The sequence below is a fragment of the Cavia porcellus genome, unplaced genomic scaffold (assembly GCF_034190915.1).
Source record: "Cavia porcellus strain 051 isolate PalLab524CR breed Dunkin Hartley unplaced genomic scaffold, mCavPor4.1 scaffold_9, whole genome shotgun sequence".
NCBI lineage: Eukaryota > Metazoa > Chordata > Mammalia > Rodentia > Caviidae > Cavia > Cavia porcellus.
Genome location: NW_026947492.1, coordinates 92,124,946 through 92,197,034, shown reverse-complemented (window position 1 = coordinate 92,197,034; position 72,089 = coordinate 92,124,946). Strand labels below are relative to the sequence as shown.

At 38.5% G+C, this 72,089-nt stretch overlaps 1 protein-coding gene and 1 non-coding gene across 2 annotated transcripts; one reads left to right on the top strand and one right to left on the bottom strand.

The window, feature by feature from the left end:
• The first annotated feature begins 12,520 nt into the window (after positions 1-12,520).
• Positions 12,521-12,658, top strand: LOC111756007 (small nucleolar RNA SNORA2/SNORA34 family). Its single transcript, XR_002790511.1, has one exon. It is a non-coding gene; the product is annotated as a small nucleolar RNA SNORA2/SNORA34 family (small nucleolar RNA).
• Positions 12,659-13,833: 1,175 nt separating this feature from the next.
• Positions 13,834-52,446, bottom strand: LOC100715737 (mas-related G-protein coupled receptor member A-like). The gene is made up of 2 exons (XM_013149777.3): positions 52,343-52,446; positions 13,834-15,099 (listed from the first exon to the last, which is right to left on the bottom strand). The coding sequence occupies exons 1-2, from the start codon at positions 52,438-52,440 to the stop codon at positions 14,088-14,090; spliced, it is 1,110 nt and encodes a 369-aa protein (XP_013005231.2). The 5' UTR covers positions 52,441-52,446; the 3' UTR covers positions 13,834-14,087.
• Positions 52,447-72,089: the final 19,643 nt, after the last annotated feature.

The following is a 72,089-nucleotide window of genomic DNA, read 5'->3' as shown; positions in this document are numbered from 1 at the left end:
TTTCTCTAACTATTCTACTTATGTCTTGCTTTGTTTTGTTAAATACTTCACTTTTGAACTCGTCTATGAGGCTCCGGAGATATCGCTTTATGTCTGTTGGTGCCGTGTCTGATATTGCATGTTTTCTGTCCTCAGTCTCCTTTGCATTTACCTTTCCTGGATCAGTGTTCTCAGGTTTGGGGACTGAGGACCTTTTCTTGTTGCTCCCTCTTCCCATACTTTTTGTTCCTTCCATACAAGCATATATAGGCAGCCCGATTTTTTTTCTCTTTGTCTGTTACAATTTGTTTGGGTCCGCTGGCTAGGTGTTCCCACTCACTGCAGTGTTCTAAGGAGATACAGACCTGGGTAGCCTCTGCTGGGCCAACCCCTCCAGGTCAACCTCCTGAAGGCTTCACTGCTAGAGTGTACCACCAGGTACTTGGGACCTGGTTTGGGCTAGCCTACGGCATCTTAGTCAGTGGCATCACCCAGGCCAAGTGCTCCCCACCAATCCCACTTGAAAGGGGAATATGCAACTAAAGTCACTGCAGCATCCTGTTCCAGCTAGTGTGCCCGGTCCCAGAATGTCCTCTGTTGGAGCCTCCTAGTCTATGAAAGGGTCCCCATTCCTCTCACTCACCACAGGTAGATGCAGGGCTCCCAGCCAGTCCCACTCTCAACTCCATTTGGTTCACCAATTCCCGCTCTCAGAGCTTTCGCACATCTCTCTCCCTACTGTGTTGATTCAGATAAAGCTGCGGCAGCAGGAAATTCAAATTGTGGCTTCCAGAGGGATGGGTTCCAGCTTCCGTGCTGAGATTTTATCTGTTCCTATTATACCATTGGGATTCTATTTCCAGTTGGTTTCTCTCCGCTTAGTTCATTCTTGGGTCAGCATGGTGTATCTCCCCTTGCTTAGGACTGCTCACACTGCATCATTCCTGGATTCTAAGCTGGCAATCTCAGAGAGCCTCCATGGCTGCTGTTATCTGTCTGCCATGTTCTCCCAGAGGTCTCCGCTTGTCTTCTTCATTCTGTTTTCTGCTCCATTCATTGAGGCCTCTCTGCCACTGTTCCTAGAGTCCTAGTACTTTTCTCTCTCTCTCTCTCTCTCTCTCTCTCGAATGCCCTGCAATATTCTCTGTAGAGTTGGATTGGTGGTCAAGAATTTCCCAAGTTCCTCTTTGTCTTGGAAGCATCTTGTTTCTCCACTAATTTCTAGAGATAGTTTAGCAGGGTATATCAATCTGGACTGGAGGTTATTTTCTTTCAGGGCTTGGAATATTTCCCTCCAGAATCTTCTTGACTTGATGGTTTGTGTCAAGCAGTCTGCCATTATTCTGATGGGCCTTCCTTTATAGGTTTTCTGTTTCATGTCTCTAACTGCTTTTAATGTTTTGTTATTACATTGAATTTCTGGGATCTTCATTATTATATGTCTGGGTGTAGCTGTGTTTTGGTTGTAGGTGGCTGGAGTTCTGTATGCCTCATACATCTGAGTATCATTTCCTTTTTCTATGTTTGAGAAGTTTTCCTTAATTATTTCTGTGAATCGCCTTTGTAGTTCCTTTGTTTGTACCCCTATTTCTTCATTCATGTTCTTTATTCTCAAGTTATAGATTCTCTTGTCTTCTAGCCTCTGTACTCTTGTTACTGTTTGTTTCCTTGTTATTTTAAAAAAGTTTTTCCTTTCATAATCCCACATTGCAAACGTGTCCTCCAGTTTGAATAATGCACCCTTAGTTTCTTTCAAATATTTTTGCCTTGTTTCCATAGTTTTTAATTTCCTGGTGATCTCTTTGAATCTGCTTTGTGTATTCTATATTTTCTTTGTATTCTTCATCAAATGGTTCTCTCCTTTGTTTGAGTTCCTCTTTACTTCTTTCTGTGTCTTCTTGAGGGGTGCTTAGCATCTCTGTTATTAATCTTCTTATATCTTGCTTTACTTGGCTAAATATTTCACTTTTGAACTTTTCTATGAAGTCCCGAAGATATTTCTTTATGTCCACTGGCACTGTGTCTGACATTCATGTTTTCTGTCCTCATTCTCCTTTGTATTTACCTGCCCTGGGTCAATGTTCTCAGGGTTGGAACCTGGGGACTTTTTGTTGTTGCTTCCTCTTCCCATCTTTTGTTTCTTCCAGGAGGCCCCAGTTTCTTTCTTTGTTGGTTACAATTCTTCTGAAGCACACTGGCTAGGTGACCCTTCCCACTGCAGTGTGCTAGTGAGTTGCAAACAGGGGCAGCATATGCTGGTCCCTCCCCTCTTGGTCAGTCAACCTGCTGAGGCCTTCACTGTGTTAGTGTGCACACCACTATAGGGAATTCATTTTGGATAACCTATTGGGTCTCAGCCAGGTCACATGACCCAGGCCAAGCTCACTCCACCAATCCTGTTTGGAAAGAGAACAACTGACTGAAGTCATTGCTGCCCTTTCTTCTTGCCAGTCCTTCCCAGTCCCAGAATGTTGTCTGTTGGAGCCTCTTTTTCTGTGGAATGATTTTATTTCTGGCCTCACTGCAGGTTGATGCAAGTTCCCCACCAGCTCAGCTCTCTTCTCAGCTCGCTGCCTCCTGATCTCAGTGTGACTGCCCCTCCAGTGAGTAGAAGCAGTGAGATTTCGGATGGCTTGGTAAGTTGCTGCTGCGCGAGTTGGGGCACTGCAGCAGGAGCACTGTATTGTTCCAATAGTAGCACCAGGACTGTATGTTTGATTGGTTCTTCTCACATTAATTTCTTCTTAGGGTGAGAGAACTCATCTCCCTCTGTTTGGGACTCCCCATGCTGTATTATGTCAAATTCTAAGTTGAATATTTCAGGGAGCCTCTGTAGCCTGCTACCTATCTGCCATCTTTGCTCCTTCCTCATCTTAGTGGTTTTGATAGTATATTGTATTTGTGTAACGTATCACTACTGATGTGATTTGGGTAGTGAGTGTACAGAAACTTTGCACACTAGTTTTGCAGTTTAAATCCTCACTTAATTCAGAATGAAATATTCAAAACAAATAAGAAAGGTTGGTTGGTTTGTTGGAAGGACATAGATATTGAATTCATTATGAATTAGGAAACTGTATGCTAGGGAGAAGTTTACAACCCAGGAACCTTGGTTAGAAGAAAATATCATAAGCATTCATTCACCCCCTCCAGTATAATTAAGCAAATATGGAAATTTTGCTGTATTTTCTTCCAATAGCTCTTGGGAAAGGAATAAATAAAAATTTACAGATAGAACTAAAGGCTCAAACTGCTTCCCTTCTCTCATTGCATTCACTGGAATGTCTCAAGTTAAGATGCATTATTCGGTCAAACAGAATTCTGCAAAAGTCTAATCTGAATCTTAAGGTACTACAGGGCATATCTCTGGGGTAAAGTGCTGTGCAGTCTCTGTACTGTTCACATACTACATATAGGTGTGGGTGAAATGACAAGCAGAATACAAGTATGAGATTTCTGACAACTCTTTACCATCTTTTTTTTTCTAGTACCAGGGAGTGAGATCACAACCTTGTGCTTGCCAGGCAGGTGCTTATGCTGCTGAGCTAAATCCCTAGCCCATTCTTTACCAAGTCTTAAGCCATAATTCATATCAAGGCTATAAGAAAGTATAGAGCTCCCTTTTAAAAAATTCTGACTTTACTTTGAAGATGAACTATCTCTTCTGCTCTCTTCTTGGGTCTTTTGCAGGGAAAACAAACAAACTTCACCCTCTTTCCCAAACCATGCCAAACCCCCAAACCAAACCAAACCAAACCAAACCAAACCAAACCAAACCAAACCAAGTTAAGCCAAAACTAAAATTCAAAGAATATCTGCACCTAAGAAGTGGGTGTATTTCACTGCTTCTCTGTCTCCTCATTACCTCCGAAACTTCTCCTTTATAATTTTCTTGTAACTTTCTTAGCAGTTCTTGGCTCAGCAGGCTGGATGTAATCATGGAAAGAGGATCAGGATAGCAGTGTGTTGTCCTTTTGGCTTGTCAAGGACTGACCTTGCTGGCTTTTTCTAATCTAACAGTATTTTGGGGATTGACATCAACTAATTTTGCAAACCTTAAGCTAATTCCTACCACTTCAAGGTAATGAGGGAAATTGCTTATTGCTCATAACATTCAGCTTTGTAAGAGGGATCTTTTTTTTTTTTACATTTTTAAAAATTTTATTTAAGGAGAAAAAGAAAAAAAAGTAGAAAAAGGGCACAAGTTATACAGATGTACAGAAAAAAAAACAGTAGGAAATCACTAGTTAATGGATTACATATTGTCATCTTAGAAATAGTTGTTCAAGTTACAAAATTAAAGCTTATAAAGTGGACATTCCAACAGTGAGACTGCAAACAGTTCTGTTCAATGATCCAACAAAACTCAGTAATATCATTATCTATCTTATACACTTAAATATACATGCAGTTATATCATTTAGAGAACTTTCTTTTCCTCTCTTTTGTACAATGAAAATTACACATTTTGGGTTTGGTTGCTCCCACAGTTCTTATTACTTTTTTGGAAGAGAGGAAAACCAAATGTGATATAACAGAACAGAGTCAGTCAAATCAAAAGGGTGGACATAATAGATAATGCAAAAGCATAATACAAGGTGATCAACAATAGTTACCATAATGCCTTCTGCTATCTCTAATAGAATTGCCTATATCATCAGTTATAATAAAATTGAAAAAAACAGTAAAGAATGAAACCAACAAAACCAAAACATTGGAGACATTACAGGTCTTCAAAAGTAGATAATAGTCAACCAGAATGGGCGTCATAATGAATCCCACTATCTTCACAGCTGTTGCCTAAACTTTCAAACCTGGTACTATCAAGCAAAACAGAATAGAGGAACATCAGTCAAAACAAGATGGTGAGAGCAATACAGGGCTTCAAATCAAGATAATGGAAAGTCAAAGTGGGTTACTATAATATATTCTGCTATTTTTTATTTATTTATTTTTCCCTTAATTAAAAGGATAAAAATAAAAAAGTAAATAATAAAATGGAGATTGAGATAAAAGGGGGCATCTGTAATTCTGATGGGTGTTCCCTTGTAAGTCATCTGTTTCTTGTCTTTGATGGCTTTTAATTTTAAAACAGCGCAGATCAAAACATAACCATTTAAGCAAAATAGCATTTCACTGCAAGATAATCCCAACATAAAAGTAGTTACCATATTGTCTCTTTCCTTGAATCTTTGAGTATAACTTCATATACTGTAGCATCAAATATATCAAAACAATGTAAAACCATTTAAGAGAATACAGTATTACAGGGTATTTAGAATCAACTAACAGAAAATGAACAATGGTTTCTGTATATTCTCCTTGTCTATAAAAGTTTTTGTTTATACTGTCATATATAATAAAATCCAATAAGATACAACATGTTTAGACCAATGAAAACAGAGGAACAAAAGCTTGATGAGACTTCAAAACAAGATGATGCTAAATCAGTATTACCTATTATGATGTCATTTTCTCCAAAATAGCTGTTCGCATCATCCAATATTCTCTGCCTCATTTCTGTTGAGCTCTTTTTCTGTCATTAGTTGTCAGTTTGTCTTCTTCATTTTGTTTTCTGCTCCATTCATTGTGGTCTCTCTGCCACTATTTCTGGAATCTTCGTATTTTTCTTTTTTAGAATATCCTGGAGTATTCTCTGTAGAGTTGAATTGGTGGTTGCATATTCCCCTAGTTCCTCTTTATCCTGGAAGCACCTTGTTTTTCCATCAATTTCCAGGGATAGTTGTACAGGATATATCAGTCTTGGCTGGAGGTTATTATCTTTCAAAGCTTGTATTATTTCTCCCCACACTCTTTGTGATTTGATGGTTTGTGCCAAGAAGTCTGCTGTAATTCTGATGGGTGTTCCCTTGTAAGTCATCTGTTTCTTGTCTCTGATGGCTTTTAATATTCTGTTTTTGTATTGGATTTCTGGAAGTTGATTATTATATGCCTGGGTGTAGCTCTGTTTGGGTTGTAGGTGGCTGGGGTCCTGTATGTTTCATACAACTGAGTATCTTTGCCTTTTGCTAAATTAGGAAAATTTTCCTGGATTATTTTTGTGAGTGGCTTTTGTAGTTCATTTGTTTGTGTCCCTACTTCTTCTTTTATGTCCTTAATTCTTAAGTTATAGATCCTCTTATCATCTTCTAGTCTTTGTATTATTTCTGTTTGTTTCTTTGTTATTTTTAAGAAGTTTTTCATTTCATGCTCCCATATTACAAATCTGCTCTCCAGTTCAGATAATCTGTCCTTAGTTTCTTTCAAGCTGTTATGCCAGTTTTTGATAGAGTTTTTAGTTTCCTGGTAATCTCTTTGAACCTGCTTCACATATTCTATGCTTTCTCTATTTTCTCCATCAAACAATTCTCCCCTCTTTTTCTGTTCTTCCATTCCACCATCTGTTTTTTCTTGGGTGGTGCTTAGCATTTCTCTAACTATTCTACTTATGTCTAGCTTCAGGTCATTAATAACTTCATTGCTGAACTCGTCTATGAGGCTCTGGAGATAGCGCTTTATATCTATTGGTGCTGTGTCTGCTATTGCCTCTTTCTCAGGATTGGGGGCTGAGGAGCCTTTCTTGTTGCTCCCTCTTCCCATATTCTTTGTTCCTTATATATGCAAGCATGTATAGGAGGCCCAGCTTCCTTTCCTGTAGGCCACAGTCTGATTGAATTGCACTGGCTAGGTGTTCCCCCCCACTGCAGTGCACCAGGAAGCTGCAGACTGGGCAGCCTATGCATGGCCCACCCCTCCAGGTCAACCTACCTTCAGGTGCTGGAACCTGGGTTGTGCTAGCCTACTGGGTCTCAGCCAGCAGCGTCACGTATGCTAGGCACTGCTCACCAATCCCACTTGAGAGGGGGATATGTGACTGAAGTCACTACAGCGCCCTGTTACTGCAAGTCTGCCCGGTCCCAGAATGTCCTCTGTTGGAACCTCCTAGACTGTGGAAGAGTCCCAGTTTCTCTCACTCACCACAGGTCAATGCACAGCTCCCCGCTTGTCCTGCTTTCAACTCCGTTCACTGATTCCCATTCTCAGAGCTCTCACGCATCTCTCTCCCTGCCGAGCTGATGCAGATGCAGCAGTGGCAGTGGGAAACCCAAATCGTGGCTTCCAATGGCGCGGGATCCAGCTTCCATGATGAGGTTTTTCTGTTCCTGTTATAGCACCAGGACTGCATTCCCAGTTGGTTTCTCTCAGCCTAGTTCATTCTTGGGTCAGCAGGGCATATCTCCTCTTGCTTATGATTCCTTACTCTGCACCATTCCTGAATTCTAAGCTGGGTCTTTCAGAGAGCCTCCATAGGTGCTGCTATCTGTCCACCATGTTCTCCACAGTGTAAGAGGGATCTTATTACCATGACCAAATGTATGGTGAAGCACACAGAATGAAAGATTTTGGTCTCCTCATAACCATAGCCTAAAGAACATTATCTTTATATATATATTTTTTAATGAGAAAAAAATGATACAGTTTTTTTATTGTACATTTTGGATCTTGTTTACTCTTTCCATTTTTTACACTGGAGGGCCAGTACAATGTTTACACATGAGAGTCTGATTTATTTCACTTATGAGTATGGTCTCAAGTTGCACCCATTTACCTATGTTTATCTCATGTTTACCTCATGTTTATCCTTTTTTGTAGCTGGGTAATATTCCATTGTATAAAAATACCATATCTTTTTTATCTATGCCACAATTGATGAGTGTTTGAGTTGTTTCCACTATTTAGCTATTACAAATTGTACTCCTATAAACATGAGTGCACATATATTGCTGTGGTCTGAAGGTTTCAATTCTTCTGTTAAAATACTTACAAGGGGAATAGCTAGCTTGAATGGAAACTCCAAATCTAGTTTTCCAGAAGTCTTCACACTCATTTCCATGGTGGTTTTAATAGTCTACATGCCTACCAACAGTGGAAAATGTTCCTTTTTCTCCACAGCTCCATTAGTATTTGTTATTGGTTAATTTCTTTTTCTTCCTTTTTATTTTGGTACTGGGGATCAAACTCATGACCTCTCACTTGCCAGGCAGGGGCTTATGCAGCTGAGATAAACCCCTTGCTCTGTTAGTTGATTTCTTGATGATAGCCATCCTGGAATGAGATTGAATCTCAGCATTACTGTGCACTTCTCAAATGACCAGTGATGTTGAACATTTCTTCATGTATTTATTTGGACACAAAATTTAAAAACAAGATAATAGGAGGTTAACAATGGTTAATATTGTATATTAACTACAAAGTTGTTCAGATTATGATACAGGCATGAAAGATTAATCAAACAATATAAGCACAAACTGAAGAATCTTAACTTTTTATTAACAAGGAAACTCTGAATTCTATTCTTTTTCAGATGCATACTACAAAAATAGATGTGGTTAATAAATCTGTAGAACCATTTCCTCTGCTCACCCTGTGCAGCTGAGACAACCAGGAGATCAGACTCTGCCTGCCATGTGCTGCCACCAGAAGGCCCTTACCTCTGCATACCCAGCATGGGCCAAGAGAACCAGGAGATCTGCCTCTGCCTGCAGAGCACCACCACCAGAAGGCCCCTTCTTTTGTGCACCCAGTGCAGGTGGGGAGACAGATAGATCCACCTCTGCCTGCTGTGAGCTGCCACCAAAAAGTCATATCTTATGGATGGCCAGTATGGGCAGAGAGAACCAGTGGATCCACCTTCACACTCAGGGAGCTGCCACCAGAAGCCTTCTTCCTATATGTAGCCAGCAGGAGCAGGGACGCCCAACCAAGTAAGCTCTGTGCATCTGTAGACATTTGGTTCCCAACCAAACAGAGGCATTTGGTTCCCTCAGGCAGCCATCACCCACTAGCAGAATCATACAAACACACACCTATGTGTCCCACCATGGTGGGAGTCCCAGTGTAGACATACAGGCTTAGGGAAGCAGCTCTATCTCCATGTACCCCTGATCATCAACAAACCCACAGTGTAGCTGCATAGGTCTAGAGAAGCCTGCTGCATGTCCTGCTATCTTCCTATAAATCTGAATTAGAGGAACTCAGGTGCCTGTCTCATCCTCCTACACTGCCTAGGGCAGCCAACAAGGGAAGTGCCTGGGACCCCACAACCAGCTTATTAGGAGGATCCCAGGAGAATGTCAAGACGAAGGAGCAAAAGGCAAACTGAGACATCTAGCCCACACAGAATAAGTCTGGGAGATACAGCCATGGAAGAAAATGGAAATCACACACCTTAGGTCTCTGAGAGGACAGCAACTGAAGTAAGGAAACAACTTTATGAGATTGTAAAAGCAGTCAAATCAGATATAATATTGCAGGTAAGAGAAGAAATCACAAACATAGTGAAAGAATTGTTCATCAGGTCTAAAGAAGAGAGAGACAATAAAGAATAGCGTAGGAAAATGATGGAAGCCTTGAATGAATGTAGAAATGAATTACAATGCATGAAACAGATTCCAAGAGAGATGCAGGAAAGTAAAAATTCAATCAAAAGCTGGCAAAACCACTTGAAAGACAGAATTTCAAACCCTGACGACAGGATTGCAGCTAGTGCTCATGAAAGGAAAGATCTCTTAAAAATAACACAGAATCAGGAAATAATAACTCAATGGCTGCAAGATAATGCAAAGAAGAATAATTTAAGAGTGACAGGTGTAGGTGAAGAAGCAGAGGTCATCACAAATGAAATTAAAAGAATATTCACAGAAGTAATAGAAGAAAAGTTCCCAAACATGGGAAATGGATCTGGCATGCAGGTAAGTGAGGCATATAGGACTCCAACTAGCCATAACCAAAGTAAATCTACACCTAGACATATAATAATCAAGATCCCAGAAATTCAGCACAATAAAATAGAATATTAAAGGCTGTTAGAGAAAAGAGAGATCACCTATAAAGGAAAACCAATCAGAATTACAGCAGACTTATCAACACAAACCATCAAGTCAAGAAGAGTTTGGAGTGAAGCATTTCAAACCCTGAAAGAAAACAACTTCCAACCCAGATTGATCTATCCTGCAAAACTATCTTTCAAAATTGATGGAAAAATAAGATACTTCCACGATAAAGAACAACCGAAGAAATTCATGGCCACCAAACCAACCCTACAGAGAGTGCTAAAGGATATTCTAGAGAGAGATAAAGCTGACCATGGTTCCAGGAACAGCAGCAGGGGAGGGTCACCAAACAAGACAGGTAATTCGATGAAGGGGAAAAGGAAGGCCAACAACAGGAGGACAGCAGGGCAGAAACAAACCAGTGTATGCTGGTTGTAACCATTAATGTAGATGGCCTCAGGTCAGCAATAAAAAGAAACACAGGGAGAGTGGATCAAGAAACAAGACCATTGACACACTGTATACAAGAAACACATTTAACTGGAAAGGAAATTCATAGGCTGAAAACCAAAGGAGAGAAAGCAACTGTTTCACGTGACAGGAGACCAAAAAAAAAAAAAATAGCAAGCTTAACTTGACGATCAACTGCAGAATGGATAAGAAAGATATATTTTCATGCAGTGGAAAGCTTCCCAGCTATAAAGTAGAATAATCTCAAGGTTCCTGTAGATAAATGAATGCAACTAGAGATCATGTTCATGGGTGAAACATTTTGAACTCATAAGTGTGAACCCTAGCATAAGAAACAGAAGGAGTTAATGGAATCCAAAAGCAAAATAGTTAATGTAAGAGTGATAGAGGAGGAAATACCTGGGAGGGAAAGGCAGAAACTACTGTTATTTCTTATTGTCTTGTCTTGAACTCTTGAATTGTTTACACAATTTTACTAGGTTGGTTTTTGCTCTCTTTTTTTGTTAAATTTTATGCTGTCAGACAAATGCTGGAGAGGCTGTGGGGAAAAAGGAACTCTCCTGCACTGCTGGTGGGAGTGTAGACTGGTACAGCCTTTGTGGAGATCTGTCTGGAGATTTCTCAAAAAGTTGGGACTGGAAATCCCATTTATTCCAGCTATTCCACTTCTAGGCATATTCCCAGAAGAACTGAAAGCATCATACCACAGTGATATATGTGCACCTATGTTTATAGCAGCACAATTTGTAATCGCCAGATCTTGGAAACAACCCAAGTGTCCATCAACTGAGGAATGGATAAAAAAGTTGTGGTATTTCTATACAATGGAGTATTATTCAGCTATAAAGAAGGATCACATTGAGATATTTATCAATAAATGGGTGCAGCTTGAGACCATACTCATAAGTGAAAGAAATCAATCTCGCATGTGTGAATACCGAATAGTTTCCCTAATGTAAGTAATGATTCAAATATATAAAAATATGTGGTAATCATGATTCCCCATTAGGTGGCCTTGGAGCCTTATAAAGTTTTCACTCATTAATTAGAAAGGCTTTATTCTGGGCTTCTTGATTTGAAAATATTTGAAGCTAGAGTATATGAAGTTTTATCCAAATATATCAAGGAAAAAAAGACACTACGGTAACTACTATTAAGTCAGGTTATATGGTGGTGAAGTACTAGGTTGTTGAAACAGTCATGCTGTGACCTCTATTGTTATATTGTTATGTCCTGCTTTATCTCAATCTCCCCCTTATTGTTTTAAACAAATTATTTAGTCATTTCTTATGTTTGTCTTAATTAAAGAAAAAATTCAAAAAAAATTTTATGCTGTCAGATGGTAGGGGCAGGTATTTTGGATATAATGGGATATATTATGGCAATTGTGGTTTCCTAATGTATTGTTTTGAAGTCTTATGATGCTTTCATTCACTGATTGGATTGGTTTTATTTTGTTTTGTTTGATTTTATTATGTGTGATGGTATGAACAGCAATTTTGAAGAAAATGAGACATTATGTAAGCCTTTGCTGTAATCTTATTTTGAATTCCTACCATGATTTTTACTTCTGTTTTGATTGGTTCTATCCTGTTGTGTTTTATTTGAATTTATTATGTGTGTTGATATAAACAAACTTTTTGAGGAAAATGAGATATTATAGTAGCTGTTGTTCATTTCCTGTTATTTGGTTTTGAAGTTCTTTAATGCTTTCATTCTTTTGAATGGTTTTATACTATATTATTATGTTTGATATGAATGTGTGTGAAGGTATGCTCAACTATTTTGAAGAAAAGAGACATTATGGTAGCTACTATTGCTGTCCAGTTGTCTGGTCATGGAGTGCTGTGTTCCTTGTATTACTCTGTTCTGATTTGCTTTATTCTGTTATCTTTTGTTTCATTCTCTTTAAAATAAAAAAATAAAAAATTTGTAGAACCATCAGTTTAAATTTCAAGTACTCCAGAAAGTGTTCCTTGAGTTACTTACCTCCAGATATACACTTCCTAATGAAGTCTTCCCCCTCTCTTCTCCATCTCTGTATTGTACCCTGGAAGAAGTCACAGCCAATGAGACCAATGTGATAAGTGTATATAAGGACATCTCTTCTTCCATATGCTTCTATAAGTTCCTGAGGCACAGAAACCAAGTCTTATCTATTTTTTTTATAACCACCATTGGTACATTGACAACATTGGTACCCAATATATAAATCAACATGCAGAAAGAGCATTTCACTGGCCCTGAATCAAGGCCAGCAGCTTCCTGATGCTGTTGGTTTTTAAGCAGGAGCCTAAAGAGATGTCTTTCTATGGTTTGTTGGCCATTTCAGAACTTGGGCAGTGAAATAGTCAATTCATTAGAAAGAAACAGCTAGAAGCAATCCCTCCATTCCCTGTGAGTGGCTGAGTGTGGCAGGCTGCGGCGGCCAGGATGGGAGCCACCAGCGTTTACTGGGACCCATGCTATGCCAGGACCGGGAGTGCTGGGAAACCAAGCAACCCCTTCCCCACGCCTGTTTTGTTTTGTTGAACTTCAGTATACATGAAAGTATGAACAGCTATTTTGAAGAGAACAAGAGACTGTACGACAGCCATTAGTGACTTCCCTATTGTCTGGTTTTGAAGACCTAAAAAGCCTTCCTCATTCGTTCGGATCAGTTTTATACAATGTTGTTTTGTATGAATTCTCTGTATGTGAAAACATGGACAACTATTTGGAAAAAAACAAGAGACAATATGATAGACAGTGAAGATCTCAGGTCATCTAGCTTTGAAATGTATATCTCCTACATTGCTTTCTTATGTCTTATTTTATTCTGTTATGTTGTGTTTAACTTTACCCCCTTTAAAATAAAAATTAAAAAAAAATTAAAAAAGAGCATTGCAGCATCCTTTCCTAATTCGATGGCTGCCAAAAAAGCACAAACACTATCCATTGTGATGATAGTTACATTGCAGACACATGAACTTATTAATCAGTAAGATAGTTACATTCAGTTCATGACTATGGTAAAATCAAATTCTGCAACCTCATTCTGAAAACAGATTCTAGACTTCATATGTAAACCAGACTGATGCAATTCTGTACCCTCATAGCCCACTAGAAATGTCCTAGAGAGGCAAAGTGATTCAGGCAGGGAGCCAGTTTGAGAATACAGGCTGCTTGACTGCAAGTCAAGTGTTCTTTACAGCCTGGGACTCGCTGCATCCCTAGTTATCTCAAAATTTCTGGCTGCTGAGATGTGGTGCGTGGAGGTGAGGGATTTCTCTGTTAGCCCACAAGCTCGTGGCACAATACTCTAAGTCCCTGCAGGGACTCTCCTTGAAAAACAATTTTAGGAATTGTGTATTTGCTTGATATCAGAGTACAGCTGTGGGTTGTTGCAAGACAAAGCATAATAAGTCTTATGATTTCATTAATGTAAAATATTTGCTGAGGATGGAGTCCAATGAAGATGTTTCATGAGAACCTTCTGATACCATTTTTTCCATTATTTCCAGGTAGGAAAGAATCACAAATAAGACACTTACACTTTCAGACAGGGATTCTTACTACTGCAAGAACACCATTCTATTTGATTCAGAGAAAGTCCACATGAGAAGTTGATAATATCAAGAAAGACACAGTCTCCTTTCAAACTAATGATTTTTCAGTCAGGAAAACTAGAAAATGTGTTTTAAGTCACTGAGAAATCACTGAAGCATTTCAGAGGCCTGAGGCTGGGAGCAGAGCAGAGAGTAGTCATGAGTGGCTGGGAGGTACTCGGAGAGCCCCATCCGGGTCGGGCAGAGGCCTTCATCTTTACTCTTCTCTGCTCTCGGACATCTCCAGGGTTCCCTGAGCACCACGGCCTCCACTTCCATCCTCCTCAGGGGTGTCCTGCAGAGCCCTCTGCAGAAGCATTTTCAAACTTTGTTTATTCAGCTGTTGCCTGAAGGCGCCAACAAAAAAATAAATGACAGGGTTGGAGCAGCTGTTCACAGAGGACAGGACAACCGAAGCCAGGTAAAGACCGTAATGCAAATTATTACCAAAATTATCATGAATCCAGATTAATGCGAACCAGTAGATGCCTAAGGGCAGGCCACAGAGAAAGAAGACAAGCAGCGTGAGCAGGATGGTCACATACAGCCTGGACAGCTTTATCTGGCGGGGGCCAAGCAAAAATCTGACCAGCAGGGCCAGGCTGGACCCACAGAGAATCAGAACTAAAAGAGCCACGCATGCGGCAGTGAAAAAATTGGCCTTCAGACACTGGTCACTCTTCCTGTCGATATTCATCACACCACAATAAGACTTGTTCAGAACGCATATCAGCAGGGACATGACCCAGAGCAGGACGCACACGGTGACTGATGTGTGCTTAGGGCGACGGTAGCGGTACCAGATGGGACACAGGACAGACAGGCAGCGCTCGGTGCCGATGGCGCTCAGCATGCTCAGGCCTGTGATGTAGGGAAACATCATCACGGTCTTATAGAAGGGAAGGAAGAAGATGTCGGAATGGAAAAATTTGACGAGTACCAGCAGGGAATCTATAAAGTGGCAGAGGAGGAAGAGGAGGTCGGCTGCTGCCAGGTTGAGGATGTAGACGGAGAAGGTGTTCCTGTGCATGCGGAAACCCAGGAGCCAGAGCACGACCGAATTTCCTGCAAGTCCAACCAGCGCAGAGACAATGATCACCAAGTTGGGGACCAGGTCCTTTTCGCTGAAAGTTCCAGGAATGCCTCCATCTTTTCCTTTTGTTGTTGTGACTTGTGTCCCCAAAGCTGATGTGTTTGGATTCATTCTCAGAAGCCCTCCACTGGTGAGCCTGGAAGACAGACAACCTGTGAGCACCTGCTGCAGGACCCCTGATTCTCAGGCCACCCTTTAGGTGACAGTTAGTGTCATGCATGATACAGTGTGTGTGTGTGCATGTGTGTGCGTGTGCATGTTTGTGTGTGCTGTATTACTTATTTAAAGCAGTGGTGTCCTATCACCTGGGTACAAACTCATTTCTTTCTTACTGTAAAGCCAGAGTCTCTTGAGTGCAGCTCTGATCTATTTTTGACATGGGAATGTTCTATGTCCCCAGTGTCCCCACTCAACATGCCTGAGCTCAGGACCCAAGCAACTACTCTGTCCTAGCCAGAAAATTTCTCTCAGGTGCAGGAATTCAGAAAGATAGAGGTGATCATGACACTCCCATAACTCAGGATATTCCTGAGCAGGATAAAGAATGTCTTATTTTAGGGCCATGTGAAGTATGTGCTAGGGCAGGCGTGAGGATGACTGGTTCGAGTGACAGAGAAATGTCCTAATGTGTTATCTGTTGAGGACTAGAGCACTGTGTCTACTCCTGATGAATACATAGTTGCAGACTATGTATTCATACCTGCTCAATGAATGAATGTGAAATTTATCAGGACCGAATATTTGAGCTGAATGAAAATACACTAAAAAGGATTAGAACACACTGAGATGAAAGAGCTTTCATTCATCATCATTCTTTTGAAGATTTTTCTCTGGGTATTTCTAGAAGAATTTCTAATGAGTGTTCAAATAACTAAAGTTGACCACTCTGGTGTCTTTTGTTAAGTTTTGGAAAGGACCTAGAAGAATTTTGGTACCCTGTGCATGGGTAGGGTTTCTGTTTGACAGAATTGTACCGCAACATTGAGGGGAAAGGGGTCAGTGGTCTGAGTGCCACTGGGGAGAGGTATACATAAATATACAGATGTTGATGGATGATTACTAAGTGTAGTTTAGGGGAGTGTACAAATAATCTATACCATTTTCTTTGCCAGAAGATTTGAGGCAGAGTTTGTTTTGCTGCTCACACAAAGCTTTTATGTGAGGAGTCTGTGAGAAGTGGTAGAAATATAAAAATGTAGGGCTTGGCATATGAGGTAACATTTAGTATCTCCCATCGCTCTTATTTTTTCAGATGCAGCTGTAGCACAACCAAAATCAGTAATAAGCCTGTGGGCTCATACAGTGTAGCTGTGAACCCTGTCATGCTATCTCTGATTCCACTCTAGTCACAGCCCTTTCTATGCACTGCTGTTCTGTGTAATTACATATAGATGAAGCAAAAGCAGAAGAATAGTTTGTGTCCCATATAGCCTAAGAAAATTCTAAAAACGGAGAGGAAGAAAAGCTAACCAAACAGGGAACCAAAAGAGTGGTGAGTAAAAAATCAGGACCAGAATTCAGAATCCAGGAACAGCCTCAGCTTCAAAATCCAGAGGCCTCACAGAGACCAGAGACCTCCACATGCAGAGAGGATCCAGCAACTTCCAGGGATGCAGAGTTTGAATCTACAGCATCCATCATGTGCAAAAGCCCCAGCTCCTACAACCTTGACTGGCCAGAAAAGAGGCAAAACCAGAGCTTCTGTTATTTACCCCAAGGAAACATAACTGCATGCGTTCAGGTTTGTGGTACTTGTCTTCACCAAATCTGAAGCTTTGAAGGAATGTCATGCCTGGTTTGCTGTTGAATGAACCTGTGTCTTTACTGACCACACTTAATAGAGGCAGGTTAAGAACACAGAAAGGGATTTTCACTAGGATCATGCTGTGAAGGGCCATTGCTAACCTGCGCCAGTCTCCTGGAGCCCTTTCCAAGGCTTTTCCTCTAATCTTTCTTTTTCTTTTTTTGGGAATTTATTTTTTTTATTTAAAGAAAAGAAAAGAAAACGAAACAAAACAGTGAAAGGGTACAAGTAGTATAAAATTAAAAAAAAACCAGTAAGAAATCACTAGTTAATAGATTACATATTGTCATCTTAGAAATAGTTGATCAAGTTACAAAATTAAGCATACAAAGTGGACATTCAAACAGTGAGAATGCAAACAGTTGTGTTCAATGATCCAACAAAAACTTAATGATATGGTCATCTATCTTACACACCAAAACACACTTGCAGTTGTGTCCTTTTTTTTTTACTTAAAGAGAAAAACAAAATAAAACAGTAAAAGGGTACAAGTAATACAGAATTTCAAAAAAAATAAACAGTAAGAAATCACTAGTTAATAAATTACCTATTGTCATCTTAGAAATAGTTGATCAAGTTACAAAATTAAGCATTCAAAGTGGACATTCAAACAGTGAGAATGCAAACAGTTGTGTTCAATGATCCAACAAAAACTTAGTAATATGGTCATCTGTCTTACACACCTAAACACACTTGCAGTTGTGTCTGTTAGAGTACTTTCTTTTCCTCTCTTTTTTACAATAACATTAAACATTTTGGGTTTTTTTACTCCCACAGTTCTTATTACTTTTTTTGGAAGAGAATAAAACCAAATATGACAAAACAAAGCAAAAGATGGACATAGTGATTAGTAAAAACAGAATACCAGGTATTCAACAATGGTTACCATAATGCCCCTTGCAACCTTGAAAAAAATTGCCTATATCACCAGGTATAATAAAGTTGAACATAACAGTACAGAACAAAACCAATAAAACCTAAATATTGGAGACATTACTGAACTTCAAAAGAAGATAATAGTCAAACCAGAATGGGCATCAGAGTGAATCTTATTGCCTTCAAAGTAAATGCTTATACCCTCAAAATTGATGATATCAAACAGAACAGAATAGTGAAATAAATCAATATCAATATGAAAACAAGATGATGAGAGCAATACGGGGCTTCAAATTGAGTTAATAGGAAATCAAAAAAGTTACTATAATATATCCGCTAATTTTTAAAATTTTTTTCCCTTAAATAATAATAATAATAATAATAAAATAAAAAACTTTATAAAAAGGGGGGAGATTGAGATAAAAGAGGACATAACAGCATAACAATACAGGTCAGAACAGAATAATTTAAGCAACATAGTGTTTCACCACAAGATAACTCGACTTAATAGTAGTTACCATAGTGTCTCTTTCCTTGAAGTATTTGAGTATAACTTTGTATACTATAGCATCAAACAATCAAGACAGTGTGAAACCATTCAAGAGAATGAAAGTATTACAAGGTATTTAGAACCAACTAACAGAAAATGAACAATGGTTTCTATATTATCTCTTTGCCTATATAAAAATTTTTGTTTATACTGTTATACATAATAAAATCCAATATACAACATGATAAGAGCAATGGAGACAGAAGAACAACAGTTTGATAGGACTTCAAAACAAGATGATACTAAATCAGCACTACCTATTATGGTGTCTTGTTTTCTTCAAAATAACTGTTCATATCATCACAGACAGTAATAGCTAACAGCCCAGAATAAAACCATTCCAATTAGTGAGTGAAAACATTATAAGACTTCAAAACTATATAATGGAGAATCATGATTATTACATACTTTTATGTATTTATATCATTTCTTACACTAGGAAGACTATTCGGTATTCATATTGATACTGATTTATTTCACTTATGAGTATGGTCTCAAGCTGTGCCCTTTTGGCAGAATGGATCAAGAAACAAAATCCAACCATATGCTGTCTACAAGAAACCCATCTAACACAAAAGGACACTTACAAACTGAAAGTCAAAGGATGGGAAACAATACTTCACACCATAGGAACCCCCAAAAAGCAGGAGTAGCTATTCTGTGTGAAGACAATGTGAACTTTGAACCAATAATGATCAGAAGAGATAAAGAAGGTCACTACATACTGGTTAGGGGAAAACTTCAAGAGGAAGAGATAACTATCTTAAATATATATGCACCAAATTCCAGAGCACCCAGTTATATAAAACAAGTATTAACAGATGAAAAATCAGATTATCAGTAACACAATTGTAGTAGGAGACCTTAACACACCATTGACACCAAGGGACAGGTCAACCAGACAGAAAATCAGCAAAGAAATAATAGAACTGAATCACACAGTTCATTTGTGAACAAATGGACTTGATAGACATATACAGAGTGTTCCATGCAACGTCAGAATACACATTTTTCTCAGCAGTACACGGGACATTCTCTAAAATAGACTATATATTAGCTCATAGAACATATTTAAATAAATGCAAAAGAGTTTAAGTTATCCCTTGCATGTTATCAGATCATAGCACTATGAAATTAGAAATTAATGATAAAAGAGTCTGCAAAAATCCCACAAACACATGGAAACTGAATAACACACTGTTGAGTAATCAGTGGGTCACAGGGGAAATTAAACAAGAAATTAAACAATACCTACAAGGAAACAAAAATGCAAAAACAACTTACCAGAATCTGTGGGATGCAATGAAAGCTGTCCTCAGAGGAAAGTTTATTGCACTGAGTTCCCACATCAGGAAAACAGAACGAATACAAATAAATATCCTGACGTTACACCTCAAACATCTAGAAAAAGAAGAGCAAATCAAGCGCAAAGCCAAAAGAAGAGAGGGAATTATAAAAACCAGAGGATAAATTAATGCAATAGAGACTAAGAAAACAAGCCAAAGAATCAATGAATCAAAGAGTTGGTTCTTTGAAAGAATAAATAAAATTGATAAGCCCCTAGCCAACTTTATTAAAAAAAAGAAAGAAAAAGCTCAAATTCATGCAATATGAAATGCAAAAAGGTGAAATAACTACAGACTCTATAGAAATACAGAAGATCATTAACACTTATTTTGAAAACTTCTACTCTCAAAGGTTTGATAACACAGAATAAACAGACAGTTTCCTAGAAACATATGAAGTACCAAAGCTAGGTCAAGAAGATGTAAAACTGCTGAATAACCCAATCTCTATTAATGAAATTGAAAATGTAATTAAGTCCTTACCTACAAAGAAGAGCCTAGGCTCAGATGGATGCAGAATTCGACAAGAAATACAAAGGAGACTTAATGCTGACACTCCTTAAACTCTCCAATGAAATTGAAAGGGAAGCAATTCTTCCTAAGTCATTCTTGGAAGCAAATATTACTCTAGTACCAAAACCTGAGAAAGATCCAACTAAAAAAGAGAACTATATACCAATCTCTCTAATGTACACAGATGCAAAAATCCTCAATAAAATATTGGCAAATAGAATGCAGCAAATCATCAAGAAGATTATACAACCGTGACCAAGTGGTATTCATCCCAGGCATGCAGGGAAGGTTCAACATACATAAATTAATAAATGTAACCCACCATATCAATAAAGCCAAAAGTAAGAATCACATGATCATTTCTATAGATGCAGAAAAAGCCTTTGATAAGGTCCAACATTCATTTATGATAAGAACTTTACAGAAAATTGGAGTAGATGGTCTTTGCCTCAATATAATAAAGGCTATTTATGACAAACCAACAGCCAGTGTCATACTAAATGGCCATAAATTGAAGGCTTTTCTTTAAAATCAGGTACAACACAAGAATGTCTCTTATCACCGCTCCTATTTAATATAGTACTGGAAATACTAGCCAGAGCAATTAGACAAGAGAGAGAAACAAAAAGGGTAAAGATAGGAAAGGAAGAAGTTAAATAATCATTGTTTGCAGGTGACATGATACTCTACATAGAAGACCCCCAAAACTCCATTGAAAGACTTGTAGATATAATAAATAAATTCAGTAATGTAGCTGGATACAAAATCAATATTCAAAAATCAATAGCATTCCTATACACTAACAACAAAATCACTGACAGAGAAATAAGAGAAGCCACATCCTTCACATTACCATCCAAAACAATGAAATATTTAGGAATTACTCTCGCGAAAAAGTGAAAGACCTATACAGGGAAAATTATAATACACTGAAAAAGAAATTGAAGAGGATCACAAAAAGTGGGAAGACATCCCTTGCTCATGGATAGGAAGAATAAATATTGTGAAAATGTTCATTCTCCCAAAATTGTTATACAGATTCAATGCATTCCCAATAAAAATACCATTGACATACCTCATAGATCTCTAGAAATCAATCCTAAAATTCATCTGGAGTGAGAAGAGTCCTAGAACAGCAAAGACAGTTGTAAGCAGCAAAGGCAAGGCAGGAGGCATCACACTCCCTGATTTGAAATTATACTACAAAGCAACTGTAGTAAAATCAACATGGTACTGGAATCAAAACAGAGCTGAAGACCAATGGAATAGATTAGGAGATACAACCACAACTACAAACACACTCAACCAGCTTATCTTTGATAAAGGGGCCAAACATGTTCACTGGAAGAAGGACAGTCTCTTTAATAAATGGTGTTGGAAAAACTGGCTCTTCATATGCTGAAAACTAAAACTAGACCCATGCCTATCACAATGTACTAAATTAATCAAAGATCTGAATATTAAAAGAGAAACACTAAATCTATTGGAAGACAAAATTGGGCAAAATCCTTGAAGACATAGGGGTAGGTAGATAATTCATGAACAAGACTCAAACCGCACGGGAAATACTCCCCAGAATCAATACCTGGGATCACCTCTTATCCTCTGTTCTTTCTTATGTCAGTCATTACTTTTGAGGAGCCTTCAAAATATTCTGAACAGGGAATCTGAGAGATAGTCAGAGGTTAGCAGGTTTTCTTTGAAAAGGATTTTCTTTGAAAAAGTTCTAATGTGAATAAAATTCTATCAAATACCAATATCCATTCTCCACTCCTGTCACATAATATTTCTAAGTAATCTAAATATGATTTGAAAAAAACTCCATTTCCCAGTCTTTCATGACTGTGATAATACCGTGTGACTAGTGTACCAATGAGAGATAAGCAAAAGTGTTATAAGCAACTTCTGGGTCATGGAACTCACAGGAGATAATCTACCATTTTCCTCTTCTCCAAGGGTGGATTCTGATGTTGTCAGAAGCTACAAAATATCACCAGTATGAAGATATCCTAGGAAGTTGGAGAATCAATTTGAAAGGGTTTTAGCAAACTAAAAGAGATTTAGTGTGCCCTAGGCATTTTTAAAGGAATTGATGTTTCAGTGTGATCAAAATTAAGTTCTGGTCATTTTGAAGATTATCCCCTTGATGGCTGGAGGACTTCCTACTGAAAGTAGGTAGAAACTGAATAAAGATGGGAATGAATCTTCATCACTCAGAAGTTGGGAGGAAACACTGGATCCTGCAGACAATACAAAGAGAAACAGATCAATGGACCCTAAGTTTCAGAATTAGATGCCATGCGTATGGGAATTTGATATCAACAAAAGTGGGATGTCAAACTAGTGAGCTAATCATGAGAAGGAGCAGATGTTAGGAAGAGAAAGATCAGGAAAGTATGTTTTTCACAATCTCAAGTGATGGGTTCAGTGGTCAGTGGGTAGTGCCAGCAACTCACGAGCAGTTGAGAAATTGGCTTTTGATTTAGTATCGTGCAGTCATTGATGATCCTAACATGGTGCAGAGGAAGAAGAGTTTGAATACTGAGTGGATCAGGAGCAGATCAGAGAGGATGGCGAGTGATGAGATAATAGTCCTGGACCTCTAGATCTCAACTGAAGCTCCACCACAGCCAAAATCATTTAAACAGGTGGCTGCACACCTTTTTATCTTTATTGACAATCAGTTATATAGAAACCAGAAAGATAGATCGGTGTGCGGAGGAGGAGCTGCGCGGATCCGGAGCGCCTGCAGAGGCCCCTTCCTTTGTCTGGAGGAGGAGGGATCCCGGGTTCCTGAGGCACCTTGGCCTGTGCCCAGCCGCGCCTGGCCATCGGTGTGCGGAGGAGGAGCTGCGCGGATCCAGAGCGCCTGCAGAAGCCCCTTCCTTTGTCTGGAGGAGGAGGGATCCCGGATTCCTGAGGCACCTTGGCCTGTGCCCAGCCGCGCCTGGCCATCGGTGTGCGGAGGAGGAGCTGCGCGGATCCGGAGTGCCTGCAGAGGCCCCTTCCTTTGTCTGGAGGAGGAGGGATCCCGGATTCCTGAGGCACCTCGGCCTGTGCCCAGCCGCGCCTAGCCATCAGTGTGCAGAGGAGGAGCTGCGCGGGTCCGGAGCACCTGCAGAGGCCCCTTCCTTTGTCTGGAGGAGGAGGGATCCCGGGTTCCTGAGGCACCTCGGCCTGTGCCCAGCCGCGCCTAGCCATCGGTGTGCAGAGGAGGAGCTGCGCGGGTCCGGAGCGCCTGCAGAGGCCCCTTCCTTTGTCTGGAGGAGGAGGGATCCCAGGTTCCTGAGGCACCTCGGCCTGTGCCCGGCCACGCCTAGCCATCGGTGTGCAGAGGAGGAGCTGCGCGGATCCGGAGTGCTTGCGGAAGCCCCTTCCTTTGTCTGGAGGAGGAGGGATCCCGGATTCCTGAGGCACCTCGGCCTGTGCCCAGCCACGCCTAGCCATCAGTGTGCAGAGGAGGAGCTGCGCGGGTCCGGAGCGCCTGCAGAGGCCCCTTCCTTTGTCTGGAGGAGGAGGGATCCCGGGTTCCTGAGGCACCTCGGCCTGTGCCTAGCCGCGCCTAGCCATCGTTGTGCAGAGGAGGAGCTGCGCGGGTCCGGAGCGCCTGCAGAGGCCCCTTCCTTTGTCTGAAGGAGGAGGGATCCCAGGTTCCTGAGGCACCTCGGCCTGTGCCCGGCCACGCCTAGCCATCGGTGTGCAGAGGAGGAGCTGCGCGGATCCGGAGTGCTTGCAGAAGCCCCTTCCTTTGTCTGGAGGAGGAGGGAATCCCAGGTTCCTGAGGCACCTCGGCCTGTGCCCAGCCGCACATAGCCATCTGCGTGCAGAGGAGGAGCTGGGTGGATCCGGAGTGCCCGCAGGAGGCCCTTCCTTTGTCTGGAGGACTGTGGATATCTCTGCAAGCAGGGAGGGATCACAGGCTCCTGAGGCACTGCGGTCTGTGGTGAGTACCCTAACCCGGCTGCGATCCAAGAGCTGTGGATCTACCAAGGGGCAGGTGGGCGCACAGTGTCCCTGAGGCCCAGCTTGTCTGGAAGCGCGGAGTTCTGAACAAGCAGAGAAGGGTCATTGGTTCTGCAGGCCCAATGGCCTGGGGTAGAGTGGTGCCAGAGTCTCAGTAGCTGCAAACATAGAAGGGGATTTTCAACAGATCCGGAGGAGGCTTTCAAATAACACTTGAAACACAGAAATATAGGAAAATGACAAAACGAAAGACCAAATTACAACCTCAAACCTCCAGCCCATCTCAGGAAACCCTAGGAGAAGTGTATTTAGAAGAAAATATATCCCATCCTCCTCATATATCAGACACAATAGCTACTGAAGTTGACAAGCAACTCCAGGAAGCTTTAAAGAAATTCAAACTCAAAATAATATCCCAGATAAAAGAAGAAATGATAAAAGAAATGAAAGAGATTATAAATATATCTAAAGAAAACACAGATAAAAAATTGGAGGAACTAAACAAAAAGATAGAATCCCTAGATGAGCAATATAAGAAACAAACAGAATACATAATGCAGATGCACAGAGATATACAGGAAATAAAAAACTCCACTGAAAGTTGTAAAAACCGCCTTAATGAAAGTGAAGATAGAATTTCAGACCTTGAAGACAGGATTGCAGCTAGTGAACAGGAAAGGAAAGATCTTTTAAAAATAACAAGGAATCAGGAAACAACAATTCAACAACTGCAAGATGATGCAAAGAAGAATAACATAAGAATGATAGGGATTAATGAAAAAGAAGGAGACAACATAAAGGATATCAAGAGGATATTTAGAGAAGCAATAGCTGAAAACTTCCCAAGCATGAGATCAGAAACTGACATCAGGATCAGTGAAGCATATAGAACTCCAAATAGTCATAACCAAATAAAACTACACCCAGAGATATAATAATCACCATCCCAGAAATCCAACACAAGAATAGATTATTAAAAGCTGTCAGAGAGAAAAGACAGATCACTTATAAAGGAAAACCTATCAGAATCACAGCAGACTTCTCATCACAAACAATAAAGTCAAGAAGAGCATGGAGTGAAGTATTCCAGATCCTAAAGCAAAATGATTTCCAACCTAGACTGATATATCCTGCAAAACTATCATTTAAAATAGATGGTGAAATACGATACTTCCATGACAAAGAACAGCTGAAGAACTTCATGAACACCAAACCAACCCTGCAAAAAATATTGAAAGACAGTTTAGATACACAAAGGAAAAAACCACTAAGCAAAGCAAATAATTAAACAGAACAGAAAGATAAAGATGCAACAGCAGAGAGATAAGAATCCTACAATTAACCAACATTTAACAGTAATAACCATTAATGTAAATGGTCTCAATGCACCAATCAAAAGAAACAGACTAGCAGAATGGATCAAGAAACAAAATCCAACCATATGCTGTTTACAGGAAACCCATCTAACCCAGAAGGATACTCACAGACTGAAAGTCAAAGGATGGAAAACAATTCTTCATGCAGCAGGAATCCAAAAAAAGGCAGGAGTAGCCATTCTGTTTGCAGACAACGTGAACTTTAAACCAACAATGACCATAAAGGATAAAGAAGGTCACTACATACTCGTAAGGGGAAAACTCCAAGAGGAAGAGATAACTATCTTAAATATATACGCACCAAACTCCAGAGCACCCAGTTATATAAAACAATTATTAACAGAAATGAAAACTCAAATTATCAGTAACACAATTGTAACAGGAGACCTTAATACGCCATTGACACCAAGGGACAGATCGACCAGACAGAAAATGAGTAAAGAAATAACAGAACTGAATCATACCTGTGAACAAATGGGTTTGATAGACATATACAGAATGTTCCACCCAACAACATCAGAATACACATTCTTCTCAGCAGTACATGGATCATTTTCTAAAATAGACCATATATTAGCTCATAGAACATATTTAAACAAGTGCAAAAGAGCTGAAATCATCCCTTGCATGTTATCGGATCACAGCGCTCTGAAATTAGAAATTAACGATCAAGGATACTGCAAAAATCCCACAAACACATGGAAACTGAATAACACACTCTTGAGTAATCAGTGGGTCACAGAAGAAATTAAAGAAGAAATCAAACAATACCTAAAAGAAAATGAAAATGCAGATACAACTTACCGGAATCTGTGGGATGCAATGAAAGCCGTCCTGAGAGGAAAATTTATTGCACTGAGTTCCCACATCAGGAAAACAGAACGAATACAAATAAATAACTTGATGCTACACCTCAAACAGCTAGAAAAAGAAGAGCAAGTCAAGCCCAAAGCCAAAAGAAGAGAGGAAATTATAAAAATCAGAGCAGAAATCAATGCAATAGAGACTAAGAAAACAATCCAAAGGATCAACAAATCAAAGAGTTGGTTCTTTGAAAGAATAAATAAAATCGATAAGCCCCTAGCCAACCTTATTAAAAAAAGGGAAGAAAAAGCTCAAATTCATGCAATAAGAAATGAAAAAGGAGAAGTCACTACAGACCCAATACAAATACAGAAGATCATCAACACCTATTTCGAAAACCTCTACTCTCAAAAGTTTGATAACACAGAAGAAATAGACAGTTTCTTAGAAGCATATGAAGTGCCAAAGCTAGATCAAGAGGATGTAAAATTGTTGAATAACCCAATCTCGGTTACTGAAATTGAAAATGTAATTAAGTCCTTACCCACCAAGAAGAGCCCAGGCCCAGATGGATTCACTGCAGAATTCTACAAGAAATACAAAGAAGACCTAATGCCGACACTCCTCAAACTATTCAATGAAATTGAAAGGGAAGCAATACTTCCTAAGTCATTCCTGGAAGCAAATATCACTCTAGTACCAAAACCTGAGAAAGACCCAACTAAAAAAGAGAACTATAGACCGATCTCCCTAATGACCACAGATGCAAAAATCCTCAATAAAATATTGGCAAATAGGATCCAGCAAATCATCAAGAAGATTATACACCATGACCAGGTGGGATTCATCCCAGGAATGCAAGGATGGTTCAACATACGCAAATCAATAAATGTAATCCACCATATCAATAAAGCCAAAAATAAGAATCACATGATCATTTCTATAGATGCAGAAAAAGCCTTCGATAAGGTCCAACATTTATTCATGATAAAAACTCTACAGAAAATTGGAATAGATGGTCTTTACCTCAATATAATAAAGGCCATTTATGACAAACCAACAGCCAGCATCATACTAAATGGCCAAAAATTGAAAGCCTTTACTTTAACATCAGGCACAAGACAAGGATGTCCTTTATCACCACTCCTATTTAATATAGTACTGGAAGTACTAGCCAGAGCAATTAGGCAAGAAAGAGAAATAAAAGGGGTAAAGATAGGAAAAGAAGAAGTTAAGTTGTCATTGTTTGCAGATGACATGATACTCTACATAGAAGACCCCCTAAGCTCCATTGAAAGACTCTTAGATACAATAAATAAATTCAGTAATGTGGCTGGATACAAAATCAATACTCAGAAATCAATAGCATTCCTATACACAAACAACAAAACCACAGAGAGGGAAATAAGAGAAACTTGACTATTCACATTAGCAAGCAAAAAAATGAAATATTTAGGAATTACTCTTACGAAAGAAGTGAAAGACTTATACAGTGAAAATTATAATACACTGAAAAAGGAAATTGAAGATGATCTCAGAAAATGGAAAGACATCCCTTGCTCATGGATAGGAAGAACAAACATTGTGAAAATGGCCATTCTCCCAAAACTGTTATACAGATTCAATGCAATCCCAATAGAAATACCATCAACATACCTTATAGATCTAGAGAAATCACTCCTAAATTTCATCTGGAACCAGAAGAGACCTAGAATCGCAAAGGCAATTCTAAGCAGCAAAGACAAAGCAGGAGGCATCACAATCCCTGACTTGAAGTTATACTACAAAGCAACAGTAGTAAAATCAGCATGGTATTGGAATCAAAACAGAGCTGAAGATCAGTGGAATAGATTAGAAGATACAACCACAACTACAAACACACTCAACCACCTTATTTTTGATAAAGGAGCCAAGCAGGTTCACTGGAAGAACGACAGTCTCTTTAATAAATGGTGCTGGAAAAACTGGCTCTCCATTTGCCGAAAACTAAAGCTAGACCCATGTCTATCACCATGTACTAAATTAAAATCTAAATGGGTCAAAGATCTGAATATTAAAACAGAAACACTAAATCTATTGGAAGACAAAATAGGTAGAAACCTTGGAGACATAGGAGTAGGTAAAGAATTCATGAACAGGACTCAAACCGCACGGGAAATACTTCCCAGAATCAATAACTGGGACCACTTCTTATTAAAAAGTTTCTGCATGTCAAAAGAAATCTCCAGCATAGTGAAAAGAAAACCCACAAACTGGGAAAAGATTTTAGTGAACTCTCTCTCAGACAAGGGACTCTTGTCTAAAACGTATAAAGAATTAAAAAACTCAGACCTCCAAAATTCAAAGATCCAATCCAAAAATGGGCATCTGAGATGAATACGCAATTCTCAGATGAAGAAATGCAAATGGCAAATAAATACATGAAAAAATGCTCATCATCATTGGTCATTAGAGAAATGCAAATTAAAACCACACTGAGATACCATCTCACTCCTGAAAGAATGGCCAGGATCAAGAAAACCAACAACAACAAATGCTGGAGAGGCTGTGGGGAAAAAGGAACTCTCCTGCACTGTTGGTGGGAGTGTAGACTGGTACAGCCTTTGTGGAGGTCTGTCTGGAAGTTTCTCAAAAAGTTGGGATTGGAAATCCCATTTATTCCAGCTATTCCACTTCTAGGCATATTCCCAGAAGAACTGAAAGCATCATACCACAGGGATATATGTGCACCTATGTTTATAGCAGCACAATTTGTAATCGCCAGATCTTGGAAACAACCCAAGTGTCCATCAAATGAGCAATGGATAAAAAAGTTGTGGTGTTTCTATACAATGGAGTATTATTCAGCTATAAAGAAGGATCGCATTGAGATATTTATCAATAAATGGGCGCAGCTTGAGACCATACTCATAAGTGAAATAAACCAATCTCGCATGTATGAATTCCGAATAGTTTCCCTAATGTAAGTAATGATTCAAATATATAAAAATATGTGATAATCATGATTCCCCATTATGTGGCCTTGAAGCCTTATAAAATTTTCACTTATTAATTAGAAAGAAGGCTTTATTCTGGGCTTTTTGATATGGAAATATTTGAAGCTATAGTATATGAAGTTTTATCCAAATATTTTAAGGAAAAAGACAGACACTATGGTAACTACTATTCTTTAAAAAAAATTATTTAGCTATTTCTTATGTTTATTTTAATTAAGGGAAAAATTTAAAAAATTAGGATATATAGTAGTAACTCTTTTTGATCTCCTATTCACTTGTTTTGAAGTCCTGTAATACTCCCAAGATCTTGTTTTGACTGATTAGACTCTGTTCCATTCTGTGCAATAGCAGCAAGTCTGAAGGTATGGGCAACTAATTTGAAGGCAATAAGATTCACAAAGATGCCCATTCTGGTTTGACTGTTGTCTCCTTTGGAAGTCCTGTAATGTTCACAATGCCTAAGTTTTATTGGTCTTGTTCTCCACTGTTTTGTCCGGCTTTATAATATCTAATGAGATGGACAATTCCTTTTAAGGAAACAAGAGACAATGTTGATAACCATTGTTGATGACCTTGTACTCTGTTCTACATCATGTGCTGTGTCTATCCTTGGTTTTGACTTACAGCTTTGTTTTGCCATATTTGACTTTATTCTCTCCCCCCCCAAAAAAGTAATAAGAACTAAGGAGTAATAAAATCCAAAATGTGTAAATTTTGTTGTAAAAAAGAGAGGGAGGGAAAAAAAAAAGAGCTCTAACGGATATAACAGCAAGTGTGTTTAGGGATGTTAAATAGCTGACTATATTAATGTTTTTGGATCATTGAACACAGCTGTTTGCAGTCTCTCTGTTTGAATGTCTACTTTGTATTCTTTGATACTGTGATTTGAGCAACTATTTCCAAGATGATAATATGTAATCTATTAACAGGTGATTTCTTACTGTTATGTTTTTTTTTTTGTAGTTCTGTATTATGTGTAACCTTACACTGCTTTGTTTTGTTTTGTGTTTTTCTCTTTTTCCTCTTAAATAAAAAAAAAAGAAACCAGAAAGATAAAGGAAATAAGAAAAAATAAATCTCCATTCTACCTCTTGAAAAAGAATAGTAGTATGATCAATGTTATGGTTTGTGTCTGGATGTCCCCCCAGTGAATATGCCAGGGATTGTTTCTTCATCGTCCACTGATTCATGGGTTACGTTCAAGTCACTGCAAACATATTTATCTTTTATCTTCTCAAGAAATTGTCATTATTGTTTCTAAATATATTCTTCTAGCTTTTTAAAAATATACAGGACAGTATCATCATCTATGGTCACTTTATATGCAAGAGAATATAGACTTCTTTTTCCTAACATTAACTTAATGCTTATTGATCAAACTTGCTTACTTTTTCCTCCCCTATACTTTCCCCAGCTACCATAACTACTGTTATACTTTTATAATAATATAAGATATGCTTTTATTAGGTTTATTTGGCAACATATGCTTTTGATTTCACTTTAATGGAATATCTTACTCCATTCCTTCAATTTCAGATTATGCATGTCCTAGATTTTACTGCTGAGCATGCTTCAAGCCCAAGTTTGTCCCAAATCCATAGTTTCTGCATCCTTCAGAATGAACTAATGGACTGCCTAAAAAGTGTAGGGTCTAGGCCTCTCCTGGTGCCATGTAGGCACGACATCTTTCCCAGTCACCACCATGTGGTGCTGTAGGATTCTGCCAGGCTTTGGACTTCACATAGAAGGACTGGCTCCAGTCTCTTATGTCATATCTTGGGTCCTACCTCCTCTCTTCCTTCAAGCAGATCATTATTCTGCATTGTACTGTCTGAGATTGGAGGAAGGATGGAGTGGGAGGCCTGTGGTTCTCACTACCACATTATCTGGTCATATTCAGAGGGTACAGTTCAATGAGACTTGTGCATCATAAGAAAGGACCAAGACTCACACTGCCATAATCTATCTTCTTCTGCGGGAGGGGAAAAACATGACTGAGGTCTCTGCAATCAGTCATCAGCAACACTGGCCAGGATACAAGTTCAATTAGTCAGAACTGCATATGTTTCTGCCTGGCACTGGGGGAAGTCTACAGATCCCCTACATAGACACTTGTCTGTGAACAGAGGTTGTTAGGTTCTTCTCAGAGTTGGTGTTCACTGGCCTGACATTGTTCCCAAGGTGCAATCCTATGCTTGTGACCCTGTCTTAACCCCAGGGAATGGAGTCTTCCTCCATTCTGTGGTTTGTGAGGTTAGAGCTGAAGATCCAGGCCATATTCCTTGACCCTAAAAACTGATTCTAAGCTGGTTACACATGAATTGTCAGCTACAGGAACCTGCATGGTCTCAGGGGTCAACTGAGACTCATTAAGACTCACACAAGTCTGTCTCTCTAGACCAGATGTCTTTGCCTTGTGTGAGTGTCTCTTTCTGTAAACACATGCCTGGGGTTAGAAATGTTTTGTTTCTGCCAAGTGCTGGGACTCATTAGTGGGTTCTGGTTCTGTGCTCTGAGGTAAAGTCTTGTGCTCACTTTTCTGCTCTACCCACGAGCAGGTGAAACCTTATTTCATTATGGGCTTCCTGAATATTGGTCAAGGGTGGTGGATAGTTCCTTGGTCACCTGGATAATGGAAATTCTGAGGTTCAGTCCTTGGGGTCTGGCCTGGAGGCACTGAATTTCTCCATGACAGGCCTAGTACAGGCAGATATTCTGTACATTCTGATGCTTAGTGTTGGGGTAGTGGTGATGCAGGCAACTCTTTCTTCTGACTTCTTCAATATATGTTATCTTATTATCATACTAATTGCAGGCACTGTTGTCTCACTTGATTATCCCAGCTTTGTGAAAGTACTTTGGTGAATGACTAGCAGCCCAACTTTGTCTCTCTGTGGAAGCTGATTGGATACTTAGCCATTATTTTGCTCTCATATTTTTTATACTTATATTTGTGAAGTTCACTGAAATTAAAAAAATGAGAATTTTTTTTAAATTTAAAGAAAATAAAGCCAAATGAGAGAAAACAAAATGGGATCAGTCAAAACAAAAGGGTGGACGTAGTACATAACTTAAAACCAAAATACAAGGTGATCTACAATGGTTACCATGATGTCTCTTGTTATCTTCAATATAATTGCCCATATCATTAGACATAATAAAATTGAACATAACAACACAGAAAAAAATCAATAAAAACAAAACAGTGGAGACATTACAGGACTTCAAGAGAAGATAGTAGTCAAACCAGAATGTGTATCATAGTGAATCTTATTGTCTTCACTGTAGCTGCCTATTCCCTCAAACTTGATACTATCAAACAAAACAGATCGAATTAAATCAGTCAAAACAATACAGTGAAAACAATGCAGGGCTTCAAATTAAGTTAATAGGAAATAAAAAAATGGGTATCATAGTATATTCTGTTATCTTTGTAATAGCTGTCCATGCCCTCAAATCTAGTACAAATAGACAAACTGAAACAGAATATAACCAAACTAAACAGAACGATGAAAACACTAAGGGTTTCAAGTCACGATACAAGATTGACAATGACCTCTGCCTTCCTGTTTTAGACAATTTCTCCCCTATCACTTTCACAGGGTGCATTATCCATTTTGTATCCCACTAATTCCTTTAGCTTTTAGGTTAGAGAGGCAACCTGATATTTACCTAAGTGATTCTGAACTTTTTACCCCTGAGCATGATCCCAAGTTGTATGCATTTACCTGCAAGAGCCTCAAGGTTTTTCTTTCCTAATAGCTGAGTAGTTCTCCATTGTGTAAAAAAGTGTTTGTCTTTCCAACCAATCTGTAGCTGATAGGAAGGCTACCCTCAATTTTCTCTGGTCCCCTGTCACATAGATCATTATTTTCTCATCTTTAACTTTCAGTTCACAAATCCTCTTTCAGGTTAATTATATTTCTTATTGGAGCATCTTGATGAACACTATCTACTGATCCACTCTGCCTGTTTCTTTTTATTAGTGTCCTGAGGCCATCTATGTTAGTGGTTATGGCCAACCTTCTCTGCCTCATCTCTTCCATGCTATTTTTCTGCCATTGGTTGTCTACTTTCCCCCTTTATTCCACTGTCAGTCCTGTTCAGCGAGCCCCCTCTGCTGCTGTTCCTGAAACCATGGTCTTTTTCCTCTCTCTCTAGAATGTCCTTCAGTATTTTTTATAGGGTTGGATTGGTGGTCATGAACTCTTCAGTTCCTCTTTGTCATGGAAGCATCTTGTTTCTCCATTAATTTTGAGAGATACTTTTTCAGGATACATCAATCTGGGTTGGAAGTTATTTTCTCTCAGGGCATGGAATACTTTGCTCCAAGCTCTTCTTGATTTGATGGTTTGTGTTGAGAAGTCTGTCGTGATGCTGATGGATTTTCCTTTATAGGTGATCTGTTTCTTTTCTCTGACAGCTTTAATATTCTGTTCTTGTGTTGAGTTTCTGGGATCTTGATTATTATATGTCTAGGTGTAGATCTCTTTTGGTTATAGCTGGATGGAGTTCTATGTGTCTCATATATCTGAATATCATTTCCTTTTCTTATGTTTGGGAAGTTTTCTTTAATTCTTTCTGTAAATAGCCTTTGTATTTCCTTTGTGTTTACACCTGCTTCTTCACTCACATTTTATATTCTTAAGTTATATATCTTCTAGCCTTTGTGTTACTTCCTGGGTTCATTGTTATTTTTAAGAGATCTTTCCTTTCACAATTGCAAGTTTGTCGTCAAGATTTGATAGTCTATCTTTAATTTCTTTCAAGCAGTTTTGCCAGCTTTCAATGGAGTTTTTAATTTCCAAGTAATCTCTTTGAATCTGTTTCATGTAATTCTAAATTTTTTTTTAATATTCTTCATGGAAGGTTTCCCTACTTTTTCTATGCTCCTCTATTCTTCCATCTGTATCTTCTTGAGAGGTGCTTAGCATTTCTTTTATTATTTTTCTTATATCTTCCTTTACTTATATTAGTATTTCTGTTTTGAGTTCTTTTATGATTTCATGAAGTTGTTTCTGTATTTCAGATGCTGTATTTCCAAACTGCAGGTGTGCAACTTCCAATCTCTTCTGTGTTTACCTCTCCTGGTCCAGTACTGCTTGGGTTGGAGGCCAGAGACCACCTTTTGTTTCTTCCTCTTGTCATGTTCCTGGTTTCTTCCAGTCAAGTGGGCAGTGGGTCCCTGTCATTTTCTATATTGGTTATAATTACACTGAAATGTGCTGGTTAGAGGTTGCAGCTTTCCTCAATCTGCTGGTGACTACTGGAGTATAAGCAGGGGTGGGGCAGGCTGGCCCCTCCCTTCTAACTGGTTAACCATTGGGAGTCTTCATCATGTTAGTGTGTGCCACATGGGCAGTGTTGGTTAGGGATAGCTTTAGGGAAACCTCTGCCTTGGCTGTTGGATCATGCACAGGGGTGGGACTCAGTCCAAACAATTTTTACCAATTTTTTCTGTGCTAGGAGTGGCTGAATGACTCTGGCTGCAATTCTGGTTCCTGGATTATCCTGCCTGACTCCAAAATGGCACCCAGCTAATCACCCACTCCTGTGGGAGGACTGAGTCTCCCACACTCACTGAGAGCTGGTGCAGTTCTGTGGCTCACTGCTCCTTTCTGTGACTGTGTCTTTCTGCTGAGGTCTTTGGGTTTGCCAACCCCCGACTTCACTGTGACCATGCGTCTCTGGATTCCAGTGACGCTTTGCACACAGTGGGACTGATTTCAATGAAAGTGCATCAGCTACCACCTTCTGTTTAAGTTTTTCTTTTCTTTTCTCTCTCTCTCTCTCTCTTTCTTTCTTTCTTTCTTTTTTTTTTGAATTTTTTCTTTAATTAAGACAAACATAAGAAATGACTAAATAATTTTTTTTGAAACAATAAGGGGGAGATTGAGATAAAACAGGACATAACAATATAACAATAGAGGTCACAGCATGACTGTTTCAATAACCTAGTACTTCACCACCTTATAACCTGACTTAATAGTAGTTACCATAGTGTCTTTTTCCTTGAAATATTTGGGTAAAACTTCATATACTCTAGCTTCAAATATTTTCATATCAAGAAGCCCAGAATAAAGCCTTTCTAATTAATGAGTGAAAACTTTATAAGGCTTCAAGGCCACCTAATGGGGAATCATGATTACCACATATTTTTATATATTTGAATCATTACTTACATTAGGGAAACTATTCGGTATTCACACATGCGAGATTATTTCACTTATGAGTATGGTCTCAAGCTGTGCCCATTTATTGATAAATATCTCAATGTGATCCTTCTTTATAGCTGAATAATACTCCATTGTATAGAAATACCACAACTTTTTTATCCATTCCTCAGTTGATGGGCACTTGGGTTGTTTCCAAGATCTGGCGATTACAAATTGTGCTGCTATAAACATAGGTGCACATATATCACTGTGGTATGATGCTTTCAGTTCTTCTGGGAATATGCCTAGAAGTGGAATAGCTGGAATAAATGGGATTTCCAGTCCCAACTTTTTGAGAAATCTCCAGACAGATCTCCACAAAGGCTGTACCAGTCTACACTCCCACCAGCAGTGCAGGAGAGTTCCTTTTTCCCCACAGCCTCTCCAGCATTTGTTGTCGGTTTTCTTGATCCAGGCCATTCTTTCAGGAGTGAGATGGTATCTCAGTGTGGTTTTAATTTGCATTTCTCTAATGACCAATGATGATGAGCATTTTTTCATGTATTTATTTGCCATTTGCATTTCTTCATCTGAGAATTGCATATTCATCTCAGATGCCCATTTTTGGATTGGATCTTTGAATTTCGGAGGTCTGAGTTTCTTTAATTCTTTATATGTTTTAGACAAGAGTCCCTTGTCTGAGAGAGAGTTCACTAAAATCTTTTCCCAGTTTGTGGGTTTTCTTTTCACTATGCTGGAGATTTCTTTTGACATGCAGAAACTTTTTAATAAGAAGTGGTCCCAGTTATTGATTCTGGGAAGTATTTCCCGTGCGGTTTGAGTCCTGTTCATGAATTCTTTACCTACTCCTATGTCTCCAAGGTTTCTACCTATTTTGTCTTCCAATAGATTTAGTGTTTCTGTTTTAATATTCAGATCTTTGACCCATTTAGATTTTAATTTAGTACATGGTGATAGACATGGGTCTAGCTTTAGTTTTCGGCAAATGGAGAGCCAGTTTTTCCAGCACCATTTATTAAAGAGACTGTCGTTCTTCCAGTGAACCTGCTTGGCTCCTTTATCAAAAATAAGGTGGTTGAGTGTGTTTGTAGTTGTGGTTGTATCTTCTAATCTATTCCACTGATCTTCAGCTCTGTTTTGATTCCAATACCATGCTGATTTTACTACTGTTGCTTTGTAGTATAACTTCAAGTCAGGGATTGTGATGCCTCCTGCTTTGTCTTTGCTGCTTAGAATTGCCTTTGCGATTCTAGGTCTCTTCTGGTTCCAGATGAAATTTAGGAGTGATTTCTCTAGATCTATAAGGTATGTTGATGGTATTTCTATTGGGATTGCATTGAATCTGTATAACAGTTTTGGGAGAATGGCCATTTTCACAATGTTTGTTCTTCCTATCCATGAGCAAGGGATGTCTTTCCATTTTCTGAGATCATCTTCAATTTCCTTTTTCAGTGTATTATAATTTTCACTGTATAAGTCTTTCACTTCTTTCGTAAGAGTAATTCCTAAATATTTCATTTTTTTGCTTGCTAATGTGAATAGTCCAGTTTCTCTTATTTCCCTCTCTGTAATTTTGTTGTTCGTGTATAGGAATGCTATTGATTTCTGAGTATTGATTTTGTATCCAGCCACATTACTGAATTTATTTATTGTATCTAAGAGTATTTCAATGGAGTTTAGGGGGTCTTCTATGTAGGGTATCATGTCATCTGCAAACAATGATAATTTAACTTCTTCTTTTCCTATCTTTACCCCTTTTATTTCTCTTTCTTGCCTAATTGCTCTGGCTAGTACTTCCAGTACTCTATTAAATAGGAGTGGTGATAAAGGACATCCTTGTCTTGTGCCTGATTTTAAAGTAAAGGCTTTCAATTTTTGGCCATTTAGTATGATGCTGGCTGTTGGTTTGTCATAAATGGCCTTTATTATATTGAGGTAAAGACCATTTATTCCAATTTTCTGTAAAGTTCTTATCATGAATAAGTGTTGGACCTTATCGAAGGCTTTTTCTGCATCTATAGAGATGATCATGTGATTCTTATTTTTGGCTTTATTGATATGGTGGATTACATTTATTGATTTGCGTATGTTGAACCATCCTTGCATTCCTGGGATGAATCCCACCTGGTCATGGTGTATAATCTTCTTGATGATTTGCTGGATCCTATTTGCCAATATTTTATTGAGGATTTTTGCATCTGTGTTCATTAGGGAGATCGGTCTATAGTTCTCTTTTATAGTTGGGTCTTTCTCAGGTTTTGGTACTAGAGTAATATTTGCTTCCAGGAATGACGTAGGAAGGATTGCTTCCCTTTCAATTTCATTGAATAGTTTGAGGAGTGTCGGCATTAGGTCTTCTTTATATTTCTTGTAGAATTCTGCAGTGAATCCATCTGGGCCTGGGCTCTTCTTGGTGGGCAAGGACCCAATTACATTCTCAATTTCATTAGCAGAGATTGGGTTATTCAACAGTTTTATATCCTCTTGATCTAGCTTTGGTACTTCATATGCTTCTAAGAATCTGTCTATTTCTTCTGTGTTATCAAACTTTTGAGAGTAGAGGTTTTCGAAATAGGTGTTGATGATCTTCTGTATTTCTATTGGGTCTGTAGTGACTTCTCCTTTTTCATTTCTTATTGCATGAATTTGAGCTTTTTCTTCCCTTTTTTTAATAAGGTTGGCTAGGGGCTTATCGATTTTATTTATTCTTTCAAAGAACCAACTCTTTGATTCGTTGATTCTTTGGATTGTTTTCTTAGTCTCTATTGCATTGATTTCTGCTCTGATTCTTATAATTTCCTCTCTTCTTTTGGCTTTGGGCATGACTTGCTCTTCTTTTTCTAGCTGTTTGAGGTGTAGCATCAAGTTATTTACTTGTATTCGTTGTGTTTTCCTGATGTGGGAACTCAGTGCAATAAATTTTCCTCTCAGAACGGCTTTCATTGCATCCCACAGATTCCGGTAAGTTGTATCTGCATTTTCATTTTCTTTTAGGTATTGTTTAATTTCTTCTTTAATTTCTTCTGTGACCCACTGATTACTCAAGAGTGTGTTATTTAGTTTCCATGTGTTTGCGGAATTTTTGCAGTATCCTTTGTCATTAATTTCTAATTTCAGAGCGCTATGATCCGATAATATGCAAGGAATGATTTCAACTCTTTTGCATTTGCTTAAATATGTTCTGTGAGCTAATATATGGTCTATTTTAGAAAATGATCCATGTACTGCTGAGAAGAATGTGTATTCTGATGTTGTTGGGTGGAACATTCTGTATATGTCTATCAAACCCATTTGTTCACAGGTGTGATTCAGTTCTGTTATTTCTTTGCTCATTTTCTGTCTGGTTGATCTGTCCCTTGGTGTCAGTGGTGTATTAAGATCTCCTGTTACAATTGTGTTACTGATAATTTGAGTTTTCATTTCTGTTAATAATTGTTTTATATAACTGGGTGCTCTGGTTTGGTGTATATATATTTAAGATAGTTATCTCTTCCTCTTGGAGTTTTCCCCTTATGAGTATGTAGTGACCTTCTTTGTCCTTTATGGTCATTGTTGGTTTAAAGTTCACGTTGTCTGCAAACAGAATGGCTACTCCTGCCTTTTTTTTTGGATTCCTGCTGCATGAAGAATTGTTTTCCATCCTTTGACTTTCAGTCTGTGAGTATCTTTCTGGGTTAGATGGGTTTCCTGTAAACAGCATATGGTTGGATTTTGTTTCTTGATCCATTCTGCTAGTCTGTTTCTTTTGATTGGTGCATTGAGACCATTTACATTAATGGTTATTACTGTTAAATGCTGGTTAATTGTAGGAATGTTATCTCTCTGCTGTTGCATCTTTATCTTTCGGTTCTGTTTAATTATTTGCTTTGCTTAGTGGTTTTTTCCTTTGTGTATCTAAACTGTCTTTCAATATTTTTTGCAGGGTTGGTTTGGTGTTCATGAAGTTCTTCAGCTGTTCTTTGTCATGGAAGTATCGTATTGCACCATCTATTTTGAATGATAGTTTTGCAGGATATATCAGTCTTGGTTGGAAATCATTTTGCTTTAGGATCTGGAATACTTCACTCCATGCTCTTCTTGACTTTATCGTTTGTGCTGAGAAGTCTGCTGTGATTCTGATAGGTTTTCCTTTATAAGTGATTTGTCTTTTTTCTCTGACAGCTTTTAATAATCTATTCTTGTGTTGGATTTCTGGGATGGTGACTATTATATGTCTGGGTGTAGTTTTATTTTGGTTATGACTGTTTGGAGTTCTATATGCTTCACTGATCCTGATGTGAATTTCTGATCTCATGCTTGGGAAATTTTCAGCTATTACTTCTCTAAATATCCTCCTGACATCCTTCATGTTGTCACCCTCTCTTTCATTAATCCCTATCATTCTTATGTTATTCTTCTTTGCATCGTCTTGCAGTTGTTGAATTGTTGTTTCCTGGTTCCTTGTTATTTTCAAAAGATCTTTCCTTTCCTGTTCACTAGCTGCAATCCTGTCTTCAAGGTCTGAAATTCTATCTTCACTTTCATTAAGGCGGTTTTTACAACTTTCAGTGGAGTTTTTTATTTCCTGTATATCTCTGTGCATCTGCATTATGTATTCTGTTTGTTTCTTATATTGCTCGTCTAGGGATTCTATCTTTTTGTTTAGTTCCTCCAATTTTTTATCTGTGTTTTCTTTAGATATATTTAGAATCTCTTTCATTTCTTTTATCATTTCTTCTTTTATCTGGGAGATTATTTTGAGTTTGAATTTCTTTAAAGCTTCCTGGAGTTGCTTGTCAATTTCAGTGGCTATGGTGTCCGATATATGAGGTGGATGGGATATATTTTCTTCTATATACATCGCTCCTAGGGTTTCTTGAGATGGGCTGGAGGTTTGAGGTTGTAATTTGGTCTTTCGTTTTGTCATTTTCCTATATTTCTGTGTTTCAAGTGTTACTTGAAAGCTTCCTCAGGATCTGTTGAAAATCCCCTTCTATGTTTGGAGCTACTGGGACTCTGGCGCCGCGCTACTCCAAGCCATTAGGCCTACAGAACCAGTGGCCCTCCTCTGCCTGCTCAGAACTCCGCAGTTCCAGACAAGCTGGGCCTCAGGGACACTGTGCGCCCACCTGCCCCTTGGAAGCTCCACAGTTCTTCAATTGCAGCCGGGTTAGGGTACTCACCACAGGCCGCCGTGCTTCAGGAACCTGTGGACCCTCCCTGGTTGCAGAGATATCCACAGTCTTCCAGAAACGCAGAGAGGCCAGTGAGGGCACCCCAGATCTGCCCAGCTCCTCCTCTGCAGACCTGTGGCCAGGCGCGGCAGCTAAACAGGCTGGGCTAGGCTGGTAGTGTGGGCCAGCCCACCTATTGGGAGCTCAGCAGGTCTCCAAATGAAGCCGGGAATGGGGAGGCTGATGTGGAAGCCTTAAACCCACCTCTCTCCTTCACTGCACCTGGAAGCCTGAGGGAACTCCAGCAGTCTGGGCGCAGAAATCCAGAGTCCTCCAGACACGCAGAGAGGCCAGTGAGGGCACCCCAGATCTGCCCAGCTCCTCCTCTGCAGACCTATGGCCAGGCGCGGCTGCTAAACAGGCTGGGCTAGGCTGGTTGTGTGGGCCAACCCACCTATCGGGAGCTCAGCAGGTCTCCAAATGATGCCTGGAATGGGGAGGCTAATGTGGAAGCCTCAAACCCACCTCTCGCCTTCACTGCACCTGGAAGCCTGAGGGAACTCCAGCAGTCTGGGCGCAGAAATCCAGAGTCCTCCAGACACGCAGAGAGGCCAGTGAGGGCACCCCAGATCTGCCCAGCTCCTCCTCTGCAGTCTTTCTTTCTTTCTTTCTTTCTTTTTCACTTTAGTTTCTTCCTGGGTCAAGGAGATCCATTTCTTTCTTTCTGATCTTCTCCAGAATGCTATATTCCAGCATCTGGGCTGTTTTTCTCAGAGAGCCTTCTTACTTTGCTGCTTGTTGTTCTACAATCTTCCCAAAATTATTTTTCTATCATTTCATATATTTCTTTTGGTTTACGGCCCATTGTTGGAGCTTTTCTAGTTTCCTTTGGAGGTGTCTGAATTTCCAGAGTCTTTGTAAGCCTTGTTTTTTTTTTTTTTGGTGTTTGTACAACTGTGGATGCAGCCACTCTCCTCACTTTTTGACTTTTACTGGTGTGTTTTTTGGCAGAGATAGACCCTCGCTATGTAGTTTAGCCAATATCACAAGTGAATCAGCTGAAAATGACTCTGCAAAGGCATAGCATATTTTCTGTTTCTCTAGATGCTATTTGCTCTGATTTTGCATTGAATGGCTGACTAGGCTCTGCTACTTGGCAAGAATAATGACAAAGATGTGCAACTGAGCTAAGTTATTGGATGTGCATGCAGTGCCTCATATCTGGCTGAAACACTGTATTTCTTGGACAAAATGCATTAGAGTTTGAGTCCATTATTTGGCCCAGTTTGCAGGAGGAGCTTTAAGATTAAGTGAGTCAGGATGGAGGATTAAAATGGTGGGATAGAGACTGACAGTAAAATACACCTTTCAAAGACGTGAAATTGATATACTTGAAAAAAACAATAAAGAAAAAATGAAGATCTCTGTGAACTAGAAAGAAGCTGACAGGAAAACAAGAAATTACAGACAAGCTAGAGAAATGGAGCACAGTACAACATAAAGAACAAAGCAGTCTGGAATGCTGACTTCTGGCTTTCAGGGAGGGGGACCTGTCTCTGCTGACACAAGAGAAGCCCAGAGAGGGTTGGAAGTCTCAGGGAGAAATGACAGACCAGGACAGCAGTACTAAACTCAACAAAACCCCACACAGCTACTGTAAACTTCAAAAACAGTATGGGGTTTTACTCTGAAATGAATCTTTCCATATGGCAGGCTAGTGTTGGAGAAGAAATCCAGTGCAAGATTAACATATTTGAGAGTGTTAAATCAGGAGCCATTTTGGGAAGTAGTTAATTGTTTAAGACTGCAATACAGAATAGTTAAGGGTTTTTGTGTCATGCTGCTACACTGATTGGATGGAAAATGACCACCAGGGAACATCACAGAGAGGGTGAAAGTGAAGGTGAGGTTAAGGCCAAGAAAGTAAGAGAGGTTCTACATTCTTAGTTGAGAAGCCAGACCAGCACAGAGTGGCTTTCAGAAGAGGCTGGGTCTGAAAGGACTTCCATGAAGTCCAGTGGTCTGTCTTAATCCCCAACCATGCTTATATCCAGCACAAAACTCAGTGATCTGATTTGCTTTTCCCATCTACAATGTGAACAAGGATATGTCTCAGTTCTGGTGGTTGCCACAGCTAGGAGAATATGAAGAGAGAGGCCTCTAGAGTGGGAGTAGGGGTGGTTGGGGCAAAAACCACAAACCATTAAGCTATGCAGGGAAAGATATGACTCCAGTGCACACAAGGACATGGAAAGTGGAAGAATCTGCAGTAAATATATATATAGCCTTAGAGTGGATGTGATTGGCTGATCATGCACAATGAAAAAGATGAGGCATGATTCAGCATTCACACACATGAATTGAAGTACAGAAAAGAATGGACTTAGCAGTGAGTCATTATCTCTCCTTTGTATCTAGGTGGATTCCATTACTGCACATTCTGGAACCACTCCCTCAAAAACAAGGAGGGGTTTTTTTTTTTTGATGCATTTCTTTCATCACTTGCTTTTGAAATTTGGGTTTTTCATTTTCTTTTAGTTTGAGCTGTTTTTTCTTCTTTGTCTTATTTGCTCTGCTTTGTAACTTTAATCTAATTCTATTAATTTTTACTCACTCCTTAATAGGATCTTTTATCTTACTTTTCTTTTCTCCTTCTCATCTTCCTTTTCCTTATTTTTTCAAATTTTACTTCACTCACTTTCCTTTTCTCCACCCTTTCATCTTTATAGCATTCCTATCTTGATTAATCTGTATTTAAATTTTATTATTCTTTAGGTATACAGTTAATTTATGTGCTATTATTATTGAGTTTTTAAAATTGTCAGTGCTGATAGAGTTACATTTAGTAGATATCTACTGTATGTCAATATTTGGTTTGTCTTCATGTTTATAAATATGGATCTTGTTTTCTATGACTAAGGGTGGTTCTGTGGTAGCTTTTATTGATTCTTGTGGTATATTGAAATTCAGTTTGACTTTGACTCTATTATTGAGGATGATTTTGTTGCTTCTGCCAGGTGGCATATGTGTTGTTATTAATTGGTTTTCACTGCATGAAAATTCTGGTTTGTTTTTGTGTCATCAACAATACTGTATCTCATTTCCAGAGAAGTGGGTAATGGATTATTTCTACTGTGCACTGCTTTCTCAAATTTAAAGAGGTGGCTGGACCACGGGTCATGGGTCAGGCCTATTGTTGGGCACACACAGAGTGCATTATTGAAAAAGGAAACACTGGAGAGATTGCCATAACTAGCAACAAAGTGTTTCCATTGTAATGGATCAAAGAACATTAGCAAAACAAAGAAAAATAAAACTCAAAAAAAAAAAAAAAAAAAAACCTGAGAAGAGAAAGTAAGAAAGTGACACTAAAATCTTCTAACTTCTCTAGAGCTGATGAGTGAGGTATCAATGGGGGAGTGAATCAATAGCCAATCAGCTGAATTGTGTAAAATGTTAAAAGGAGAGAGAGAAAAAAACAGATAAATAAGGTTCTAAACAGATAACTGACCAAATAAAGAAAATGACCAGTCAGGTTACCAAACATACAAATGAAAAGCTAGCTGAGATAATACAACAAAACAAAACAAAACAAAACAAAACATGAATGATCAGTTTAGCAAAGAAGTACCAAAGGTACCAAAGAGAATTCCAGGAGACTAAAAATTTAAGTGAAAATATGAGATACTGAAATGACTAGTGTGAGAATAGAGTGTCAAAACTAGATAGCAAGGCTGATATGGGTGACTAAGTCCTCTAAGGTACCTTACAAATAATAGGAGCATGTGGAAAACAGAACCAACAGCTGCTAGATGATGCAAAGGAGACTAATCTAAGATTAATTGGAATTAGTGAAAAATCAGAAGACAGCACAAGTGGCATATTATTTATAGAAATATAGTAGAAAACTTTTCAAATGTGAGGAAGGAAATTAACATAGAGATAAAGGAAGCATATAGAACTCCAAATAGCCACAATCAGAAAATAATTTCTCCACAAGACATCATAGGCAAAATCTCAGAAGTTCAGCACAGAGACTGAATCTTAACAGCTGTTAGAGAAAATCAGAGTCACTTCTACAAGCAAAACCAGCAGACTTTTCAGTACAGACCTTGGAGTGATGTGTTGTAAGTCTTAAAAGAAAATAAATTTCAACTGAGATTGATATTGTACAAAACTTCCTTTCAAAAGTGATGGAGAATTGGGTGGTTTCCATGTCAAAGAGCACTTTAAGAATTCATGATCATGAAGTCAGCACTGCAAAAATTCACAAGGATGTACCCCAGAAAGAGGAAATGAAGCCAACACTGCTCAAAAGCTTAATGGAATAAACACACTAGGCAGTGTTTATAGTTAAACAGAAGGAGGAGGGAAGGAATAAGAAATAATGCAATGAGAAGAATAAATTAATACCTTTTAGTGATAATTCTCAACATGAATGCTCTCAATTTGTCAATCAGGAGATATAAATTGGCAAAATAAATCAAAAAAGAAAACTCAACAGTATACTGCATACAAGAAGCATAGTTAACCCAAAAAGAAACTCATAGGCTAAAAATGAGATGATGGACAATGAGATTCCTTGAAACAGGAGCCTGAAAATAAGTTGGAGGGACTATCTTGTTCTCAAAGTGTATGTAAAGTAAAAACTGATCAGGAGAGGCAAAAAGATCACTACAGAAGCAATTCAATAGGAAAGGATAAAATTTATAAACCTAATATGTATGCTCTGAAAATTGGCACACCCAACTTCTTAATCCAAACACTACTGGACATAAAAGGTTGAATAAAAATGTGTCCATTTATATTGAGAGACATCAATACCACACAGCCAAAAAGACAGGTCAAGCAGACAAAAAAGTCAACAAAGGAATGCCAGAGTTGAACCAAACCTTAAAACAAATGGATTTAATATACATTAGAGTGCACAACAATAACAGATGTAATTCTTTTTTTAAGAGCAGAAATATTTATTGAGAGAAAGAAAGCTTTTGTCTGAGAGAGAGACAAAAGGAGTCCCAAGTGGGTTGCCAAAAACTCTGTATAGCATGTACTATCCTATGAAGCATGTTTAAGTAAATGGATAGCATCAGTATTATCAGAGCCTAGTACAATGAAACTGGAAATCAATGGCAAAAGAAATCATGGCAATTAAACCATGCACTCTTGAATAATCAAAGAGGCACAGGAGAAATGAGGCAGTTCTTTGACTCAAAGGATAATGGCAGTACAACATACCAGAATGTATGGAGCATAATTAAAGCAGACCAAGGAGAAAAGTTTATAGTGAGAATACTCACATTGAAAGAATAGAGAAAGACACAATAATAACCTAATTGTGAATCTCAAGGTCTTAGAATAAGACAATAATCTCAATTCAACTCTAGTACAAAGAAGGAAGTGATAAAGATCAGGACAGAAATCAATGAAGCTTAGACAAGAGATTATAATGGTTCTATAAAAGTTCTATAAAAGTTTAAACAAAATAGACAAACCCTTAGCAAGTCTTAATAAAAAAGGGAAGGAAAAGGCCCACATTACTACAATAAGAAATGAAAAAGGTGAAATCACAACAGAGACTGCTGAAACTCAGATTACCAGCAATGACTTTGGAAACCTGTATTCCAGGAAATTATAGAATGGAGAAGATATGGATAGATTTTTATAGAAATATGAATTATGAAAATGGAACCAAGAAGATATAAAATCCTTGAATAATCCAATATCAGGTAAGGAAGTTGAAGTAGTATTAAAAATCTACTAATTAGAAAATCCCAGGACCTGATGGATTCACCAACAAATTTACAAGAACTTCAGGGAAGATCTAATGCCAATATTTCACTGGGTGTGGTGGCACATGTTTACAGTCCTGGCACTTGGGAGGCTGAGGAAGGAGGATTCTTGCAAGTTTGAGACCAACTTGGGATACAAAGTGAGTTCAAGCCCACCTGGAATTGCATAACAAGACTCTGTCTCAAAAAGAAAAAAATAATACCAATACTTCTCAAACTCTTTAATGAAATTGAAAGGCAAACAGTATTCCCAGAGTAATTCTTAGAAGCCAGCCTTACCCTGATTCAGAAATGAGATAAGGACACAACCAAAAAAGAGGATCACTCATCAATCACTTTAAAAATCTTGAAGAATATAGTATATTAGGACCTTATCTCAACTTGACAAAAGCCACTTATGGTAAATCTACTGCGAACATCATATTAAATGGGAAAAAATATAAAGCTTGCTCTCTATAGTTGGGAACAAGACAAGGACGTTCATTACCAGCACTGCTGTACAATGTAGTACTGGAAACAGCCAGAGTCATCAGGTAAGAGAAAGAAACAAAAAGGATACATATAGGAAAACAAGTCAAATAATCCTTATTTACAAACAACATGATTCATTACATAGAAGACCCCAAAAATCCATCAAAGACTCAGAATTCATAATGAATTTCAGGAGTGTAGCAGAACACCAAATCAATACACAAAAGGAATAGTGTTCCTGGGCACCAATAATGGGCCTAGGGAGAAAGAAATTCGGAAAACAATACCATTCAGAATAGTATCAAGAAAAGTTGAATACATAAGAATTAACCTAACCAAGAAGAGGAAAATTTCTACATTGAAAACTACAGTTCTCTGATGAAGGAGATCAAAGAGGAAACCTGAAAATGTAGTGAGGTTCTCTATTCCTTACTAGGTAGAACCAATATCGTCAATGTGGTCATACTTTTAAAACTGAATTACAGAGTTAATGCAATGCCAACAAACCATCAATTGCATTCCTCTCAGAACTAAAGAAAACAATCCTAACACTCATAATATACACAAAGAGACCCAGAATAGGAAAAACAATCCAGGGTAACAAAAGCAGAGTAGAAGGAATCACAATCCCAGACTTTAAATTATATTACAAAACTATGATAATAAAAACAACATCACACTGGCACAGAGACACACCTGTGGATCAGTGGAACAGAATAGTGGATTTAGGAAAAAGGTGCAGGCACAGAGCCTTGAAAAAAAGATGGCAGATAGATAACAACTGGCTACAGAGGCTCCCTGAGATAGTCAACTTAGAATTCAACATAATACAGAGTGGGGAGCCCCAAACAGAGGGAGATGAATTCTCTCATCCCAAGAAGAAATTAAGGTGAGAAGAACCAATGAAACATACAGTCCGGGTGCTATTATTGGAACAGCTAAAGGTTCAGTGTTCCCGCTGCAGCAGGCGACTTGCCAACCATCTGACGTCCCACTGAGACTTGCCAAGCTGTCTGAGGTCCCGCCGCTTCGACTCACTGGAGGCCCAGTTACATTGCGTTCAGGGGTTGGCGAGTCGAACTGAGAGCTGAGTTGGCAGGGTGCCTACATCGACCTGTGGTGAGTGATGGGAGTGGAGCCATTCCATAGAAAGGGGGACTCTGGCGGATGACATTCTGAGACAGGGAAGGACTGGCAATTACAAGGGGCAGCAGTGACTTCAGTCAGTTGTTCCCTTCCCAAACAGGAATGGTGGAGTGAGCTAGGCCTGGGTCAAGTGACCTGGCTGAGTCCCAATAGGTTATCTGAAATCAAGTCTCTACAGTGGTGCACACTAACCACACTAACCCAGTGAAGCCTCAGAAGCTTGACTGACTCAGAGGGGAGGTGGTGCAAAGCAATACAGTGCAGGCCACAGCAGCTTGACTGATCCACAGGGGAGGGGCCAGCATATGCTGTCCCTGTCTGCAGCTCACTAGCACACAGCAGTAAGAAGGATCATCAAGCCAGCGTGCTTCAGAAGAATAGTAACCAACAAAGAAACTGGAGCCTCCTGGAAGAAGCAAAAAAGATGGGAAGAGGAAGCAAAACAAAAAGTACCAGGTCCCAATCCTGAGAACACTGACCCAGGACAGGTAAATACAAAGGAGCATGAGAACAGCAAACACGCAATATCAGACACGGTGCCAGCAGACATAAAGAGATATATTCGAGACCTCATAGACGAGTTCAAAAGTGAAATATTTAGCCAAATAAAGCAAGATATAAGAAGATTAATAAAAGAGATGCTAAGCACCCCTCAAACAGACACAGATGGAAGAAGGGAGGAACTCAAAGGAGAGAATCATTTGATGAAGAATATAAAAATATATAGAATACATGAAGCAGATTCAAAGAGATTACCAGGAAATTAAAAACTCTATGGAAAGATGGCAAATCAGCTTAAAAGAAACTAAGGGTAGATTATCCAAACTGGAGGACAATTTTGCAAAATGGGGTTATGAAAGGGAAAATTTTTAAAAAACAACAAGGAAACAAGCAGTAATAATACAAAGGCTAGAAGATGACAAGAGGATCTATAACTTGAGAACAAAGAATGTGAATGAAGAAGCAGGGGTACAAACAAAGGAACTGCAAAGGCTATTCACAGAAATAATTAAGGAAAACTTCCCAAACTTAAGAAAAGGAAATGATATTTAGATGTATGAGGCATACAGAACTCCAGTCACCTACAACTAAAACACATCTACACTCAGGCATATAATAATCAAGATCTCAGAAATTCAGTATAAGAACAGAATATTAAAAGCTGTTAGAGACAAGAAACAGATAACCTATAAAGGAAGACCCATCAAAAAATGGCAGACTTCTCGACACAACCAATCAAGTCAAGAAGAGCCTGGAGCCAAATATTACAACTCCTGAAAGAAAATAACATCCATCCCAGATTGATATATCCTGCTAAAGTGTCTCTAGAAATTAATGGAGAAACAAGATGTTTCCAAGACAAAAAGGAATTTGGGAAATTTGCAACCACCAATCCAAGTCTACAGAGAATACTGCAGGGCATTCTAGAGAGAGAGAGAAAAGTACTAGGATTCCAGGAACAGTGGCAGAGAAGCCTCAATGAATGGGGCAGAAAACAGAATGAAGAAGATAAGCAGACAACTGATGGCAAGAGAAGAGCATAACAGAAATGAGGCAGAGAAGATTTTATTTAAAACTGATATGATTGATAGTATCAAGTCTGAGAGTATAGACAACTACACTGAAGATGACAAGACTCTACGATACAAATTGTGGTTTGATAACTGCCAATTTTTGAAGTTCTATACTATATACAAAGTTGTGTTTTTATTAATACTGTTGTGTACTGATATATACAATTATACTATGTCTGATGATATAGCCAATTCTATTGGAAATAACAAGAGACAACACAGGAACCATGGTAGAACTCTTTGTACAACGGTCTTACATGTTTTTTTCATATCATGTGTTTATAGGAGTATGTTTTGTTTTGTCTTGCTTTGTTTTGTTTCTCCCTCTAATATAGAAAGAATAGAAATACATGTTAAGACTCATATATGTGTATAGTCTATAAACAGTTTATGAGAACAGATCTTATGACACATGATGAAATGAACAGATACTCAAAAGAAAAAGAGACACTAAAATACTCAGTGTTGATCCTGGAGTGTCATAATGTGAAACCTAGCAATAGTATTATTCTTTGTTCAGAGTGATATTAGCCTGCTTGGGTGTATTCAATGTCAACATAATTGAAGATATTGATAAATGCATGTATATTTAAGTGTTTAGGATTGATAACCATAGTTCTAAGTTTTTGTTGGATAGTTGAACAGAACTGGTTGCAAACTCACTGTTTGAATCCCCACTTTATATGCTCCACTTCAGTATCTTGGATAACTATTTGTAAGAAGACAATCTGTAATCATCAACTAGTGATTTCTTACTGTTTATTTTTTTCTTTGAAATTATGTGTTATTTCTGTTTGCTGTTTTTTTAAAATTCTTTCTTTAAATTAAATTAAAAAAAACAGACACTACCGTACCCAATGCTAATCATGGAGTGTCATGATGTGAAATCCAGCAATACTATTATTCTTTGTTTAGAATGATTTTAACTTGCTTTATTTTGTTTAATCTAAATGTAAATGTAGGTATGGATAACTGCATGTATGTTTAAATGTATTGACATACCATGTTACTAAGTTTGGGATTGACAACCATGTTACTAAGTTTTTGTTGGACAGTTGAACAGAATTGTTTGCAGTCTCTCTGATGGAATTCCCACTTTACATGTTCCATTTTTGTATCTTGAACAACTCTTTGTAAAATGACAGTATGTAAACATCGACTAGTGATTTCTTACTGTTTATTTTTTTCTCTGAACATATATATTACTTCTACCTATTTTAAGTTTGGTTTAGTCTTTCTTTAAATGAAACTAAAAAAAAAATTGCAGGCACACTCAGCTACCCGATCTTTGACAAGAACTTGCAGTGTAGGAAAGATTAACAAATAGTGCTAGGAAACCTGGTTATCCACATGCAGAAATTTGAATGCCGACCCCTATCTTTCCCCATGTATTCAATTAAAATCAAAATGGACCAATGATTTACTTATTAAAACAGTAACACTTAATCATCTGAAGATGAAATAGATAAAACTCTTAAAGACATAGTCATAACCAAGGCTTTACAAAACCTGAACTGCACAAGAAATAATACCAAGAATCAACAAGAGGGATCATCTGAATTTACAATGGTTCTACATAACATAGGAAAGAACCAACCAAATGAAAAGATCATCTATGGAATGTGAAAAATATTTGCATCTATTCTTAGTACAAAGTACTAATATGTAGATATAAAGATTTGAAAAATACTAGACTGTCCAAATAAGAGATCCAGTAAAATATCTGAAGTGAAATAAATGGGCATTTCTCAGAAGTGAAATGGCCAATCATTATACAAAAAATTCAACATCTCAGGCCATTAGAGAAAAGCAAAGGTAACAACTCTGAGCTTCTGTCTCATGCTGATGAGAATGACTTATACTAAAGTAATAAAATAATAACAAATCCTGATAAAGCAGGGGAGAAAAAGGAACCCTTTACACTACTGATGTGAATATAAATTTGTACAATCACTATTGAAATCAGTATAGAGACTATTCAAAAAACTAAAGCTAGAAATTCCATTCAACCTAGATCTTTCCCTTTTAGCCTTTTATCTTTCTGAAAGAATTAGAGACCTGTTAGAGTGTTACATACATACAGGTTTACAGCAGCTGTACTAATAATAGCTAAATCTTGAATGTGGCCTCTATCTCCATCATCAGATGAATGGATAAAGAAAATGTGGTTTTTATACACAATGGAGACTACTCTGCCACAAAGGATACACTTGAATCATTTGTCAGAAAATTGATGCATCTTGAGACTATAATGTTTAGGGCTGGAGATTTAGCTCAGTGGTGTAAGTGCCCATCTGGCAAGCAGAAGGTTGTTAGTTCAATCCCCAGTATAAAAAAACCTGCAGAGACCATAACATTAAATGAAATAAGTCATACACACAAACTTATATGTTTTACGGTCTGTTTCATACAAGAAATACAAAGGATAAATAAAAGGCAAAATAAAAGATATATAACAGGAAACAGAAAGGTAAATCTTTTTCAATCAACCAAGAGATTGATTAAGGTGGGTGGGAGAGGAAGGAAAGGAAATGAAAAATAATTAATATGTGTTAGGTATGTGTACCTGCTACTCATGATGAATGTAATCTTTATGTATTGCAAACATGTTAAAAAATGGATGGATCCTGATTGTCAGTCTTGGTTATAAGCTCTAAATCCCACATTGTTAAGCTTGCCAGCCTAAAGTTACAAACAGCATCTTCAAGTCTGTTGTTTTATTTCATAGCTCCTAAGATTCTCTGAGCACAGCACTTCACCGCAGTGTGGGGTTAAGTGTGTATGGACTGAGTAGAAGGACAACAGTAGTTCTGAGGATAAGTTTTGGATAAAATCTTACCTTTTCTTTATTCTTCTTGCTGGATATGGAAAGCCAGGCGGTGTTGAAGGAAGAAACTCCTGGGATTGAAAGTGGTAAAGGACGTGTACCTCTGTCATGGAGAATTGCTTTCAGCAGCTGTAAGAAAGTTTTTCATGTACATGAGCCTTATCAAGATGCTGGACAGCCCTGTGGTTTTCTGTGCTAGCCAATGAGAGTGTGCAGTCTATTAAGTCATGTTCCTCATGAAATGTTTCTCATTTGGTTGATGCTACTCCTATCCCTCAGCCTCTGTCCATCCCCACCTCATCTTGGCATTTTTTTCTCTGTGTGACTGCTATTCTGGGGCTTCTTGCTGACCTTTAATGCCAAGAAATGTGAGCTGTGCTGGGAAATTTTCTAAGAACAGAGCACATGTTGTTGTGTAAGGCTCTTTATGATCTGACTCCTCTTTTTGCCAATGCAGTAGTGTGTGCTTGTTTACAATTTATTTCTAGATGGTATGGAAACATATCAAATAAAATGCAAATGTCTGCTAAAACTCTATTCTCTAGAAGCAACAACTTGTTTGAGTTTTTATCTCTGAATCTTTTATTAGTTAAGACTTTAGGTTTGAATGTGAATTTTTATTTCTATGCTTGATTAATTTGTGTTAAGAAATACATAAGTCTACAAACCCCATAGGATGAACAGAAATTGGGAAACACTCTAGGTGCATTGAACCATATAAACAGTCAGGGGGAAAGTCAGGTGAGTTTGGCTGATGGCATGTGGGTGACAAATTGGCATTGTAAGTGTGTGGCACGCAGGTGGAAAATGAGTGCAAGGCAGTGATCATAGCAAGAGTTTGTGGACCTTAAATGTGGCAAGGGTGGGAACTGAAGGTCAGTGACACTGAAGGTCAGTAGACTGAAATCACTGTGGATAGAGTGGGGAAAGCACTTGAGCTGAAATTGTAGGAAGTGTGGTTGTACAGATGAAAGTTTGGTTGAGATAACCTTGAATCTGTGACTTTCATGGTCATACCAATGTGTTGATGACGAGATGCAGGACTGGGTGACTAGAATGGAGTAGATGACAAGATTAAAGGAAGAAGTAGATTGGTAGCCCTCAATCTCTTGGTATCAAGGAGTAGTTTCATGAGAGATGACTTTTCTGTGGGCTTGGGGGTTTACTAAAAGAGTGCAAGACAGTGATCAATGTTTAAAAACAATGTTTTACATTTCTGTTAGCTTTACCAGTGTATGTGTGTGATAGATAATAATTACATTCCCCAGCACTAGCATCACCACCTCAGCTCTATCTCAGAAATCACCAGGCACCAGGTTTTCAGAAGAAGCGTGCAACCTGGATCCCTAAGAATCTAATGTCACTGCTGATTTGAAAGAAGGTGGGGCTCAGGCAGCAAACAAGTGATGAAGAACAGCTGTAAATACAGTTGGATGTTGTGCTTATTCCCTACTTACCTCCTGCAATGTGGCTCAGTTTCTAATAGGCCATGGCCTTGGACCAGGCTGTGGCCCAGCACTGGGGCCTCTGTTGTAGATTTGGACAAGTTAGGGTGTTGGATCAACCATAGTTGGATATTGGATTTACCACAATTGAGGACAGGGTTCTTGGTGGGGAAATTTGTGAACTAGGTAATTAGGCCACACAATAATATGGTAAATGCTCACATCACTTTTCATGACACTAAGCATATATTACCTTTTTCTTTAAATTTAATAACAATGTTTCTAATACCTGATTGTACAACTATCAGTACATCTTTCATATGAAAGTGCTAAAATATTTTGAGTGAAATTTTTGCATGAGGATGAAAATGTTGAATAAATTTATAGATGAATCATCCCCCTTTTTCCATCTTGGGATTTCTGCACAGGTCTTCTCATGAGGAAAAAGATCTTTAGTTGAAGCTGTCTAACTGAGGAAATTATGAGTCCCAACTTTCATTATAATATCAGGCTGAGCTGATAACATCACAGTAAAGCACTCTGCTTGGGTATATGTGACAAGCACTGTTATTTGTTTCCTCCTGCCTGTAGGAAACCCTCATCTATATCCAAACTCTACTGTGGTGTGTGGTAATCAAGTGGTACTTGTAGGATATAGAATCATCAGAGTGCTTGGTTGGGTATATCACTGGATCTGGAGTCATGGAACTAAAGTTCTGTGTACTGAACCACGTTATAAATGCAGTCAGTGTATTTGTTTGAGGAAATTGTCAACTATGGATGTCAACATTTATGTAGTTGTATTTTTATGGTGTTCTGTATATTTAGATTTCCCTTGTCAGATTTCCCCTCTAAGGAAAAGCTAGCTGAGAGGTAGCCTCAGCCTTTAGGTTTTACCAATATAATCAACATGATTACAGAAGTACCAGTTGTTTTTAATTTTGCTCCCCATTAGAACTGCTATGCAGGCAGAAAGGTTATTTTTAAGGACATCAATATGTAAAAGATCCAGTGTGTAACCAGTCCTCATGAGCAGGAGATGAGAGGTAGATAAAAATGGAAGTCTTCTTATCTATTGAGGACTGAAGGACAGTCATATGACCATAACAATTAGTGCAAAATTTTGAGGCTCACACTGCGTTCCAAACTGTAATAAATGTATGCAATATTAATAAATGGGTTCCACAAATACTTTGTACTTTGAAATCAGTGTTGAGATAACAATGTCAAAGAGGTATCATTCTCATGCTTTTCTAGATTTTATGTTGGTCTGGATAAGAGTTAATAAAGAGTAATTTTCAAGGGTAAAGTCCATGCTTTTGAATATCAGAGTCCAAGGCCAGCTTGTTGTCACACCAGGAACAAATGTCTGTAGAGAACATTTTGTAAACCACTGGATTGTTCATATGCAGACAGATAAATTGTCTTTAAAGACAATATTTTCCAAAAGACCTGATGATCTAATGAAATAGATTTTACTTCCACCAACGCTCCAGTAAGAACAGAATATAGTTCTCATGGGAACATAGCCCGGGAAAAAGATAGCCTTTCTTTACATTATCTATTATGTACAGGAAAATTATAAGCACGATTTGTGGCTTGGGTAGGGATTGTTTTCAGGGTTGTGATACTCAAAGTAAAATGTGCAGAGTAAGAAAAAATTTAGAGGAGTTAATATAAGAAGTGTGTGTGTGTGTGTGTGTGTGTGTGTGTGTGTGTGTGTGTGTGTGTAAAGGAATATAGGTATTCTCTTTTCAGATGAATCTTTTCTCCAGAAAGTCCAAAAACACCAGATTGAAATAAACTGTGTAATGTGACTGACAAATTACCGTGACAGTTACAAGGCATGAGGCAGAGAGAAAAGCAGATAACTGTTAAGGGCAGTGCAGCGGCAGACACCACAAAGCCACATGTGATGAAGCTGGAGGAAGCTCTTTACCGCTGCTCCCTTCTGCTCCCATGTATCCAGAGACCCTGATGGAGCGCTACCTTCACGCTCTCCTCCTCAGTGGTGTCCTGTGGAGCCCTCTGGAGCAGCAGCCTGAGGGTCTGCTGCCCAAAGGAGCCAAAGAAAACAAGTAATGAGAGATTCATGTGGCTGTTAACAGGGTAGGATAAGCACGACGCAATGAAGTCATAAAAGAATGAATTGTAATCATGTGGAAGCCACAACCCAGAGGACCATTGGATGTCATCAGGCAGGCTGCTAGGGAGAGAATCTGGGAGCACACCCAGGATGATCACACAGATTCTGGTCAGTAGCATGCCCTGGTGTCACCTAAGAATCTTGGCAGGTTCCTGAAAGAGCTACAGTTATGAACATGTGTGGATAAATAAATTAAGTGCTTGACACCGCACAAAACTCAAGTACCCAAATAGAAGCCTCAGTTGGTGGCTCACAAGATGCTCAGCCACAGGACCCACAGAAGAGTACTTTACTTGAATAAAGATGCAAAAAAGGGATGGAATAGAAGTGGAAGAGTTTTTCTTGTCAGCTCAACCACAGTAGTGTTAATGGCTGGTAAGGCCAGGATCAGGGTTGCTATCCTGATCAGAGAAAATCCTCTGGGGGGGAAGTTCTTTACTGCTTTATGAAAGGATTTGGGTGTGAGTAGAGATGATTATGCAGATTTCATGCCAAACAAAGCCCACTTTACAAGTAGCTGAACAGTGTCTGCTAATTGAGCAACTGGTGTTCCCTTTTTTTTCTGGCTACAGAATTGTATTCTATTTTAAAAATTTTTGCCAGTGAATTGCATTTATTTATTTATTTCTTCAAATCTGTTTTATTACAAGGGAAAAAAAGAAGAAAAAAAGAAACCCCTAAAAATTTGAAAATATGTCAATCAGGGAACAATAATGGTACATACATAGTGCATTGTCATCCCCGAATCATTCACCCAGATCACAAGATATCTGCTTACAACTGTCTGAACAATACTAGCACAAATTTTTCTCTTTGGTGAAGTCAGAGAAATGAGTAGTATAACTATTTTAACTATTTTTATGTACATATACATATGCATATGCAACTGGTGTTTTTTAAATCCTCATTAGTCATAGGAAATAATAATTATTATTTTCATCTGACTTATGAGGAAAGAGACACCAAGAGGTTGAAGAACTTGCTTCCAGTCTTACTCCATAAATTAGTAGAGCCTGGATGGAATGCACAGGTCTGCACCAGAATCCTTAACCTTCACTGGTCCTGCAAATCCATTTTCAGGGTAGTGTGCTCACTGTTCTAGGAAAGGAGATGAAGGATGCAAGCTCTCACTGATTTAGAAATGATTATACCTGTATATATCTTATTAAAACATAACAGATAAATGTTGGAAATTGCAAGGAGTAGCAACCCAGACGTGAAAAAAAACAGAAGAGTTGATTGGAGCATGACAGAGAGCAGGAGTCCATTCCTGTCTCTCTCATGGCCAAGTTGGTTCAGACTGCCAGGGCTCACACAGGGCAGGAGGATCCTTGTGGAAGAAGGCAGGAACCTCGAGGCAGGGAGGATGCACCCTTCTCTGGTTTTCTTAGTTCCTGCCGCTCGGGTTGGACAGAGGAGGCAGTGGACACTGTAAATCATTGCCCCCACCCCAGTGTCCTTGACCTTTTTACTCAAGTCACTGGTGAGTTTGCTGCTCTACTCTTTAAGTGTATTAGATGCCTTTTCTGGGAGGTCACAAATTAAGTGGGTGGCTGAAGTGAAACGAGCCCAGGGCTCCTCTTTCCATCCACTTTCCATTAAGTCAGCAGGCACAAAAACTATTCTGAAGTTCCAACTTCAGAATGTTTCTCTTTGGGCTGCATCCAATTTAAATGAGTTGCCATCCTTATAAAAATTGGGACATAGCAACTACAAAGCCATAGTACTGCAAAAAATCCCAGACGATCTGGCCAATTTAAGCTTACAGTAACCAAATGGAGCTGGGTAGCATTTGGTTCCTTGAGGTGGGGTGTGCATAGTTTGTCACAATCCTCATTCTTATCTTCATTACCTAGGGAAATGGTACCTTCACTACCTGCCTTTCATCACTACATTTGCTTAGCTGCTTTTCTTACAGGGCAAAGTCACTATTTCCTGTGTCACAGCTAGACTATCTCTGCCTAACTCAACTTACTTCATTTCCCTGGCGTCTGTAAGCATTCAGGTTATGGTTCTATCTCTGCACCTTTGATCTACAAAGTGAAGTATGTGAATAAGATGATTCCAAGGCCCTTTCCCCTTCTGGCTCCAAGCTCTCCAAGCATATGCTTTCCAGTTGAGTTGTACCACTGATAATGCATAATTGTTCTGCAGGTGATTTTGAGGGATGATTCACCCTGTTTTGTGTCCTTGAATTATGATTTATTTAAAACCTGAGAAGAAAGGTACTTTTTGTTTTGTGAGCTCAATCTTTATCTTTGATTTTAAAGAAAATGAATGCTTCAAATGAAGCAGTGCAGCATGGCTTTGTCTGGTAAGACAGAACAACAGGTGAGGTTTCCTGGAGATTGGGATATCAGAGACCATGTGTTTACTTTTTCCATTCTCTCTCTCTCTCTCTCTCTCTCTCTCTCTCTCTCTCTCTCTCTCTCTCTCTCCTTTGGTACTGAGGATTGAACTTATGACCTTGCCCTTGCTAGGCAGGCCCTTGTGCCTCTGAGCTAAACCCCCTAAACTCCCAGCCCTCCTCCTTTCCTCTCTTGATCTTTATGTCTTTCCCTCCTTTTCATCTTTCTTCATTTTCTCTTTCTATGCTTTGGGCAAAGATACTATCACCAATAATCTCTTCAACACTTGGTCAGCAGTGAACTTTATATTGTCCTGAATGCAAAGGGTTTTTTTAGTGAACACTTCCCAGCAGCCAAATAAATAAATGCTCAGAAAAATAATTTACTGAGTTATAATCTGGGCTCTGCAAGTATGTAATCATTTGACCTTGTGCATGCAATTCATTTTTCCCTAGACTTGTTTGCCCATCTGCAAAAGAAGAGTGGAGAAATACCTGGATGTTCTTGCAGTGTTTTCTAGCCCTAATATTTTGCAAGAAGACTGCTAGAGATTCAGGAAATAAGCCAGCACAGCTGCTGACTTGATAAGCGTATGATTCTAGATCTACAGGAAGCCCTCACACGAAAGCTGCAATACTCAGCTGTAAGTGTTTGGCTTTTCCCTGGGTCTCCTCTCGCTGTCTAGTAAATGGTAAAAGAAGTATTACTATCCAGACACCTCACTAGTGCCATGTGGCTCAAGTATCTTCTGTGCTCCACAAGGAGCCCTTAGAATAGTTTCTTTGGTGTGGAAAGGGTCAGGGACAGGACCTAAAGAGCTCTATTTTATTCTTCAAGTCCAGCACCTGCTTAGATTCCACAGGCCCCTAGCTGCAGGGATGTGCTCCAACACATGTGCAGCAACATATATGTTCCCTAGTGCCTTGTGTAAAGATTTCAAAAAAAATTTCTACGAATATGAAATACCAATTTTTAAAAATAAATTCTGCCTCTCTCTGAGAAGATATGATGCAAGTTGGCATTAAGGTCCTGTAAAGCAAGTCACAATTTAGAAGTGAGAAGATAATTATTTCTGAAGTCTGGATCTCTTGTGTCAGAAGTGACCCTTGCCCATTTGGTTTTTCTACCTCCCTGCACCTTAGTTCTGGACATTATAGTGTCACCAGTGGAGTTTAGATTGTGCACCTTCAGGAAAACATATCTCTCATGAAACACTGGACTGGGTTATTTCAGAAGCTAATCAGCTTTCAGTCGCTAGCAACATAGAAACGGAAGTTGTATGAGTTTTACTGAGAATTTTATCAGAGAATGGCTAAAACTTAGACTCACTCAAATGACAAGTATTCATTGAGTAACGATGGTGTTGCGGAAAGTATCCTCAGGGACAGAGTGAAGTGTTGTGAGCACAATCAGGTTTGTTTTTTTTTGAGAGATTACATTTCCATCTGCATCAGAGATTTTAAGGTTGATCAGTTCCATGTAATGATACTCTGATTTGTCAAACTTTTAGCCAGTGTAACAGTCATTTTCTTGTTGCTTGGAAAATATACCTGGCAGTTGTCATGGGTGAAGGCTGCCTCAGGTGTGGCAGTTGGGGCAAAGCTTATTTTTGTGGTCCCGCCCTGTTGGCATTTTCATTGTAGTTTACATAGCAATTTATTTCTGATATTATCTGTTAGGTTTTGTAAGCAAGTACAGAGTTGATGAGAAACTATTGATGTCGAATCTAAATGCACAATGCATATTAATAATTTATTTTATTTATATTTTATGTTCATGTTAACTACATACTGTGGAATATAATAAAAACCTTGTGACAAAACAGCAAGACCACTGAGATGTCAAGTATGTTCTACACGAAGTCCGGGAATGCGAAGACCTGTGCTGTCAGTGTAAGCAATGCAGGTGTATGGAACATGCTGTTGTGTCAGGCTGCGTTAGGCATAAAGATTCTTGCTGAAGTAAAGATTGCTTTTTAGAGTGCTATTGATATTTTCATAGCAGTTCATATGAGAATGTATTTCTGATGTTCTTTCTTATACTTTGAACACCAAAAACTAGTTCATGTTGACAATTTTGATACTTTTTCATAAGTAATCCATCAATATTAAAAACAATACTTCTTTTTTGTGATTTTTTCCTGGTAGGTACTCATTGTTTAATATAATAAGATTAATATGATTAAAATTAGTAATTCATTAGTAGAAATATTCTAAATATTCTATAGAATATCATGTATCTTGCTGACAAAATTATTCTTGCATTTCAGGTTAAGAATGTTTTTTAAATCCCAGCACTTTGGGAGGTTGAGGCAAGAGGATCATTGTGAGTTCGAGAGCAGTCTGGGGTACAAGTGAGCTCAAAGCCAGCCTGCACTGCATAGTGAGACTCTGTCTCAAAAAAGACAAAAAGTTGTTTTTTTTTTAAAGGGAAAAAGGCTCTACTCATAATACCACACTGTTTCCCCTCATCCTCTCTGTGTGGTCATCTTCAATCTGTAAACACTTCTCAGTCTTTCATTTCCTTTCATGACTTTAAGATTTTTTTTTGAGAATCTTAGGCTGGTAATTTTAGAGAATGATCTTCAGTTTGGTTTGTACAATTTTTCTAGGCCAACCTCATAAAATTTGTCTGAAGTGTCCCAGAAGAGGGTACACTGTTTTTCTCATTGTGTCCTGCATGATGATTTGCCTCTAACTGGGGATGGATTTCATCATTGGTATTGGATGTCTGCCCCATTTCTCCAGGATCATTATTGCTTCTTCGATATCTTGTAAATGAGAATTTACAAGAAATGTTTTGAGCCTATATTAAGTTCTTTTCCCCATCGGATTTAGCATCTATTAATTTTCCTTGCCTGAATTAATTGTTATTCCAGTGATTTTCAAACACTGATTTCCTGGTTCTATAAATTTCCCTTTGGCATTTTATCAAAAGGAGACACTTTTTCTTCTCCCCACTTATTTGATTGATTTGTATACTCACATAATTGTGGAATGACTGATTCCTGTGGTTTGGTATAATCTGTTATTATCAATATTTTGTGGCCCAACATGTGCATATTTTTCAGGGAGTCCCTTGAAGTTCGTTTCTGTGTTTCTTTTACACATCCTCATCATTTTCAATGAACCTTTTATTATTTTCTAGAGAAAAGTAGATGTCAGAAGAATTGCATTGTTCTTTTTCCTTTCCTTGTACTGGAATCAGCCATTCTTTTCATGTGGCCTTACATTAAATGGAGGACAATATTTACAAACAGATTTATTGCAGTATTGTTGCTTCTAGGTTCTTTAGTTGTGAGAGCTATACTATGTGTGTAATATACATGTGTGTATTTATATATAAATATATACATGTAAATGTGCATATAGATCTGTGTATCTTTATATAAGTATGTATGCATATCATACACATGATCATAATATATTTATATACATGTGTATTACCAGAAATATGGATTTATCCACACATAAATATTGACACTATTAATTTATATTAATAAGTATTGAAATTATTAACTTATACTATTAATTTATTTTCTGAATGCCAATCTCATATCATAGGTTCATTCCAGCGCTATTTTAATTTTCATTGCCTCTCAGCATTTAGAATTGTTGTTCCCATTATATGCAGTATATTTACTTATTGTCTGAATCCCTTGGAACAGGACCCATGCCCTGAGCCCAATGGGCCACTTATCTGCATGTGCACTGTCCTCATGCAGGCCCTGATCCTACTAGGCCACCTCTTCCTTCCTACTCACACCCTGCTCTGAGAATTCCTTCATGGAATTGATGTGTTATGGATCTGAGGTGTAAAATCTAGGCAAAGTCTTGTGACTACTGGGCTGGCTGACTGTAGTCTTTTGATCATTTGTTTTTCATTCCTTTTGTTTGTGCTTTGAAAAAATGTATACCTTTAGTACTTGCAAATATTTGCCGCTAGCACTGCTATGTTCTATCTTCCCCAGAGGGATCCCAGACCGATACTCTGAGCTGTCTATTGTGGTATGTATCTCCCTTCAATTATTAATGCTATTCTTTGGTCTCTACTACTCTAAATCTTCTTATTTCAGCTGAAGCCAAGGATTCTGGCTCTATAACAGTGTCTCTGACTGTCAGAACCCACCTGGAGTGGACATCCACCACTGTGGTTCTCAATCCTGAATCTACCTTTTTCTTTGCTTTTGTTCCTTACCTCCTTCCTCTAGACCATTCGAATTGTCAGAGCTTGAAAAGGGGATTACATAAGGGAAGATTCTCAGAAGAAATTTGTAAGTGAGCAAAGGATATAGAATAGGGAAGAGATAGAGCTACACATGGAGATACCTTCAGGTAAGATCAAGATTCATCTTGATCTTGAGAACCAACTGTCTCATCCTGGGGTAAGGAAAGAAAGATTTTACGAATTTTCCTGAGGGCAGGTCTCAGATTGTAAGGTGCTTTACTCACCCAGGGATTACAGCTCTAGTGAAGGTTGTAGATACAAGCCATTAGTCACGGAACCTGCTCTACCTTATGAATGCATTAATGAAGTCAAACTCATAATAGGAATCTCATGATATCTGGACACATCACTAACAGTGTTTGCTATATGTAGTTAAATCACAGCCCTCAATAATTCTGACCCTGCTTATTTTGTGCCTGCAATGTCACAGTTGAACATAGTTGGAGAAGGAAATCTTCCTAAATCATAACACATTAGAAATGACCAACAGCCTCAAGTGAATCTTTGATGCTGCCAACAACTGTGGTATGATTCTTTAGTCTATGATTCTCTTGTTCTCTTACATGACTATTCTGAACCATCCCTTTCTTTAAGCATTGTGACATTGTTTCCATCATCCTCACTTAGGCTGATTACTTCTACTGAGACACAATAAACATTTGAAAGATAAAATCCTCAAAAAGTCACCTCTATGTATATTTCCTATTAGCATTTTAAGTTGCATATTCTGCCTTTGCTTTTGCTTTGGTGGGTGAACTATCACTGCTTGTATTAAGACCAACTCCATGTGGTAGGAAAATGAGGATGTGGGGATTGAAGCACCACCACAAAGGCACTGATGGTTTGGCAGAGGTTGTTGCTATCCTTGTCGAGGTGCTGTGTTATCCAGAGCTCAGAGCTCAGAGGTAAGAGAAGTATTTGTTATAACCAATGTTAAGTTTTTTTGGTTCCTGCTGTTGTTTCCTGTTGTCTGAACCCAGGAAACTTGTGTTTGTAATCAGGTGGTGTTGGTTCCTGAGATCCAGGAAGAGATGGAGAAGTGTGGGATTGGGGCAAGTGGACAATAACCAGCACAATGTGATCTGGATGATTTCCAAATTTAAATCTCCTACAAGACCTTCTAATCCAGATTCATGTCTAGTTGCTTGCTGCACTAATATTTTCTTTAAAAAATTAGCATGAACTTAGAGGCTTTAGCAGCAGCCTTATCTGTTTCTGTGAATCTGGCTTAGCGTGTTGTCTGGTGAGTGTCTAACAGGATGTGGTCAAAGTGTTGGTTAGGGCTCTGGGTGTCATCTAAGCCCAAGATCCTCTTTTAACCTTGTTTGGTGGAGTGCAGCCTTTTCTATGATGTAGCACTCTCCTTCTCTAGTCAACAGGTGAGTATCTGATGTTTCTTCTTTGACCACAAGCCCCTCTTGAAAGGTCTTTCTTGACTAGGTCAGGCCTACATGCCATCTCCCTTTTGATTCTCTTAATTGCAGAGAGAAATCCCATCTTTTAAAATTTTATTTTAAAGAGAATAAAACCAAGCAAAATAAGACTGAATAAAATCAATCAAAACAAAGTAGTGTGACCCAGGACTTCAAAAGCTTATGAAATCAGTAGTTACCATGATGCCTCTTGTTGTCTTCAAAATAGCTGCAGACATCTTCAGGCATAGTAAAAATCAAGCAAAACAGAACAGAATAGAGCCAATATAAACAAGACACTGAATGCAATGAAAGACTAAAAACAAGCCAATAGACTTCTGGGAGAACATAAGCAGATAGATAACAGCAGCTACGTAGGCTCTCTGAGATAGCCAGCTTAGATTCCAGGAATGGTGTGATGTGGGGAGTCCTAAGCAGGGGGAGATATACCCTGCTGACCCAGGAATGAACTAAGCTGAGGGAAACACAACTGGAACAGCTAAAGTCTCAGTGCCGAAGTTGGAACCCACACCTCTGGAAACTGTGGCTTGAATTTCCTGCTGCCCCTGCTGCATCTGAATCGGCACATCAGGGATAGAGATGTGAAAGCTCTGAGAGAAGGAATTGGTGAACTGAACTGAGAGCAGAGCTGCTGGGGAGCCCTGCATCGACCTGCAGTGAGTGAGAGGAACAGGGACCCTTCCACAGAGTAGGAGACTCCAACAGAGGACATTCTGGGACTGGGCAGACTAGCTGGAACAGCACGCTGCAGTAACTTCAGTCACATATCCCTCTTTCAAGTGGGATTGGTGGGGAGCACTTGACCTGGGTGACGCCACAGACTAAGACCCAGTAGGCTAGCCCAAACCAGGTCCTTGTGCCTGGCAGTGCACCCTAATGCAGTGAAACCTTCAGCAGATTGACTGACCTGGAGGGGTGGGCCCAGCAGAGGCTGCCCAGGTCTGTTTCTCCCTAGTACACTGCAGTGAGTGAGAACACCTAGCCAGCACAATTCAAACAAACTGTAACTGACAAAGAAAGAAACTGGGCCCCCTATATACGCTTGTATGGAAGGAACAAAAAGTATGGGAAGAGGGAGCAACAAAAAAGAGTCTTTAGTCCCCAATCATGAGAACACTGACCCAGGAAAGATAAATGCAAAGGAGAATGAGGACAGAAAACATGCAATATCAGGCACGGCACCAATAGATATAAAGTGATATTTCTGGGACCTCATAGACGAGTTCAAAAGTGAAGTATTTAACCAAGTAAAGCAAGATATAAGTAGAATAGTTAAAGAAATGCTAAGTACCTCCCAAGAAAAAAAAAGATGGTGGAATGGAAGAACAGGAAAAAAGGGGAGAATTTTTTGATGGAGAAAATAGAGAAAACGTAGAATACATGAAGCAGGTTCAAAGAGATTACCAGGAAACTAAAAACTCTATTGAAAGCTAGCATAACAGCTTGAAAGAAACAAAGGATAGATTATCTGAACTGGAGGACAGATTTGTAATGTGGGTGCATGAAAGGAAAAACTTTTTAAAAATAACAAGGAAACAACCAGTAACAATACAAAGGCTAGAAGATGATAAGAGGATCTATAACTTAAGAATTAAGAATGTAAAGGAAGAAGCAGAGTTACAAACAAATGAACTGCAAAGGCTATTCACAGAAATAATCAAGGAGAACTTCCCTAATATGGGAAAAGGTAAAGATACTCAGATCTATGAGGCATACAGGACCTCAGCCACCTATAACCCAAACAGAACTACACCCAGGCATATAATAATCAAAATTCCAGAAATCCAACATAAGAACAGAATATTAAAAGCCATCAAAGACAAGAAACAGACCACTTACAAGGGAACACTCATCAGAATTACAGCAGACTTCTCGGCACACAAACCATCAAATCACAAAGACAAGAAACAGATCACTTACAAGGGAACACCCATCAGAATTACAGCAGACTTCTTGGCACAAACCATCAAATCACGAAGAGCGTGGGGGGAAATAATTCAAGCTTTGAAAGATAATAACCTCCAGCCAAGATTGATATATCCTGCACAACTGTCCCTAGAAATTGATGGAGAAACAAGGTGCTTCCAGGATAACGAGGAACTAGGGGAATTTGCAACCACCAATTCAACTCTACAAAGAATACTGCAGGACATTCTAAAAGAGAAAAATACCAAGATTCCAGAAACAGTGGCAGAGAGGCCACAATGAATGGAGCAGAAAGCAAAATGAAGAAGATAAATTGAAAACTCATGACAAACAAAGAGCTCAACAGAAATGAGGCAGAGAAGGTTGGATATAATTTCTAATATAGATGGCCTAGATACACTAACTTAAGGGAAAAAAGAGAGAATTGCAGGCAGAGTGGATCAAGATATAGGGTCCACTGAGAGACTCTTTATAGGAAATATAATTAGCCTAAAGAAGGTTATATGGACCAAAATCAAACATGAGAAAACAGAACTCAATGTGATAGGGAACCAGAAAGTAATAGGGGTAACTAGACCAGTATTTATGGATAGGTTGAACAGACAGGTTTTAATAAATGAAGAAATATAACTAGAAATCCAGCCCAGGAGTGAGAAAGTTCAGAAACACTTAGGTAAATAGCAGGTTGGCCCCCAATACAAAACCATGAGTGTTGGGGAGACCCTAAAATACACAGTTCATTCTGGGGGAGTAAAGGGGAGGAATAGTCCTAAAAAACAGCAGAAGATATAGTGTATCAGGAATGAAAACCCCTATTACTCATGCCACTCTGCTTGGTTGGAGTTTGTTTTGTCCTAGTTTGTATGCAAGCACTGGATCTGAGGGGCACAGACAGCTGTCCATAGCATAGGGGACATCTTTAATTCCCTATTAACTCAATCAGGATCTATGTATGACTTATACTGTTGTTCATGACTGATCTTAGTTAAATCTGACTTGTTTGATTGCTGCTTATTATTGACAGATTTTATTCAAAACTGTAAGGTTGATGGTAACAAGTTGAGGAGTATAGACAACTATACTGAAAATGACAATGATTCACTATGATATCCATTCTGATTTTATTACTACCTGTTTTTGTAGCTCTACACTATCTAAAAGTTGTATTTCTGTTAATTCTGTAATGTACTGATATGCTCAATTATACTTTATCTGATGATATAGCCAATTCTGTTGATGATAACAAGAAACAGCACAGTGACCAGGGTAGAATTCCTCATACAGCAGATTTATATATCTTTTTAGTTTTATATGTCTATGGGAAAAATTTTAGTTCTGTCCTGCTTTTTTATGTTTCTCCCTCTAATATAGGAAAGATAGAAATACATGTTAAGACTCATGCTTATGTAAAACCTATAAACAGTTTATGAGAACTGATCTGATGACACATGACAAAATGAACAAAAACTTTGAAGGAAAGAAAGTGGCACTGCAGTACCCAATCCTCATTCCAGAGTGTTATGATGTGAAATCCAGCAATATTACTAATCTTTGGTCAGAAAGACTTTTATCTAATAAGCTGTGTTAGGTCTCAACATAAATGAAGGTATGGATAAATGCATACATATGTAAGTATATACAATTGATAGCCATATTACTTAGTTTTGTTGGATAGTTGAACAGAACTGTTTGCAGTCTCCCTGGTTGAAATCCCATTTATATGTTCCACTTGTGTGCCTTGAACAACTGTTTATAGGGGGACAATATGTATACATCAGCTAGTGATTTATTACTATTTCTTTTCTTGAAAAGTATGTACTATTTTTGCCCATTTTCTATTTTGCTTTTTCTTTCTTTAAATAAAATAAAAAAATTCAGAGTCAAAATAAGCCAATAGTAAATCCAAAGTGTCCATCATAATGTATCTTGCTGTCTTTGAAATAGCTATCCATGCCATAGGTATAACAAAATCAAACGAAACAAAACAGAATAAAACCCAGCCCAACAAAACAATGAAAATGATACAGGACTTCAAAACAAGACAATAGGGAATCAACAATGGCTACCACCTTCAGAAGGAGATCCCTCATAGATGCCACACTACATACTGTTATCCTCCAAATAGATGATCAGACCACTGGCCCCAGGCTTGCAAAGTCAGTGAAACACCAAACATCACAATCATCAAATTGCATTTCACCTCAATAGCTCTCATCACAGCCTGTGTTTCTCCAGATCAACGTGTCACTTATCAAGGGTGGGTTTGGTGCTTTTTGTTTCCCAGCCCACGGGCCAGAAGGGGCTGGAGTCTGGCTGTCCCCTTTGGTGGTTGCAGCCTGTGCATGACACTGGTTTTCAGGGAAGGCTTGCTTCTTGGAGAATTTTTATCCTCTTCCTCTACAGTTTGCTAATGGCACTGATTCATGGGAAAAGGCTAGGGTCTGGCTGTCCCCCTGGTGGCAGTGGACTGTGCATGGCACTGGTTTGCAAGGAGGGGTTGCTTCTTGGTGAATTCTTGAACTCTCATCAGTTTTGAGGTATAATACAAAATCGTTGAGGGCATAGTCCATCATTTGTGTCATATTCTTGCTGGTTAAAGGAAATTAAAGATCCTATCTGCATAAAGTCTCAGTTAATGGCTACTCTTGTCACTCAGTCTTCAAATCCCACAGCATCTTACCTCCTCACCCTCCTTCAGTCTCTTCACCTCAAGTTTTTTTGCTAATTTTTTATTAAAGAGAAAAAAGACACAGAAAATAAAAGCAAAAAGCAAAAGAGACAAATAAACAACAGCAAACCCCAAACAATAACAGTATATGTTTACAAAACAAGATGATAGAATTTGACAATGGTAATGTTACCTTCAAAGGGGTTGCTTAGATGACCAGATATAGACAAGCAATACTGATCTAAACCTATGAGTATTAACTTTTCTTTTCCAAGAACTAATATAATTAGTAGTATAATCATTTTAGCTATCTTATGTATATAAATACATACACGCACAAATTTATGTCTTTTTCCTTTTCCCTTCCTTTTTTCATTTCCCCTATCCCAGTTACTTTGCCTCTCTGAGAAGCTTCTTACCCTTACACAGTATTTATTGTAAATTTTGGATCATATGTACTCTCAGTTTCTTACACTATGGAAATAATATGGTATTTACACATGTGAGTTTGATTTATTTCATTTATGAGTATGATCTCGTCACATCCATTTACTTATAAAAGTCTCACTGCAATCTTTACAGCTAATTAGTACTCCATTGTATAAGAATACCACATCTTTATATCCAAAGACTTAGCTATTACAAATTGTGTTGCTATAGACATGGGTGCACATATATCACTGTGGTATGATGCTTTTAGTTCTTCTGGGAAAATGCCCAGGAGCAGGATACCTGGGTCAAATGGGACCTCTCGTCCTAGCTTTCTGAGGAACCTACACACTGATTTCCACAGTGGTTGCACCAGCCTACATTTCCACTAACAGTGGAGAAGAGTTCCTTTCCCCAACATTCCCTCCAGGATTTGTTATTATTTGATTTCTTGATCTTGGTCATTTTTTCTGGAGTGAGATGGAATCTCAATGTTGTTTTAATTTGCATTTATTGAATGACCAATGATGTTGCACATTTTTCATGTATTTGTTTGCCATTTGTATTTCTTCACCTGAGAAATGTGTATTCATCTCAGATGCCCATTTTGGATTGGATCTTTGAATTTTGGGGGTCTGATTTTTAAAATCTTTATGTGTTGTAGATAAAAGTCCTTGACTGAGGGACAGCGACCAAGTTATTTTCCCAATTCATGGGTTTCTTTTTCATTCTGTTGGAGATTTCTTTTGACATGTGAAATCTTTTTAATAAGGTGAGATTACAGTTGTTGATTCTGGGAAATATCTCACGTGTAGTTTGATTTTTGTTCATGAATTCTCTCCCGACCCCTATGTCTTCAAGATTTCTGCCTACTTTATCTTCCAGCAGATTTAGTGTTTTTGTTTTAATATTTTGATCTTTGATCTATTTTGACTTTAGTTTGGTGCATGGTGATAGACATGGATCTAGTTCTCCTTTATGACATGTGGAGAGCCAGTTTTTCTAGCACCACTTAGGAAAGAGGCTATCTTTCTTCTAGTGAACATTTTTGGCCCTTTTGTTAAATATGAGGTGGCTGAGTGTGTTTGTAGTTGTAGTTGTATCTTGTGATCTATCCAATTGATCATTAGGTCTTTTTTTTTGGTCTTTCTGAGATAGGGTCTTGCTAAGCAGTTCAGGCTTGCCTTAGGCTCACTTTGTAGCCTAAGCTGTCTTGAACTTGCAAGGATCCTCTTGTGTCAGCCTCCCAAGTGCTTGGATTACAAGAGAGCTCCACCATACCTGGATGCACCTCTGTTTTTATTCCAGTACCATGCTGATTTTATCACAGTAGCTTTGTAATATAATTTCAAGTCAAGGTTTGTGATGCCTTCTGCCTTACCTTTGTTGTCCAGAATTGCCTTGGCTAATTCTAGGTTTCTTCTGGTTACAGATGAATTTTAGAGACAATTTCTCTAGATCCATGAGGTATGCAAATGGCATTTGGATTGGAATTACATTAAATCTGTATAACAATTTTGGGAGAATGGCCATTTTCTCAATGTCCTTCTTTTCCATGAACCGGGAATGTCTTTCCATTTTCTGAAATCTTCTTTGATTTCATTTTTTGGAGTAATGTACTTTTCAATATATAGGACTTTTACTTCCTTTGTTAGATTGATTCTTAAGTATTTCATCTTTTGGCTGCTACAGTGGAGGGTGTGGTTTCCCTTATTTCTCTCTCAGTGAGTTTGTTGCTTGTGTACAAGAATGTTATTGATTTTTGAGTGCTGACATTGTATCCAGCCGCAATACTGAATTTGTTATTACATCTAGAAGTCTTTCAATGGATTTTTGGGGATCTTCTATATAGAGTATCATATCATCTTCAAATAATGATAATTTAATTTCTTCCTTTCCTATCCTTATTCTTTTTATTTCTCTCTCTTGTCTAATTGCTCTGGCTAATGTTTCCAGCACTATATTGAATAGGAGTGGTGATAATGGGCATCTTTGTATTGTTTCTGATTTTAGGTTGAAAGTTTTCAGTTTTTGTCCATTTAGTAAGATGTTGGCTGTTGGTTTATCATATATGGCTTTTATTAGATTGAGGTAGATACCATCTATTCTGATTTTCTATAGGTTCTTTTTTATTTTTATTTTTTTACCATGAATGAGTGTTGGATTTTGTTGAAAGTTTTTCTGCCTCTATTGAGATGATCATGTGATTCTTGTTTTTGGCTATATTGATGTGGTGTATTATGTTCATTGATTTTGTACCAATGTATCTTGAACCAACCCTGTATCCTTGAATGAATCCCACTTTATCATGGTATATAATCTTCTTGATGATTTGTTGCATTCTATGTGCCAATATTTTATTGAAGATTTTAATTTCCTTCTGAAGTGTCTATGTTCATTAGGGAAATTAGCCTGTAATATTCTTTTTTGGTTGGGTCTTTCTCTGGTTTTGGTATTAGGGTAACTCCTGCATATAGGAATGAATTAGGGAGACTTGCTTCCCTTTCAATTTCCTTAAAGAGTTTGAGGAGTGTTGGCATTAGATCTTCCCTAAATTTCTTGTAAAGTTCAGCAGTGAATCCATCAGGTCCCGGGCTTTTCTCTGTTGGTAAGGTTCTAATTGTATTTTTATTTCATTAACTGAAATAATGGGTTATTCAGCAGTTCTACATCTTCTTGACTCAGCTTTGATAATTCATATGGAATCTGTCCATTTCTTTTGTGTTATTGAATTTATGAGAGTAAAGGTTTTTGAAGTAGGTATTGATGATCTTCTGTATTTTCACTGGATTAGTGGTGAATTCACCCTTTTCTTCCTTATTGCATGAATTTGAGTTTTTTCTTTCCTCTTTTTGATAAGATTGGTTAGGGGTTTATCAACTATTTATTCTTTCAAAGAGCCAACTCTTCAATTCATTAATTCTTTGTATTGTTTTCTTAGTCTCAGTTGTGTTAATTTCTGCTCGGCTCTTTACAATTTCCCCCCTTCTTTAGGCTTTAGACTTGTCTTGATCTTCTTTTTCTAGAAGTTTGAGGTGCAGCATGAGGTTGTTTATTTGTATTCATTCCATTTTTCTGATGTCAGAGTTTAGCATTATGAATTTCCCTCTGAGGACTGTTTTCATTGTGTTCTACAA

Coding starts and splice junctions, on each gene's coding strand:
- LOC100715737 (XM_013149777.3), bottom strand. CDS start 52,440: ATGACAGAGGTACACGTCCTTTACCACTTTCAATCCCAGGAGTTTCTT. Junction 15,100..52,342: donor GCAAGAAGAATAAAGAAAAG/GTAAGATTTTAT, acceptor TCTGTCTTCCAG/GCTCACCAGTGGAGGGCTTC.